Source organism: Tenrec ecaudatus, chromosome 1 (genome assembly GCF_050624435.1).
Source record: "Tenrec ecaudatus isolate mTenEca1 chromosome 1, mTenEca1.hap1, whole genome shotgun sequence".
NCBI lineage: Eukaryota > Metazoa > Chordata > Mammalia > Afrosoricida > Tenrecidae > Tenrec > Tenrec ecaudatus.
In genome coordinates this window covers 104,293,506-104,365,594 of record NC_134530.1, presented here as the reverse complement: position 1 = coordinate 104,365,594, position 72,089 = coordinate 104,293,506, and the positions used below count along the sequence as shown (strand labels likewise).

Sequence of the window (72,089 nt, the reverse complement as noted above, 5' to 3'; positions counted from 1 at the left end):
GGTTGACATCAAGAGGGGGAGAATGGATACTGCAGGGAGTGTCTGAATTGAAGTGATCCAAAGGTACTTGGACACACGTACTAAGCCACAAATAAAACCAAGTCCTCTTGCACTTCATCTGAGCAACAGAGACATTCAGGAAGCTAATGAGAAATATCAAATACGATGTTAGAAGAGACTAACAAGATAGCCCAGCACAAAAGAAACAAGTGTCTTCTTGTCTAACCCTCATATGATGGGGGCGGAATCACAGGCCCAGAGGGGAAGTGATTTTAAGAAAGACACATGACTCAGTAGAGACATAACTAAACTCAGTCTCCTGAATGCCAGCACCGGGTTTATTCCACTTCATTGTTTTCCTAATAATATTGGTTTGGGAACTAGGAAAACTTGGAGTTGGGTTCGTGGAGTTCTGGCTAGAAACTCAAAAATAGAAGAGTGGTGAGATCAATAAAATAATAACAAATGGCTTGGCAAGAAAAGTCAAGGTATTTCATAAAAAAATTTCTTTAAATGGTGCCGATGCCTTAGCTGGGTTTCAGGATTATTTGCTATTGGTATTTCAAAGTCACTTCTAATCTAGAATGTTCACTCGGAAGCAATAACATTAACAAAGATTTATATAGCACTTAACAAATGCCAGGAACTCTTACAAGTGCTTACTATAGACAAATTCTTTTAATTTAACTATTGTATGAGGTAGGTAACAGTATTCTCTCCTATTTTACAGCTGGAAAAACTAAGCACACGTCATTTAAATAAATTCACCAGTATCACACTGCTAGCCAGTACTGGGACGGGAACAGGACACGCAGATGTCTTTTATTGTCCTCTTGGAGTACCCAAGTTAGAGACCCCCCTCCTTTCTGTGCAAAACTAGAAAACGTTCTCTGAGGATGAGCTATAACCCCGGGTGGATTGTTGAATTCACGGAAGTACTAGGTTTCGAGGAGTTGATAATTCAGCACTAGTTTACGTCCTCTCTGCTTATTCTTTTTCAGTTTTGACATAACGTGGGTTTCTACACAAGGATTTTAGTCCACTTCCTGGTCCTTTCTAATGCTCTTTTGCTCCCTTTAAGCGACTCCTCACAATCACTGTGTTAATAACTCTCACTTCTTGTCATGTTCATTAACAGGGGACAGGAAAATCCCCAACTTCTGTTGTTTTTGAAAGATGAAACATTCTTAACTAGATTTCCCCTATTTTAGCTCCGGGGATGAGCTTTCTGTCCAGTGGGGTTGGGTTTCCTTAGGCTGAGATCCAGGGATCGGCTGCGGTTGGCTCCCTCTCTCCACGTTCAAAAGACGCTTCCAGCATTGTCACCTGTGCCTCCTTGGTAGCATCGCTGGGCAAAACGTGCTCCAGCCTTGTTTCCAGGGAAGGCGCTGGCACCGGTCCTTCTGAAATAAACCCTCCCAGCTGGAGATCGGGTGGAGTTCAGAGAAGAGGCTGCTTTCTGGGGACCATCCTTAATTGTCTTGTGGGCTGTTTTGATTTTCCACAGGTCTGACCAAGTCCATTTCCTGTCTTGAATCCCTTTCCTTGTGAAGTAACTAGTCTTTGGCTCTCTACATTCTGGGGCTGGCTGTGTGGGTGATCAATTGAAAATTTTTTCTGCTCAAATGTACCAAGAGTTGGTCTTTTGGAAAGGAATCAGAGAAGCGCCACGAGGGAAAGCACAAAGCTTAATTTCATCCAATTGATACAACTGAGGGTCTATTTGCCTGCTCTCCACCCTCTCATCTCTTCCCTTTCTTTCACTCCAACTCTTTCAACAAAATATAAGTTAGCATGCTAATGTTTCGCATAACATAATAGGATGATTATTAGCATACAAATTGATTACATTCCCCTGCAAAGAGGATTGTGTTATTTGTTAAGATATTTTAAACATTGTAATGCTTTGTTTATTTCTAGGAAGAACTTCTAGCTCTTAGCTCTACAGCTGTAAATGAGCAAGACCAACATTTTCATGGTCCAATACAACTGATTCCACCAAGTGTACCTTTACATTTCCCTTTCCCCATTGGTTTCGTGTAAATGATATTTAGATGGTTTGCTTTAAAGAATCTTGATTTTGTTACTTCACTTGAGCAACTATTTAGAACAAGATAAATAAACTACGTCTGGCTGAAGAATGGTATTTGTAACTCAAAATGTGGAAAACAACATTATGAAAGCAAAAAGAGCAGAGGGGCACACATGTAGTCAAACATGAATATCATTTCAAACCACAATTTTCAATTTGGGAAAAAATAATCATCACATGGGAATAGGGACAGCAAGTGGTCTGTCTGCAGCCTTGTCTTTGATGCCAAAACATGGAAAATATTTGACTAATGGGGAATAACCTGAATTATTTTGACAGGCAAAATAAAACAAAGGCCCAAAAAGTCAATTTTGATAGTCTTGATTTTTAGCTATCAATTTTAGAAGGTTTTTTGTCTAGATTTGTAGAATATGGTTAAGTCAAGGTAGCTACTCAATTTCCGTGATCACTTTTTTGTAACACTACTAAATGAGAGACCATATTTTATCTTTAACAAGGAGCCAGCCAGAGTTTATAGTGACAAAAGTAGGAGATATGAGAGTTTTCTTTCTTGGATTTTGCTTGCATTATAGAGACAAGGAGAATAGAACTGGGTAGAAGAAATAACTGTCTAGGAAGGGCCCTCATGGTTATCAAAGCACCCAGATGCACACACAGGTGCTCAGTGTGCACGGGATCTGTTTAAAGGCACAAAGGCAAACGAGGAGATGGTTTTCTAATCCCAAATCTGTGACCAAATGAGTCCATGTTGGCACATTCCCAAATCTGTCTCATCATAGAGAGCTTAAAAGTGAAGACTTGAGATCTAGTTATTACATATAAAATTAACAAATACAAATAGGCGAGAATACTGGACATGTTAGGTTATCCAATTGAAGCAAAGGAACGCCTCACTGGCCACATAAACATCAGTAAGGGGTCTGGAAATTGCTAACGCAAAGAGAAGACTAGTGTACTTCTAGATTTCCATGCCTGTTATTACTTGCTTAACTTTAACTTGTTTGAGAGAAGGCAGTGGAAACAGGGAAGTTCCAAAGGATATTTATTTTTCTATTTCAATTTACTCTTTGAGTTTGTAGAGGAGACTTTTGATATCTTCACACACTGTTGCCCGGATCCACAGTTGAGGAGACCACCAATTAAAGGTGGATATCTCTACTACAGATACTCAGTGGCACTGAGAACCTAGCTGCCAGGGTTTGGGGAAATCATCTTGAAAATACATCCGATAGAAATTATCTCGATATTGACATCAGCAAAAGAGTGTAAGTGGGGGGTGGTCTTTAAGAAAATCACTTCATGGGACGTGGAGGCCTCTCCGGAGAGGTGTTTAGTGAAGCAGGAGAAGAAAAAGCAAACTGTATCGCCAGAGTCTCACTAACTTCTTATGTGTTTTGTCACATCCCAGAATTTGGATACTAAGTTAAACTGAATGTAAGTAACAGCAATCATAACAAACCGCAGTGTCAACCTAAAGTCATTTACAAATGCAGATGAAATTGGAAAATCTCTGGGAAGTTAGAGGATAATTATCTTGATGCTACAATCTTGCCTTTGCTATGCTACCTATATTCTAGGCCCCAAAATTCAAAAACCAAATTCACTGTCTCATCGCAACCCCATAGGAGAGTGGAACTACGCTTGTGCGTTTCCAAGACTGGTGTCTTTGCAGGAGGAGAAAGGTTCCTCTTCTGCAGAGTGGTTGGGGGTTTCAAACTGCTGACCTTGCTGTTGGCCGCCCAGCATGCAAACCACTACACCAGAGCTCTTCCACATATCACATGTGGTGGAATCCGTCGATGGGCTGCCAGGCCCTTTTCCCTCACTGAAGACGGGTGTGTTATTTGCCTTGTTTTATGATAGCTTATATATTGATTGTTTGTTTTTCTGGCCTAATAACATGCATTCAAATCATCCAAATTTTCATGACAAACTTTCTCTTTAGAAAATGGTTTGATCGAATATAAGAAAACAAAGAGAACGGGTCCTAAGTTTCTGTGTATTTGCTGGTGTCTGATTTTCCTTTATTCTAAGAAAGAAGAGGGCTTCCTATATTGTGATAGAGCAGTTTTTCTGTCCGATAGTGCAGGCAAGAGCCAGCTGTTTCCCATAAAGTTATCTTGGGAAATAGAAATGGAGCTGTCTACAATGGTAGATGCTATATGATACCATTGCTAGGGGGCTGGTTCCTGTTGAAATATCATAGGAGGGTTTTCTAAAGAATAGGCCAACATGTCGAGAATGGTTAGTGATGATACATGCCAAAGTCAATGCAAAATAAGTCGAGGGAGAAAGAAAAGCCTCTTTGAGCGAGGAAGGAAGTTCAGAAGTGGTTAAAAGAACACTGGGCACACTGGGTGGAGGACTGGGGAAATGGGTCCAGTCGTGGGGCCTAGGCACCCGTGCACAGGTCACAGCAGAAGTTTTCAGAACAGGTGCTTGGCACCTGAGCTTGATTGTCCAGGGATGAGAAAGAAAAGCTCAGAAGACCTCGCAGGCTTGGAGCTAACTTTCTGCTGAAGCCCAAAGGATTCTCCCCAGTCACCAACAGATGCAGGCTCCCTGTGGAGTAGACGCAAAGACAAACTGCAGAGCAGGGAGTCCAGGGGGAGAGAACTGTGAAACTCCGTTCCATGAGCAATGAGCTTAGAGGAAAGGAATTCAGGGGAGACAGAACAAGTTTCCTTCCAATTTTCAACCTATTTCAAGACCTGTCATTACAGAAAGTCTTATTCTACGTGTTCCTGAAGAAGTTCCAAGGTACAGACTTCACCTGGATGAAAGTTGCACTAGTATGATGGACACACAAACTATGCGGGTATTTACTTTTGTCGCCCACTGCCTCATCAGTCATTGTGCTCAGTCACTGCCGGCCTTGAGGGAAAGCTTGGGCAGGCCTTTCACAAAATGACCTTTGTGATTCGTTTCAGGTAAAAGAAAGTTCTACAATCATATGGAGTCAAAAATCAAACAAACAGTCCCAATCATTACAATGGTGGGGATGGAGGGGGGTGGGCATGGATCTGTTTACAGCCTCTTGCTCTTTCTCCCCTTGCTGATTCTTGGGGTTCCAGGAAGAAGAGGTAAAGGAAGGAAGAAGAGAGAGGGCAGGAGTTGCTGTAGGTGGTAACTAGGGGTCAATAGCCTCAGCCTTGGGGTCTTTTATGTTCCTCTGGGGCCCCTGCTCTTTCTGGGCTGCAGTTCCCTTTACCTAGACTGGCAGTTGCTGATTTCTCCTCTGGCCTTAGGGACCTCCAATTACGTTTCTGCTGAGGCACTAGGTTTTCGTGAGGCTCAACATATTGAATAAGACCTAAGAACCCCCTGGCCCCGCCCACCCCCACCCCACAGCTGCTCACAGGGGAAGGGCAGGCCCTTTTTAACGCTGCAGTAACATCTTGCTTCTGCTCCATGGCAAAGGAGCTGACCAGGTGTTTCTCTCCGATCCCCTCCTGCTGGACTCTGATGTCTGCACACTCTGCCTGCCAATTTGGAGGAAGCAAGTCGCCTTCTGAAGCGGACCCCTGAAAGCTCTTTCCATCTGAGTTGAGATGAGAAGGGAGGGTCCTGCCAGCCCTTTCCCCACAAACGTGACACTCCTATGCACACAGGTCATTTACTGATTTATCAGCCATGAAGTCTCACGGCTCATTTGGGAATGTGACATCTCTTATCAACAAGAACTACATAAGAAGAGCTCCGTGTTAACCCTTTTTTAACCCAAGGAGGAACTTTATCAGATAAATAATATACTATTTATCATGGTGAGTTGAGGGCTAGATTAAACTAGATGTCTCCAAACTATCATTGGTCAAATTTTGGAATTTCATGGTAGCACTGTGTGGGCTACAGATAGGGGGTGGGGCCTGGGGGAAGCCTTAAATGGTGCCCTAGCTCCTTCACTTTGTTCTCACCTGAAGCAAGTCTACTTTCATCGAGTTTACATCTTGAGTTTAGATATTCCTATGTAAGATTTAATTAGTAGAGGTTGCATACCCAGCAGAATCCTCTTGACTACTGTATTCATTTACTTGCCAGCTACCAGCAAGTACCAAGCTGAGTCCTTTACTTTTGATCTATACGTTCAGAACTGCTATCCCAGCTGATCAGCAGAATAGATCTGTCTAGATCAATCAAAATAGATCTGTCTAGATCAACCACGTACTAGGGGGAAACTGAGCGAGCTACTGAAATACTCTATCTCGCCATTTTCTCCTCTGTTATTTACCTATCTAGAGATATAGATGTGAACGCTGCCTGTCAATCCCTACCTTGGTTATCCCAGTTGTCATTAGGACTCAGTAAATCACAACTATATGTGGCCTCTCAAAACTGCCTCGGGAGGTACTGACCTAAATTCTCAGAACAATTTACTCCCCCATTTACTGTGCTTGAAGGACGCTATTCAAATGACATATGTAACAAGGGGGCACTGTGTCCCCTCAAACCAGTTCTTCCTTCTCCGGAAGTGAAAGAGTTAAGCAGAGATTCTCTGGGGGCTTTTATCGGGCGTAGGAGGCACAGTGTCCAGCGGGGAAGCTGTTTCTAAACCATAAAACAGCAAATGGCATTACTATGTAGCCCAGAAATGTCCTCTGCAACTTACATGTAAGCTAGTCACAGGAATGAAAACACACACACAAACAAAGCAACTCTACAAAGATAAATGAACATTGCTAAAAATACTGTTTGTAAATCGCTGTCACCTCAAGTCTTTCAACTCCTAATTCAACTCCTAAAATTCTTCCCTGTTGGTGAGGCAGTATGTCTCAATAAAACCATTCCCAGATGGGAAGCTCCCACACAGGACCAAGAGCAGTGCTGAGCTGCCTTTTCTTGGATAGGGCTGGTCATTCCTTGGACCCAAAATGCAGCTAAGACATTGGACTCACCCAGTTGAACCTTCTGTGGAAGAACTCAAAGTGACTCTAGATAGATCGAGACTGCAGATGGTATCACAAGGGAACAATGAGACTCCGCGTTGCCAACCTGCTCAAAGGACATGGGACTGAGTGGTCTAGGAAGTGGGCCGGTTGTGCACCAAGGATGAGCCTGGAACGGTAAGAAGGGGCAGAGTCAAAGTCAGGACAATGTGTTGTATAGGATTCTTTGTTTAGACACAGCCAACTTCTCTGGGCGTCCTGCATGACCAGACAGCTGTGTTTTCTGGAGAAGCAGTGAAAGTCCGAAAAAGCATCACCCTGAAGGTGCCTTCCCTCCACCCACATCTCACTTCCCTTTTCCTCCATTTTTACGTCTTTGAAATCACGCCCTCCACGACGGGGTTGGCACACGAATTTTGTCTCTGTTTGTGTCCTGAGATGGTGATAGGACCTTGGTGAATTGCTGAGATAATCTCAGCTCCAGTTTCTTCATCTTTCACAGGAAAGCGATACAAGTTCCATCTTCATAAGGACACTTGGAGGACTGGTTAAGACCATGCACATTTTGGAAATTGACTTTGGTTCACCGATAGTGATTTCTATTTATTTTTGCTCCTCTCTAAAACAAACAAACAAAAGCCACAAACTCACTGTCGTCAGGCTGGTTGCTCTTCCAGCCAGTAAATATGACAAAAGAGGGCTTGTTGAGTGCTGCCTAGGACCCAATGGCTCCACTGACCTCATTGTAGGCACCGTTGCTGCGGCACTGCTAAGCCAGGCGGCGCAGCCGCATGCCTGCTCCCCAAGGAGAGCTGGATGCTAAGAGGAAGGACAAGGAAGAGATAACACTGCTCGGCATCTCCCGGCATCACGCATGGAGCATGCTTCTGACGCAAGGGGTCAGACGCTATAGCAGGGAGCCCGTGTCTACAGAAAAGTCCACCTCCAGAACACCAGGAGTGAGGATGTATTCCACAGGCTGCCACGGCGCATTGTGGTGGTGTATCGCGTTCTCCCTGGAATAATGAGGCTTTCATGGACACAAACAATTGTGAGGCCGGGCCAAGCCTGAGCAGTGTTTCATTCTGTTGCACACAGGGTTGCTGAGTCAGAATGGATTCCAGAGCACCTGACGCCATCATCAGCTTGAAAAGCAATCTTGGGAGGAGGCGAGCTCTCTAGAGGAAATGTCATTTATTCTGGAACAGGAAAGAAGACGACTTTTAAAACAGAAAGTTCAAGACTAGGGTACCAAGTTAGGGAACATAATTTGTCCTAGCCTTGGTATTTAGTTAATATTGCACAAGGGCAAGTTAAAAATATTGCAACATTTTATAAAAATATGTGTGTTTATAAAATCGATGAGCTATAGAGTATTATTAAGGATACAATCTTATTAGGGATGGAGAGGAAAGTTTAGTGTACCCAGAAAAGAGGGATCAAGCTCTTCTTCTTCATAGTGGGAGAACCCCCGGCTAGACAAGAGGCAAGAGCAGGGGCCTGGGGTCACCAGAGACGTTCCTCAATAGACTAGCTTCAGGGTTTGCAGGGCAGTGGGATTGCATGACTAAGTTTCTAGGCTTCTGGCGTTTCAGTGACACTATGTGGAACCATGGTAAAGCAGAGGGAAAGAGAAAGAGTTAGACCCACAGCAAGCTAGATTAACACAGTGGCTGAACAACGGGCTCACGCCCAACAGCCATTGTGAGATTGGCACCGGACTGGGCGATGTTGTGTTCTGTTGTACACGGTTGCTAAGAGTCACAACTGACTGAACAGCACCTCACGATTGGAACATGTGGCGCCAGTGGCAGCCAAAGCATAGGGTTTTTCAGCACAATAAAAAGTATTCTCTCTTCAGAGCCAAGATTATAAAGACTGGCTCTTCCTGACAAAGCGTCACTGTGATTCTAGAAGCTTCTTTGGACAGGGAGAATCCTGGAGAAGGAAGCAGAACGTTCTTATGGTGGGGCAGATGAGGTCTCCAATTTATTCCGCTTGAATGCGAAAAGAACAGATCCTTCTTGGTTTGGGGCTTCTACCTCGGGTTTTTTTTTGTTTGTTTGTTTGGAAACAGGATAGCATTGTAATTAAGAGTATAGGTTCTGAAGCTAAATTGCCTGTTTAAATCCTGGCTCTCCACTTAGCTGTGTGACCTATGGTCCAGTCTCCCAAATGTGAAATGGAGATGGGACTAACGAACACATGGGGTGCAAGGAGGATTGAAGAGGTAACCCACGTCAGCACTTGGCACTGTGCTTGCCGTGTAGTATTGGCGAAGTCCCGGGTGTTTGCATCAATATTTCCTTGGCGTGTTTCCTCGAAGTCTTGCTTTCCTGTGTGGAGTAGAGGCTCCCCAGAAGCTTCTAGAACAGACTGAATATCCTCACAACCAGCATTTAATTGTGGATCCTTTCTTCAAAAGAAAGAGGCTAAGCTTGAAAGGAACAGGGGGCCAGAATTCAGAGTCTGACACGATGGTGCTGCGTTTCCAGCTAACAGTTATTTTAAGGTACAAGCAGGTAGAGCAGCCCTATAAGGCCACAGCGAGACAGACTCCACTGGCAAGCAAATCACTGAGCAGAGGCCAGGGCGATCCTTGGAGATTCAGGCGGGGAGGGCGGGGGGCAGAGTCGAGGGTGTTTGTTTCCATTTCTTAGGAGAAGCTTGGAGGGAGGGGAGCTTTGATGTTAAGAGCAAAATGAGGGGATTGGATGAGATGCTCTCCAAAGATGGTGCCAGCATTTTATAAGGCACTGAATCTGTGAGCATGACTAAAAGGACAGAGATTAAAAACTATTCGAGGCAGAGGGCCTCAGGCAGATGCTCAGGAAAATATGTTCCAACCCAATTCCTGTTGAACCTCAGAATACTCTGGTAAGGGGATGATCTGAGTATCATACCCAGAGTTATGGAAAATAAAATGAAGCCTATGAGATTAGGGGAAAATCTTACACTGGCCTAGATATAAACTACTGATTCCACCAGTCTCTCGTGATGCCATGGCTAGAAGTAATGTTTTGCCAAAGGAAGCTTCCAAAGGACTCGAATGCACACGTTCAACAATGGCTCCAATGATTAAATTATCCCTGTTCTCTTTTGAAATCTCCTAATTGAACTATTGTGATTAGGCCCACTAATTTGTGACTCTCTAAAGATCTCAGCACTCATGTAATGGTCCTGTTTCTAAGAAGCAGTCTAAATAGTTGTGATGTGCAGTAGAATTTGTATGGTATAAACTCGTGAAATTGAGCTGTGAAACTCCATTTGATGGATAAGGATATTAAAATGGAATTAAAGTGTTGTTGCAAGAGAGGAATACTTGTGCTTCCCGAGTGGAAAGGTAGGGGAATCTCCTTGCTATTATTCTACCAGAGCACCCCTAACATGTCCGATCTAGAATGCCTTGCACTACTGTACAAACGCCAATCATTCAGCCCGGTTGCTGGCTCAGCCCCCAAAGCAGGAGTGAAAGCACACAAAGTCTCAGGCGCATCACACTTGTCCTCTTGTGGCTACTTAGTCTGAGATGGCCTGTGTCACTCTTAGTGCTTATTCCTGATGGAAACAAAAGGGGAGAGGTGTAGAAGGCCACCTCTGAAATCTGAGTTGGTGGTCTTCCCTACCACCGCCTCTCCTGCTTAGTGTCGCTGTCAACAACCAAACATTCATTGCCATCCGTCAATACTGGCTCATAGCAACCCTAGAGGACAAGGGAGAACTGCCCCTGTGAGTTTTTTTACACTGTACTTCTTTAGGGTGTAGAAAGTCCCATCATTCTCCTGCGCAGCAGCTGGTGATTTTGAACTTTGGACCCTGTGGATTGCAGCCTAAGTGTAACCTCTATGCCAGTAGCATGGATATTTGGACCCCGGCTCAGCCAAGCTTCTCTGAGACACAGAAAACATGCCTGTTAACACCGACTCCCTTTATCTCCATTTGTCAGCCTTGTTAGGAGTGGACTTCATATGAAAACATAACTGAGATGCAGCATAACTAAATATGTTGGGTCCTTTCTGTTTGGGGAGCTGGGGGCGGGGTCAGGAGCATCCCTGGGGAGAGCAAATGGTGAAGGCACTCATTTGCTAACCAAATGGTTATAAGTTTGTGTCCATCCAGAGATGGCTTGGAAGAAAGCACTGATCATCTACTTCCCCCAAATCCTCCACTGAAAATGCAGTGGAGCATTTCTCTACCCAGACACACATGTTGGGGGTTCATGCCACCGCCTATGGGGAGCTGGGTCCCGTTGGAGAAAGAAGTGCTTGCAGGCATGCCATTAACACCCAAGTTAGTGGAAACACCCTCCCCCAAACAGTTGACTGACCCTATCTTGTAGTCAGTCACTCAATGACACATATTTTCTACCTGAATATTTGAAAATAGGGCTCTCGCCAGTGTCTCTGAGATTAGCCGGAATGCCTGGATGTTTGAAAATATCTGCATGCTGGGTACACACTGCACTCGGCCAGATAACTGACTCACATGCTGGCAACAGCATAATGCCAAATAGCATTTCGGTCAAAGATTTCATGGAATTAAAAAAAAATATCAGCAAAAGGAATTTTCTGTATAAACAAAACAGACTCACTTGTCTGTTGTAATTCTCTGAACCCCCAGGGCTGGTTTAACTCTGAGTGTGTCTTGGTTCCTTTGCTCCCAGGCCACCTTGCTCCTCACGCTTCCTTCCCCACCTTCGCTGTCCTATGTGCAGTAGAAAAAAAGTAAAGACTTAGGGGTTCAAATCCCAGCACACAAGAAAAGTATTCTGGTCCCTTTCAGCTTCAACTTTATCACCAGTAAAGTGGGGATGAGAGCAATTGACCTTAAGATCCTTGTTGAGAGTAGCAAAGTAATACACTTTAAGCCCCCTGCTCACAGCTGGGACTTCATAAATAAGCAGTAGCTTAATGAGGACAAGCTCGGCATGAATCAGCACCTGAAGAGGTAGAATCATTTCTTTTGAAGCTGCAGGTGAAACTCCCTCCATGGTCCCCTACTGTCCTAAACCCACTGCCATGGAGTGGATTCCAACCCATAGTGACCCAGCAGGACAGAGTAGAACTGCCTCTCTAGGGTCGCCAAGACTGTAAATCTACAGATGCAGACTGCAAGCACTTTCTTCTACAGACCAGCTGGTAGACTCAAACTGCCAATCCCTTGCTTAACAGCTGAATGCTTAGCCCGGCACCACCAAAACTCCCCACTAACTTTGTGGTTCTTGATCTGATCATCTGCTGCAAACTTCCCTCAGTGCTTTATAAAAGATGAGGCTTCTGGTACCCACTCCCGATATGGTGAGTACCAGAGTCACAACCTCCAGGCATTACCATTTCTAGCATCTACCCCGACCTCCAGATGGCTCCTAAGAACTACAGTTAGCAAACCAATTGAGAACTTGTGAGGAGCTGCCATTGAGTCTGACTCACAGCAGCCAGAGCGGGCAGACTAGCACAGTCTCCTCGGACGGCTATTCGCCGCCATCCTCTGGCCAGCAGCGGATCTCCAGGCCCTTGCCCTGCAGAGCTGCTGGGCAGGTTTGATCAAGGGTTAGAGTCTAACCTTTCAGTTCGCCTCTGAGAGCTTAACCGTTGCACCTGGGCTCCTTATTTTGAACACCTTTATTCGTTGGTTTGTAAAGAAATATATAGGTCATGCATCTCCCTGATTTTTAAGCATCTCTGTGGTTCCCGAGGCCCAAGGTCTGCATGTGCCCTGACACAATTGATCATGTGGTGGGTTGGGAACCGTTTAAAAGACCAGGCAAGGTTGAGCATAGAGAAGCTGTCTTTCCCCCGGAACATACTGACCAGCTGAATAATTTGGGGCTTTGTATGGCTTAGGCATGAGATGCAATATCTGACTGAGTTTTTGGCCTACTGCATGTAATTTTTTATGATTTACTTATTTAGCTTACTAAACCAGTATCAGAAATATTCTTGGACTTGCCGATCCAGGATAAGAGCTTGACTCTGGAGCACCGAAGCCTCGAGCTTACAGTGGCACACAGAGAAGTCCTTCAGCAGGCACGAGAGGTTGGGCGCATGGGTGCTAACAAAGGTGAGACCCCAAACAGCAAGATCTGACAATTCATTCAGGAACGGACTAGTGCAGTGTTAGGAGTGACCAGCTACCTGACCACTTCTTATGGATTCCATTCCAATTTATGTGGAACTGAGCTCCGTAGAGTTTTAATAGCTGATTGTTTTTAAATACAAAACGCACTGCCACAGAGTCAGTGCTGATTCATAGCAGTCCTACAGGACAGCGCAGAGCTGCGTTTCTGAGACGGTAACTCTCCTGAACTGTATGGTTAGCAGCCCAACATGGAGCCACTCTGCCACAGGGACACCTTCGCTTAATAGAAGAGAGCTTCAAAAAGTGCATGGAACAATTCTATTTCCCTAATCCCCTTCCTACAAAGATTACCCATCCTTTCTTCTCAGGGGTCTCTGGCTTGATTTGAACTGCCCAACTTTTGCATGTCAACTGTTCACCCCACCCAGGGACTCCAGCCCTGGAAGCATCTGCTAAAGATGGAGCGGTCAGGCTGCCAGTGCGCTCTTTGAGCAGTGAAACCAGGGGAGCAGAGTGAAGCCGGAAAATTAAGTGATCCCGTTTTTCTGGCAAAGACTGGGAGTCCCCTCAGCATGAGTGCAGCTTTCATGAACATGGGCCCCACAACGGCGCAGTGATGTGCGGAGTTTGGAGAGAGGCCAGGAAGGCGATCAAGACGAATCAGACTTTGGAGGGATGAATGCTTCTAGGGATCGTTCTCCTTCACATCAGAGTGACAGCATTGTGGACTGGGAGGGCGGGGTGCGGGGGAGTTTAACCAGGCTTTCACAGCTAAGAGATAGTTTTAAATGTTTAAATTTCTATCAAGAGCCAAAGGAAAAGCTTGGGCTGAGCTTCAGCAAAAGGGGACTTGTGATTAAAAGACTAGGAACAAGGGGGAAGTGCTACTCTGTTTTGTCACCTCAGAGCACACACTCCCCTCTGCCCACAGGCCCCTCACCTCCTCACGCTAGCTCATCTGGCTTATTGAAGACTGGCCGGTGGACGCCAGAGTCCTTGGTGGGGCGCACGGTTACACACTCAGTTGTTAGCAAAGGGCTAGCGGTCCAAGGCTGGCCATGCACACCTCAAGGGAAAGGCCTCCAAAACCAGTCACTGACCATCCAGTTCTGCTCAGACACATGTGAGGTCACCCTGTGTTGAAAGTGACTTGAGAGCAACTGGTTGAGGGTTAGATTCCAGAAAATGGGCTGTGTTATGTTTATTGTGTAACGATATTCAATGTGGGTATTTCAAGGCATGCTCCTGTGTAGAAAACAAATTCTGTGAGATTTTACAACTCTCCCAAGGTCGCCTAGTCAGAAAGGGGCAGACACAATCTGTCTCATTCAATATCTCCTCCAGGTAATTTTATCCTGGCTATTCATCTATGGAGTCCAGAGGGGGCTCAAGCAGTTAAGCACTTGACATTTAGACAAAAGGTTGAACTCTCCCAGAGGTGTCTTGGTAGATGAGCCTGGAGATCCCCTCCCAGAAGTCCCGGCTGTGAGAACCCCACAGAGCACCGTCCCACTCTGCAACCCCGGGGGTTCCGATGGTTCCAAACAGACGCCACGGCAACCGGTTTGTTTGTTAATCATACTGGCTTTGTTTTGTGGGTTCATTTTTGTTTGTTCGCTCTTCACCCTCTAGCCTGTGTGGTTGGAAGCATGTGGGCCAGGATATGAGGTCAGAGCAGCAGTGAGATGGCAGGGTAGGGGGCCCCAACGCACCAATCCGTGCCCTGGGAAACCACACAGGACTTTGGGTTTCCTCCTGAATACGACAGGAAAGCCTTTGGAGGGTTTTGAGTTGAGAAGGTCTAACTTGGGTTTCAATCCGTGAGATAGTTAAGGTTTATTGTGCCAGCCTGGCTGATAAACACATGTGGGGTTAATTGAAGAGCGGAGAGATAAATGCCTCAGTGAGCCTCACCTTTCCAGTTCTCAGGTCTCTTGCTTTGTGATGGTCGGACCAGGTGCAGCTGCCTTAGCCAGTTCCCTGCTTCAGCTGGCAAGGCTCACTTCCTACAAGACATCCCTGAGAAACCACATGGACCTACTCCGATGCAGCCCTGGGTGCTGGAGCAGACATGTGGAGACCCCTGCCAGCACTGAGATGCTTACATGTTCACTGATTCAGCTTTCCTCCTGCAGTCAGCATGTTTGTTTTGTGAGATGGAGGAGGATTTTGTGGATTGGTGTCGGACATATGGGTTAATGATGGATTTGTGGGTTTGGGCAGCACTGGGTTGGGATGTTTTCTTGATGTGCACTTAACCTTTATATAAAGCTCTCTCTTATACTGAGTTTCTGCGGATTGGTTTCTCTAAAGTACCCAGACTAACACAAACCAGTCTGTGTGGACAGATTTGCGGGGAGGAAGAAGCTGTGCCACTATCTGGATAGTGTGGGTGAGTTAGAGCAAGGATCCTTGGTAGTGTGGGTTTGGGTTTGCCAGGTCAGGTTTGCTGTTAGTTGTGAAGATGCGAGACGTGTTTCAAGGGTTAAAACACATCACCCAGTGATGATAAACTGGTAAGTGGTATGCCCAAGGGCACGGAGCCAGGAAGCGACTACTGGGATTGGAACAGCGGTCTATCTCAAACCAAACCCTGTGATCTGCTCACTAACTTCAGTGAGCCATGACCATAAGTTATAGAGAAAGACATTTCCTGTACTTCAGGCCCAAACGAAAGAAGTTTCCAAATGGTGAAATTCATAGTAGAGGAGTATGGATGTCCACGGCCTCTTCTCTCTCCCCGCACACACGAAGGCAAGTGGACAGTGAAATGATCCAGAACACTTTGGCCCAGGGTGAGGTTGATGGTGTGAAAGGTCAGTTGATAGCCTAGAATAACTACTCTGGGCTTGGTGAAAGGTAAATTTGATGTTTTAAACTATTAACATGTTAAATGACAGAAGATGAAGGAAGTCGCTCGATAAATGAAAAGATTTTGTGGCCACATTTACACAGCAAAAGCCAAGTGGAAGATTGAGCAATTACCCAGTAACTGCAGACTGGGGAGTCATCCAATTTGGGTAACGCAGATAAAAACATGTGCTTTGGCTGCTTCTCTCGCCCGATTTACTCGATAATAGCCCATCTGTCTGTTTGGCTTAGTTGAAGAGAACAAGAAACAGGTCCATCCTAGTCAGAAACCTTCCATGGGCCAAGCTGCAGGGAGGCTCCCCGTAAGATCCTCCTCCTCGCGGGCATGCGGTCGATAACCGGGCTAACAGACCAGCTCTGTCAGGGCAGGGGCTAGAAACTCCAAGATGAAGAGTCTATTTCTGCTGGTTCTCCAAGTCTAGGGCTGACATCACCTTGAGAAAGGACAGTTACAATAAAGGGTCATTATTAGGAGCAGCGGTATCCTTTGGCGGTGTAAGGATACAAAGGTGATGGGAACAGTTAATGCACTGAAAAGAGGAGCAAGTCTGCCCAGAGATGCCTCAAGGGAAAAAAGGCCTGACAGTCTACTTCCAAAAAATGTCAGCCATGAAAACTCTGGGGAGCACAAGTCTACTCTGACACACATGAGGTCGCCATGAGTCAAAGTGGACTCTGCAGGGACTGGTATCTTTGTAGCCAACACTGGGGTAGGGGTGGGTAGAAAGGGGGACAGTCAGGGAGGACTTCTGGGAGGAGACCATGCCTGTATTGGGGACTGGAGGATGAATAGTTCTAAGTCTAATAAAGGAAGATAGGAAAAGTCGAGGGAAAGCTAGCGACGGCTGGTGACGCTTTTCCTCTGCTGGTAAGAGTTTACCAAATAATAATAGATAGTATTCAGGTTTTATTATGTCCCAAATATTCCTCTAAACCTTTAACGTGCATTATCTTATTATATCTTCTCAATACCACTGGAAAAAAGATACTGTTACTCCCTTAACTACATGAGGAAATTTATGCACAGAACACAAGCCACAGTCACACAGGGGATGTAGCATATCCAGGGCGCCAGGCGAGTGACCGCAGGGGCTGCCTGGGTGCCGCTGTAGGGCTGCCACGGATACCTCTGACAGAGTGCTTCCCAGAGGCCAGAAGTCTGCTACGAGTGACACTGACCACAGAGGCTGCAACTCTGCCTTTGACCGCCTGCCCCTACGCCAGCGCAGCACCTCAGTTCTGCTCTTGGCTCGAGCTCCTTGCCCAACGTGAGCTGGCCAGTGGATCAAACTGCTGACGTTGCAAGGTTAGCAGCCCAACACAGAATCCGCTCTAGCACCGGGACTCCTTAGAATCCCTGGATTCCCTACGAAAGTCTGGCTGCCTTGACTGACTTTCACCATGGCTGTTTGCTGCTCTTTCCTTTTTACCAGGAAGGGAGACCTGCTTCCCTGCACCCTCTCCCACCTTCTTTCTGCGATTGATCTCCTACAAGTGCCAGGCTCTATGCCAGGAACAGAGGAGCCTGGAAAGCTAGCTTTGCCCATACACAGCCCCCGAAACCTGTTTTTACTGTCTAATATATACCCGTCTATGTTCGGAAAGATAAGTGATGAACTAGAATTGTACATGGTCTCGCTTGGAAGAGATGCAACCAAAGATGAAATTGTGTGGTTCAGAATCATGCTGGCAAAGCAGCAGACTCATTCCAGAGCATCCAAGAGAAATGAGCTAATAGCTAGTAGTGGTTCCCTGGAGACTTCACCCTGGTTCCGGGAAGTAAATATTTTGAAATTGAATTTGTAACATGGTTTCCATTTTCAAATATGGCATCATAATTCCTTTGGGTTAAAAAATTTCTGTGCAAGCTTTCAAATCATCTCTGTAAACTCAATTCTATACAGGTGGTCCCAGGTTACAAATGAGATCAGAGGCAAAGTGTAATTTGTAGGCAAATTGCAAGATGCATCCTGCTACCTAGCTCTACATCCATGTGATATTTAAAAGTAGCAAGTGTAACAATTGAAGGAGACTGTGATGAGGAATTTGTTGCTAGGAGGGGTTGGTTCAATCATTTCAAAGTGAGGGAAACTTTGCATAACGTTAAAGGCCAAGTGCACATCAGATGTTCAAAACTCAGGGACTGAATGCAGAGACTTTCTGCACCCAAATTACGGAAGGCTATGACCTCTCCTTCCCTGAATAACTTTCTAACTTCCAGAGGGAACTAAAATGGACCATGAGTAGACAGTTTCTATCTGTACTGCAGTTGGGATAAGAAGAAAACTTCACCCGGAAACCTGGAACTCATTACCAGCACATCTACTCCATTCTGACTTTACTTAAATGGCTGAGGCTCTGCTCTGGGGGTTGTTTGGGGTAGTTCTTACTCCAACTTCTGGTGCTCCCAAAAGCCCCGCCTATTTGAGCCTGATTGCCTGCCACCATCTCCATCCTACCAAATGAATAGATTATGTTTTCACAGTGACTGAGGGTCATTATGTGCCGGCATCCAGTAGACGGCAGTAAGCTTGGTTTTGATTTGGTTTGGTGGTTGTACCGGGTTATGTGTTGGGCTGCTAACATCAAAGTCAGCACTTAGAAACCACCAGCTGCTTCTCAGGAGAAACAGGAAGCTTTCTACTCCCGGGAAGTTACAGTCTCAGACACCCACAGCAGCAGTTCTGTCCGGTCCTACAGGGTGGCTGTCAGAATGGACTCAATGGCAGTGCTTGTTCTGTGTCAGATGGAAAGCAAGACAGACATCGTGTCTACCCTCCCAGGACTCACAGTCCCTTCTTCTCATCTCCTAATGCCTCACGTCTTCCCAGGTCTACCCCTAAATCACATTCTGAGCTCATCACCAGGTACAGATCCTCGGCAGATCCTGGGTAAGTAGTGCCCTAGTTGATACAACTTAGAGAGAAGTATTTCCTGCCTTGGTTTCTGTGTCTTCTGAGCCTGTGGAAATCTGTCTTCACCCAAATTGTTTACAAAACCAAATCAATCGGGAGTCAATTATGAATTTAGTCCCCCGATACTTCTATTTATATTTTTAAAATAAAGTGGTGCTTAAGAGTACTCTTGCCTTTAAAACCAAGTGCCTAATTATATTAATCAAAGTTCTGTAAATTGAAGTTCTCTAAGTTGAATGAGAGCGTGATTAAGCAGTCGAAAAATATAAACCAAACCCATGGTCAATTCAGATAGCCTCATCTTTCTCCCACACTGCACTACCTTTCTCTTTTAGAGTAGATTGCAGGCTTGAGCTACCAATCCTGTGGTTAGCAGCCCAATGTCTAACCCACAGGGCCACCAGGGCTCCTTTGAAAAGTGTAAAGTTCATGCAAATACAAGGTACTGCCAGCAGAGGTCTTTAAACCTGTTGTTGGAGAGGCTCTAGCCCTCCACAGCTACCTCCCAAGAAGAACTCAAAGCCTTACCGCACTATGTAGCACACAGCACTGTGAACATCATGCTTGAGGCCGAAGCTGACACCAAGAACATCCTAAGAGACCTCTAGTGCCTTTCCCAAGAGCAGGGAGTAAGAGTCAGTGTATACCAGCCAGGACCATGGCTACTTAGTCACACATACCTACAAAGTTGCAACTTTACCAATTTGAAAATTTTCTGCCATGGACTGGTGTTGCTGGGCAACAGTGACACTCAAGGAAACAAAGAAATTATTACTGAAAATAAAATAGAAGGAAGGAACTAAGTCAGGACAGTACTGGGAGAATGACACAATTATCACCCATAGTTCTAGGAGGGTCCACTGACAGGTACTGACCCACTATGGAAGGGTGCTTGGTACAGCAGACGTTGCTGAGGTGGTAGATGATGATCACTAACTGGAAGATTCAAACACTACACTCAACACAATTGGAATTATTCTTATTCTTGATGGAGATGACAATTTTGCGGAGTATGACTTAAGGTATACCTGGACCATCGTGGACAGTGAGAAAGAAGATTGCACTGGCAAAGATGTACCGATTCTGGGAGTCAGATCAAGGGTCAGCGAAGTATTTAATGTAACTCTTCTAGTCAAAAGCTCTAACTCCCACCAAATGACCTTTTCCTGCAGGGCTCTGGTAAAAGACTGGGGGAGATACTAATAAGATTCACCTGTGAGTGACTGTTGACAGGATTCCCTGGAGTGGCATCCTGCTTTGTATAAAATGAGGACTCTTAAGAATCAGGAGGAGGGATCTTACTACCAGCAAGAGCCAAGAATGGATCCTTTCCTGTGGATCTGAGATCCCTACACAGGGAACTTCCTGGATGCAGAAGTTTGCTATTACATCAGAGGAGCAGCAGCAGACCCAGGAGCCAGAGTATGGAACGGAGTGATGGTCTGGGTTTTAGACTGAGGAGCCTAAGCACTCAGTTCAAGAAGCTGGGTTGGCTGATTCGGAACTTGAGTTGAACACCTTAGATTGAGGCGTATGAGGTATGCTGCTTTAGGAATGTATTGGCAGGCCTGAACGAACTTTGTAGTATGTCCTAATAACAATACAACTCTAAGCCTTTCTCATTGGCATTACAACCTGTTAACTTCCTCACTAAAACCCTTTCCTCATGAATTTTTTTTCTGTGAGTTCTGTGTAGCCATTGCAAGGGGTATTAGTTAGACCCTAGAGAGATAAAATAGAGAATATTTAATTAGATAATCCAACAGATATTTAATTAGATCATTCAAAGACTACAACTGAAACTAAAGATGGCCACTAGATGGTAGAGAATGGCTAGTGGCGATTTAATGGGTGTAAGAAATACGTGTGAAAAACACGAGGTCACATTCAATCTTGAAGAATGCTGCCAGTACTGCATTCTATTACTGAAAAGGTACACCCAGGAAGGAAGCTTGAGAATGTGAGTAATGCTTTTTGGTTTGGGTAGACTTTGATTTGAATGCTTACAAGAGTGAGCATCATTTTGTTCCCGAGGGAAGTTCTTTCCAAAAAATTGATTTTGAGACTAAGATCTGGTACTTGCAAAAAATAGTTAAATAATTTTACACATTGTTTCAACATCCATGTGTCCATAGAAAGACTCCACCCGGGAGTGTCTCAGACTGGTTCTGGACCTTTCAGAGAAAGCCCTGAAACCGGATGGGAGATATTTACACAGGGAAATGTGGATTTGATGGGAGCCCTGTTGTTTCATGACGACCAGGTCAGATGCCTGGATTCCTGTGAAATTCTCCGAGGAGACGTCTGTGGCCCTCCAATTTAGCAGCGAGGGTGTTTTACACTGTGTGGTAGAAGACCACATTAGCCTTGAAGATGGGTACCATCAGTCATATGTGACCTTCATACACTTAAACATGACATCACAATGAGGCAGGCAATTATTAATTCCCTACGGGTTTAAAAGATCATTTAAAATTATTTTTAAGTGGAAACTGTATTTTTGTGTGTCAGAGTATCATCTCTTCTTGAAAATCACCAGGCTGCTACCTGCACAGACTACCCACACTATGAGACTACAACGTTTTTGTGGGGGTTTTGTTTGTTTTGTTTTGCTTACTCTTCATAGGCCTCCTGTTTGAATGTTTAGAAGAATAATCATTAGTCCTGGGGGAAATTCATTTCAAAAATTTGATTTAGAGTCTAAGATTTGGTGCGTTGAGAGGAGTTGAATAAAATGAACACCACTTTTCACACTAAGGTTGCAGAAATGGGAAAAAGAGTTGATGCAACGTTTTCAGTAGCTTTTCATTTTCCCACAAACTCTCTGAAGTCCTCTCATAAAATCTTTAACAAAGTAGTGATGGTCTAGAGTGCCAGATGTAAAAGTAGAATAATGGGCTGAAGTTGGTTAAAATTTTTTTATCAATTTAATAAATTAATTGTAAGGGTTTTTTATGTTACCTTTTTGACAATCAAGTTAAAAAAATTAAGGTAATGATTAAGATCACTCTGGTAGGCAAGAAAGAAATAGGCTCTGGAAATAAATACGTCTTCTCCAACTGCTGGTGGAGATGCAAGTAGTGCAACATTCTGCGGGCAAGCAACGAATGTCAAAACAAAAAACAATTTGCATACACATCCACTCTATTTGTTAAAATGCATAGAAATGAGAGCAGAAACCGAGCTATGAGCATGCTAATCTCAGCGCAGTGCAAAATAGTAAAGCATTTTAACAGCAAATCACATAGCGCTGAGATCCTGGAGCTGCCGAATTCAAATCCTTCCTTCCTGCTTGTCACTGTATGTCAGTTTCCACATGTGTAAAACAGAAAGACAAAAATACAGCCTACTTCTTGAGGCTTGTGTGAATATTTAACAAACTATAACTAAAGCATTCAGAACAAGGCATATTGGCAGTGTTCCCAATGTTAGGTTCTGTTCATTACTCTTAAAATCTAGAAACAAATATCTAACCAATTATTTCATCCAAACAAAGCAATGCTGTGTATAAATTAAAATGTTATAATTTGATGAATAAACGTTTACTAATTTACAGTATTATTTAACCCAAATAGATTTGTATTAGAAATTGTCTATTACATCTGAATTTGTTTCAGATGGACTCCATTTGTCCACCTAAAAACTTGTACTTCAGGAGTTCAAAAATCAAACAGCACTAATTTCAACTCCTTTACACACTGGAAGTAGTGTGTGTCTGGGAGGGAGGTAGGCTATGAGCAATTGATATTTTCTGGATTAATAAACTTTGGCATTTGGCATATTGCAATTCAAATGACTTGCTATAAAATGTCACGCACTTCTTTTACTAAAAGGTAAAGTCCTCCGAGTCATGAGTCATAACAAGTCCTAAGATCCCACTAAGTTCTGCAAAGCTACTAACGTAACTACATTCATATTTTACCAAGAAAGCGATCTGCTCTCAAACGTCTGCAACACTTTGAAAAGCCAAAAGGAAGGTTCTGGCCAACAATGAGTATGATGGGATATTCAAAGCAGATGTATTTACAATTTACAATAAGTAATGTGGAATTTAAAGAGCAAAGAGCGGTAGTTGTAATATGCTAAAGAATCACTGCCTTGTCCTCCTATCCACAATCCTTTGAGGGCAGAATGAGACTTTTGCATCAGAAAGGCCTCAGGCTTGAATTGGACACTTCACTTGTATTACAAAGGCTCCCTGCACCGCTCACCGTTCCTAAACACGAAGAGGGAACTGCCAGTAACCCAGGTCTTTGATGCCCAACAATAACAAGTTTTCTTCCTCCAATCCTTAAATTGTCTATGGAGTCACACTCTCGTTTCAAGCGATGTGTACTGTCCACATGCTTACACTGAACACCACAAGCCTGGAAATGGTTCACTTCTTGAAGTCTTAACTCATAAAATCCAACGTCCACTAAGAGAAAGAGAACACAGCTATATGTCTGTGTCATCTACTTTTGTTTTAAGTATGGGCATACCTCAGAGATATCACAGGTTCCCTTCCTGTCTACTGCCAGAGAGTGAACATCACAGTAAAGCAAATATTATTCATTTGCTGGCTTCCTAGTGCTTATGAAAATTATGTTTGCAGTACAGTGAAGTCTATTAAGTGTGCAATAGCATTAGCAAAAGTATGAAATATGGTGAAGATTACCTAAACGTGGGAGAGAACAAAGTGCTGTTGGAAAAACGGTGCCAATAGATTTGTTCCACACAGGGTTGACACGGACCTTCAATTTGTAAAAAATAGAGTGTCTGCCAAGCACAATACGAGATATGCCTGTACTTTCACATCTACCTCCTTTCACTACCAATAGTAAAAATTTTATATGTGATACGTATAAATTTCATTTTGACAGCTCTGAATCTGTCACAAAAGCTCTACTTCAACTTTGGACATAGTTTTCTGGAATTGAAAGGGTAATAATGTGGCTTGGATGTTGAGCCCAGGAAAAAAAGAAGGCAGAGAGGGGAATGAATGCTCACATCAGACACCGCCTGTGTTAAAGGATGCCAGTCATATCTCACTGGGAAATGCTGTAAGCTGCTAGCAGTGCAGAGCTTGGCCAGACTACACGAACTTCCTTCAGCACCTGGAAAAGGTAAAGGTGACCTCACCACTTCATGCCTGGGACAGGAAGACCCACTGATTGGCATCAATCTCACAAGATCAGATAAAGTGCCTGTTGGCAAAAGTCATTGTTTTTGTTCAAAGGGATCCTTACTGGAGGAACAGGTTAAAAAACTTTATAAGAATTAAAATATTCTCCTTTCCCCCGCAATAGTGAAAAATGGGTTTGCTGCTTCTGACTTGAGGCAAATAGTAAGTTACTTATAGCCAAGTGATTGCTTTCTGGTTGCATTTATGATTACTAAAATAGTATTACAAATATTCTATTATTATTTCCAATCCTCAGCCATATGTTAATCTGCTAAGTTAAACTAAGATTCTTAAAAAATTTTTCCATCACCTTTTTCCCTGTAACTAGCACATGAAAGGGTAGAACTGAGCATTGATCAAGTACCTTAAATTCAAAACTTAATGAAGGCGCTATTGGTCACTTTTGTAACAGTCCACAGTCCACTGCTACGTAAGCTCAAGTGCCGAAGTTTAAGTTTCAGCTCTTAGCAGCAAATTGCGAAAGGGTGTTCACCAGGAAGAAAAAGACGGTCCTGCTCTCGGACCATCTTCATAAGCCCCAATATACTGCTAAGTTCTCCTTTTTCTTTTGTGAAGCAACACATTCTTAGAGCCCATGTTTCATTTCTGGTTTGGGATTCCCCAAGGGTCATTTTGGACGCTGTTCTTTCACATCAATTTTATTTGCTATTCTTAAGAGGTATTTGCCAAATCAATGTTTTTCTGTAGTGTGTGCAATCAACTACATGTCAGTTTCCTATTAAAATGCAGCACTGACAACACCATTTAAGACAAGGTGACTTGTTTTTTCCTTAAGAGTTGTTCTTTTTTAATTGACTGACTGTTGAAAACCCCAAAAAAGGCAACTTGGTTGAAACTTTCACAAGAATGGAAAATGTTTAATAAACTTAGAATGGTAGGCTTATTAAACACTATAGTGTTATTTACAACCATAACATATAAACCACAAACACAAGAATGTGTTTGTATGGCATGCTACAACAGAAGCTTTATTCAGTTCATTCAGAAAACATTGGCAAAATAAATTTCAATTGCAAATTCACAGATACAAGCCTCAAAGTATAAAGTTGTATATAACAAAAAATACAGGTAATATTTTATAACAATAACTTACAGGTACAAACTAATGATAAACTACAATTTCACAAAGGATTGTAAACATTTTGCACACTTGTCAGTCCTTTCTTTTAGGCAAAGTGCTCTCTTCTGATGACAAATAAATTAACAGATACACTAGAGTGAACTATTTCCAGACAATACAAAAAAAATTTTGATTAGTTTTCTTCTTGTAAACATAAATTTTACCAAAGAACAAAACAAACCAACAAAAAGAATCAATAAAAGTGTCTTGCAGGCCAACTATAGATACATACCTGGGCAGCAAAGTGATGTTGAGAATGCTTTGAGTGTTAAATAAAAAATTAACATTAATAATCTTTCAATGATATTTTATACATAACAGATGACAAGTTTATTTCCTTAGTCATCTCTATCCCTGAATAAAGGAATTAGGTGTGACTTATGGGCAGTTGTGTCATTGAATGGGGCAACAGGGGCTGGAGTCCAAGAGTTGTTGGTGAATGAGCTACAAAACAGAAAGAAATTCGTAGATCAGCTTTGGAGGGCAGTGGCAGTAAAATTTAAAACAAACAAAAACAAACCAAGGTGATCTGCTTTCTTTACTCTTCATAGCGGAGGGCACCCTGCTACCCTCCTCCTTCCACGGACTTCAGCAGGAGCAGGAACTACTCCAACACAATGAATATGGCATTAGTAAACAGGAACCCATAAGTATTGTTTCCCTCAAACGTTTGCGACCAGTTTACTGTGCTCCATCCATACCCCATTCACTGCACTTGACTCCAGCACTGTACACACAAGCTTGGTCTACAGAGATGTTCTTAGCTTTAACATGACGGTGTATGCACAGGATGAATCCCCAAGTTCCCCTATATTAATACCCGATTGCCTCCTCCCTCAAAAGACTACCAGAATCCAGTTGACTCAGAAAGCACTGTAGTCTTTCATGTGAACACACACAAGTTTTAATGCTACCTTAAGTACATGGTGACAATGGTACGTAACCAAACTTAAGTGTCTGCTTCAAACCAACTCTCCTTCTCAGGAGAGCACAAAAGTAGACAAAATTTAAATCTTAAAATCTACTTGAAGGCAATAACAACAATAATCAATAAGCATGGTAAAAATTTGCAAGGTCAAGTCCCAGAAGAGGAAAGAAAATGAGACTACTTTTGCCCCTAAGGTGAGTCCCTGCCAGTTTCAAAGGAAAAAGGAGTGCCTTCGAGCCTGAAACATTTGGCAGGGTTTTCAGGAGTTGAGACGGTGGTGGATGTTTGGGCAGAGGGTAAAAACATCAGAGGTCACTTACAAAGAGAAGCCCTGGGATACCACCCCGGCTTCGATCTGAGACCGCAAAGGGCTCAATCCAGGATGTTCAAGAGAAACACCGCAGTCTGTTATCCTCGTGAGAGTTGGTCTCTGACTGGATTCAACTCGGCTTCCCCTAGCTGAAATTCCTACCAGAGCAAAATTAAATCTTTCTGGTAGATGTCATCCAAAGCCTCAAATTATTTCTACTTTTCCTTACCCAACAATGGCAATAAAAAACATACACCTGTACACATACACACATCAGGCAAATAAAAGGCCATGATTTGAGAGAAAACAGAAGGAAACAACTAAAGAGAATAGATCAAACCCACAAGAGATTTAATATCTGAATTATCACACATGAACTCTGATAAAACTATAATTAATACAATAATAATTTAGTTAAGGAACACCAATGACAAGACAAATAATTCAGGATAGGGCTAAAGATTAGAAAAAATTGTAAGATAGAAATTCTAAAATTGAAGAATGCAGTAAGTAAAGTGAACAGCTCAGTAGGCAAGTTTAACCGCAGATAACATGTAGAGAAAGAGAGTCCTGAGCTAGAAGATAAGTCGAAAGAAAGAACTTAAACTGAAGCATATGAGGAGAAAAGGCTGGAAAAGAGTTTCAGAGACGGTAGATACTGGTGAAAGATAACCTATATGTGATTGCAGTCTGGGAAGGCAAGGAAATAATAAACAATATTTGAAAAGAAAAAAGTTAAAACTTTTCCCTATTAAAAGATATCAAACTATAAAAGTTCTAAACATCCAAAACCAAAGAGAAACGTTAGGTGGAAATGAAATATTGACTTTGAGAAGATCAAAGTCAAAGTCAGCACCAAGTCAGTTCAGTAGTTTACCCATGTGCCAAACAACACTGTCATGGTGGCCACAAGATCGTGCAGTCACAATGAACATATTGAAAGAAAATGACTGCCAACCTAGGAGACCCCATCCCAAAAAACAATGATTTACAACTTAAAAGTAAAATGGAAAAAGAAAAGATACCTCTCAAAAATACTCATTGCCACTGAGTCAATGCTGGCTCATAGTGACCCTATATGACAAGGTAGAACTGCCCTCTAAGCTTCCGAGGCTGTAACTCAGATAAGATCAGCATTTTAAAAATTCAGAAGAGTAAAAAAAAAAACCTTAATACTATGTGCATGATATTAAAGGCAATAACAAAATGATGTTTCCATACAAATTAATCGATAGATTTAATGCAATGGATTACATCAAGATCTCAGCATTCACTTTTTTTCTCTCTCTCCTCACACATTCCCTCTCTCATATCCTTCCTTCCTCTTTTCCTTCCTTCTTGGTGGGCTGGAAAAACTTATGGAAATGCAAATGTACAAAAATAGACAATGTTGTCTGGAATATGAGAACATTAGGAAGACTTATACTATTGGATATTAAAATTTTAAGATTGAGTATAATTAAAAGTTAGGTATTTCTATAAGGATAATAAGTAAATGGACCGATAGAATAGAATCAAGGGTACAGGAATTTACACACACATACATACATATGAGGGGGGTACCTCCTACCTACACACACACACACACACACACAAATGGATAAAACTCTTCTGGGGGGGAGCTCTCATAGTATGCATTTTCCCCGCTAGGTGAGCATCTAACAACTCCCTCTGAGTTAGTGCACCAAGTGGCGTCGCCTAGGAAGGTTCTCTCTGGTCAGTTAATTTTTTTACAAAAGCAGTTTGACTCCAACCTGATTTTTTAAGAGAACAGTGTGCAGCTGTGAAATTTTGTTTCTTGCTGGGTGAAAATGCCATAGAAAATGTTGTGATGTTGAACAGTTTTCCAGGTTAGCACTATGGGGAAAACTCAAGTATAAGAATGGTTTTCTCATTTCAAAAAAGATGAAATGTCTACTGATGACATGACCACAAAATCCATACACTTGTGCATGAAGACTGATGATGGACCACTGAAAAGATAGGGAAGTTGTCTGGACTCTCTTGGAACTCGGTTTAGTGAATTTTAACAAAAGATTTGGAACATGAAGGGTCACTGTGAAATTTGTGCCTTGGGTTCTGCCCAACCAGGAAGTTGAGCGAGTAGAAACATTCCTTGGTTTGAAAAAACAGCTCCAAAGTAACCCAGACTTTTTCCAAGGTCATTACTGGTGACGAGACATGGTGCTATTCCTGAGTCCCAATAGCAAACATCAATCAAGCCAATGGAAGATGCCATCGCCACCCCGCCTCCAAAAAGCTTGTAAAGTGAAATCACTGAGACATTGCTCATTTGTTTTTTTCATGTGAGTGGGGTAGTGCAGATTGAGTTAATTCCACCAAGTCAGATTGTCAATCAAGCTTTCTATTTAAAGGTTCTGATAAGATTGTGTAACAGCGTGCAACAAAAAAGGCCTGATTTGTGGCAGACAAGGGACTGATTTTGCCACCATGACAATGCACCTGCTCACACAGCCATATCAGTGCACCAGTTTTTGGCAAAAAAACAGCATGTCTCTCTTGCTCCACACACCAAACTCACCTGACTTCACTCCATGCGACTTCTTTTTGTTTCAGCAAATGAAGGGGGACATGAAAGAACAGCGATTTGATGACATAGAAAAGGCAAAGAAAATACGAGGGAGATGATGCCAGCCATCCAAGCAGATGAGTTTGAAAAATGTTTCCAAGGATAGAATCACAGATTTGATAAATATATTAAGTTTAATGGAGAGTATTGTGAAGGTGATAAGGTTTTTTTGTTTAAAAAAAAGGAGGGGGAAATTAAATACATGGTTTTGAAAAATATGTCAGCTTTTGGGTACCTCCTTGTACACTTAATTCATGACAACTATGGCATTTAGAGAAGCTTGAAAGTGGTATCTTAGCCACCAAAAGATGCCTTACTTCCTACTTCATATCACACACAAAATTCAATTTCAGGAGGACTTAAGTTTAACGTCAAGGGTACAGCAAAATTCCTAAAAGACAACAAATATAAAGGGGCTTCAAATTGTCATGGAAAAATTTAACATAAATATACTGGAGTTTTCCATGAGCTTTTGAACCCTGACATATAGCCAACAGAATGCTTACTCATACGCATAATAGATCAACTCAAAGAAATACAGTATGGAAGGAAGGAAGGAAGGGACATCTCTGCTAATAGATCATCAAGCAACAAACATGAGTAGGTGTTTCACCAGGGAGGTTTTAAATGCATGTGAAAATGCTCAACACCTCAAGTGAAAATACTGTCATGAGAAACTGCGCTAGACAGCCATCAAATTGGCGAAAGTTAGACTATACCAAGTGTTGGCAACTGTGTGAAGCACCATGAAGTATCATCATATTCTTCTGGCTAATCACTATGCAATATATACTGAAAACACTGATGAAGAACAAAGGCTACAGTCTTCTATATTAATTACACCTCAATGAAAAGAAAACACAAAAGTCTTCACAACTATACTAATAGTAACATCATGATACAACAGAAAGTGTGATGTTATCAAGGACTTGATTTTACTTGGACCCATGATCAAAGGCCCCAACAGCAGCAATCAGGAAATAAAAAGATGCCCTACTGTTGGCAAATCTGATGCCAAACACCCTTCCAGTGTTAAATCGCGTGGATTTCACCGTGAGTACTAGAGTGCACCTGAGTGAAGCCACGGTATTTTTAATTTGCATGTACAGGCTAGATAATTAACAAGGAATACCAAAGAATATGTAACTGATGCCTTCAAAGTGTGGTGTTGGTGAAGAATATTGAATATACATAGACCGCCCAAAGAATGAGCAAATCTATATTGGAAGAAGTACAAGCCAAAATGCTCCTGAGAAGTGAGGATGCTAAGACTTGCCTTGGGTACTTAGGAGGAGAGCCAAGTTTCTGGAAAATGACAAGTACCTTGGTAAAACAGGGACAGTAAAAATGAGGAAGACCTTAGATGAGAAGAATTGATACAGTGGCGGTAACAATGGACTAGAATGTAGCAGTGGTAATGATGGCAACGGAGTAGACAGTGTCATATTCAATTGGCTCTAGGACTGCTAGGAGCTAGGACTCATTTGACAGCACCGAACTACAACAACTCCAGTTGAGCATGTGACCTATGTTCTACTTCCAGATATGTACCAAAGAGAAATGTACACGAACATGCCCCGAAGGCACGTGTGCTGACGTCCATAGCAGCACATTCATCAACACCGTATGTGGAGATAATGTATACATCAAACAGAAACTGGGTTAATCATGGTATGTTGCTACCGCAGAATTTTATACAACAATGAAAACAAAATACAGAAGAATCTCGAAAGCTGTGTCTTCTAAAGAAGCAAAATACAAGACTATTTGCCCTTCTTTAAGGTTCAATTTATTTCAAAGCTAGAAGCAGGAACACTTAAGACATAGCTTTAGTAATCAGAATAATGTTTCTTTTTGAGAAAAAAAGGGCAATGATTAAAATAATGAAATCCAACTATGTGTCCACCTAATTGTCTACATTTAAAAATCAGACCCCCACCAAAAAAAGTTTAATAAAAATATAAAGTCAGACCCCACCAAGTACTAATGAGTACCTGGAACACCTTTTGTCTGGGGATGGCGGGTACTTACTCTGGCAGAAGCAATAGGGCTCAAAGGGGGTTTCTTCATGTTAAACATGCTCTACTTCTTCATCCAGGCAGTATTTACATGCATATGTTCAGTGCACCAATGCATCCAGCTATACACTTACTAGGCATGCACTGTTCTATAGGTGGGTGTGTTTTGCTTCAACAAAAAAAAGTTTACCAAACCTCAATAAAGCAAGGAAGGTTCAGAGTATACAGTGACTATTGTCTTTGATCTTAAGAAAATAAATATTTTATCAGGTAACAAGGGAAAAAAAGTGTAAGTCAAACGCTAAGTCTTTGTTGTACTTTAGCTTAGAAGTCAATGTGAGACTTCTCCCTTAACATGCTGTCTCAGGTACACATATGCTTAGGCAGTCACCATTGCATCCTCACACATTACTTTTCAGCTACTACTGAGGCAAAATTTTGAAATGCACATCCTATCAGTAACCTAGTATTAAGAGTTAATCTGTTTGGGGTTGCTGTTAAATGCTGGGGTACCTACCATCCATGTAACTGTGCAGCGCAGTTAGCATGGTCCCGTCCTGGGGCACGTAGGCAGAATAAGCCATTTCTTCTAGTATGGGTGGAGACAGCCTGGAGGGTGGGACTGCTGTGACTGGGGCCGAGGAGGAGTGGTTAGGACTGACGTGTTTCTTGTGGCGTGCTCTACAATTTTGAAACCACACCTGAGGGGGGAAAGCAACGCAGATATGTCACATATCAATTTATCAATCAGCTTAGAAGCACATTACCAACTCAATTTTAAAATGACAGGTAACCTCAATTACTCCAAAGCAGATGCACAGTATAAATCAAAACTAAATTCTTTAAAAGTTCTGCAGACAGAAAAAAAGCATCTTAGTCCAAATGACAGAGGCCTTTTTTTTTTGGGTTGAGTAAATAAAAACTCTGCTGTTGACTTGAAAACTCCATCTCTACCGAAAAGCCGGTTGCCACTGCTTCCAGAGGGGGCAGAGGTCAAGAATTCCTGGGAAAGTATGCTTGGTTTTACTATGGGAATTTGGACAAAAAGGAAAATTGGAAGGGGTTGGGGGTAAGGAATCCTTTTAATCAGAACTTTTAAATAATCTACTAAGTAGATTCTTAGACACCTGCTGGACTTACTCCAACTTCTGACTCAAATGACTAAAATCCCTACTGTGAACTTAAAGCTATCTACTGAACCTCTTGATTCAGTTATTCCAGTCACATTTTTAACCTACTGAGCTCAATTTCTCTTGGTGAATACTTGGGCTATCCCTAAAGATGCATATTAAGGTCAAGCCTATCATAAGGGGTGGTGGGGACCCACAATAATACCAAAGTAGAATAAAATCTAAGCACATCCAATGTTGAGACAGTTCACAAAACATAAAGTGCTAACCAGCTGGTTGTCCATCATACTAAAGAAATAAAGGAAGCATATTCAGGGCAAATGAGGTTTTCCTTCCAGGTGCGGGGAAGGCTAGCCTGGCCATATGCGTCCAGTGGCTAACATGCCTCTATCTGAATGGCTTGCTATCACACAATCCTGGAGCCCCTGGGTGGCGCCAATGGTCAAGCACTCAACTCTAAGCCAAAGGTTGGTGATTCCAGCCCATGGAGGAGTGTCTCAGAAAACATGCCCTTTGACCTGCTCCCAAAAGTAGTTCTGAAAGTCCATGGAGCAGCTCGACTACAACAGATAAAGAGAAAGTTTCTCACAATTAAGGTGCAGTGTCCTTTTATTTGCTATGACTCCAAGTTACTCTGTCCTGAGGAGAGGGAAATTGAAGGATACAAACTTTACAGACTTTAGGACAAGAATGTTTTGGAATCAGGGGAGAAAATCAAGTATATGCCGGGGCATCGGTCTTTTTCCAGAGCTGATGGGTAGTTATTTGGTGGCACAGGGAATACAAACTGATTAAAGTGGGATGGAAGGAAGGATTTTAAAGCACACTCTGTCCATTGGGCTGGGAAATAAAAGGCTGGCAAAATGTAAGGGCCTAGGACAAAAAAAAACCCAATACATTATCCACTCATAAATTAGAGGGAGCGTGTATTCCTGAGCAGGTGTCTGAAAGGTAGGAGACAAGGGTGTTTCAGGGCGAGCCTCATGCATACCACAAGGAAAAGGAGTGGCAGCCACAGCCTCTTCCCTGATCCTATGGGGAGTCCGGCTCATTGATAATTCTACACACCATCTCTAGCGAAACCTGTGTCCACAGACTCTGAACAACAGGTGTCGCTGCTGTCATCAGACCCACCCAGCAAAATGGACACGCTCGTACAGACTACCGTTTGTAAGGAGGGAGTACACAACCACAGAACCCCGTCTCACTTCACACACACACACACACACACACACACACACACACACACACACACACACACACGGCACGGTCCTCCCCAGGGTTTGTAAAAGTCTCCTGTTGTCTCCAATAAATTGTATAGTGAATGGAATCTACCTGATAGCTTAAACATAATTTTAAATCTCATCTTTTGATTAAATTAAAAAAGAATGCCAGACCACAGAAATAAAACACAAAGAATGTGTGACATAAACAGTCAAAATACCTAATCAAGCAAACAGAAGTTGGTAAACACAGCATCATGTAACCTACTGCTAAAATTGCTGGAGCCCACACATTATGGGTGGAGGCAGAAAAAAATCAAAAACAAAAAAACCACTTTTGATCTGAGTGCTACACAGCTCCAGGATTCAAATATATGTCCACTTGACTTTTATCACTTTAATTTTCCTATTTTAAAAATCAATACAGTATTTAAATTTCCTTTTGACAACACATTTACATTTTTTTGAAGTCCCATATCATAACTATATATGCTGAAAAGAGACCATGAAGCTATTTTGCCAAGACTAATTTATAACATAAATCCCTTAGAGTCCAGACAAATAATCAAGTAAAACAATGTAGTGTGTGAAAAAGATGAAATTTTAAATTCTTGGGATACCAGGACTTAGTGAGTGATTTAGGGGAAAATGGCTAATTCTAGAGGGAAAACAAGAATAGTTCCTATTTCATATGTAATGAAAACTCAATTCCACATAATTAAAGTTTTGATGTAAGCATTTAGAGTCATAAGTATTTAAGGAAACACTGTAATACTTTCTAAATGGAATAGCTGTATAACAAAGACAATAACTGCTAAAGAAAAGATTAAGAAACTAGAATATATAAAATATAAAAATTCTATATGAAAGAAATTGATAACCATGCAGGCTTAACATGATAGGATTAAACATCCAAAGAAGTTTAAACATCCATAATAAAAACCAGTGAGTTGGAATGACGTAACCCAGTAGTAAAATAGGCTAAAGATGTATAACTTTTAAAATAACAAAATGTGAAAGACACTTGTACACTGTTCACTGGAGCAACACTCACAATAACCAAAAGGTAAAAGAGTTTAAACATCTGTCAACTAGGTAGGGAGCTCCAAAGAGGTCATGGAAAATCTCCATTATCTTTCCTTTCCATTTTCCATGAACTCTTAAAAAAACCCTCATACAAAAGAAACAACAGTGAAAACTTTGTACGATAATATTATTCAAGATTTTTGTTTGCTGTAGAAAAAGCAACTCTCATATGCAGCTACTGTTGCAATAAATATTAACTTTCTGGAGTGCAGTTTTTTTTACAAAGCATTAGAAGTTATAAAACTGTTTTATTTTTTGACTCAAGAATCCCAGTTCAATAAATGTATCCTAAGGTAACAAGTGGACAAAGGAACAGTATATATGCACACATATGTGTAAGTATATGTGTGTTATTGTGTATCATCAAGTCAATTCCAACTTATAGTGACCTGTATGACTAGCGATGTCCAGAGTGTTTCCAAAGCTTTAATCTTTATAGCAGCATATTGGTAGGCCTTTCCTCCCCCAGAACTACTGGTAGTTTCAAACTATGGACATTTGGTTAGCCCCCAACTATTAACCATTGTACACTAGAGTGTCATATCTGAACACACACAATGTTGCTTACTGTAGTATTTATGACAAAGTGAAAAATTGGAAACCAAACTGTACTTTTCTCAATAAATACAATAATAAAATGATGAAATGGTATTTTCAGTAAAGAGTGGGGACAGAGGATACCTTTTAGTTCTCTAAGGTACACAACTGATAATTCACATTTCTAAAAGGATACATGAACAGTGATTGTATCCTGGTACAGAATATTAAAATAAAATTGCCCATCTTTGTATACTTTGGTTTCACCATGGAATATAACAAAATGCTGTCTGGACTAGCACCCTCTCCCATAATCAGTTTGGGATCAAGCATTTGTGATCCACAAAAAAAATATTTACAGCTCCAGGAAGAGGAAGCTTCACTTCCAGGAATAGGGAATTCCCTCCCTCCAATGGTAGCCTGTAACATTCTTGTAGCCTTTTGTACAGAAAAATCCTTCACCCTCTGTAAAATCTGTCTTTTCCTACATTCTTTCCCACAGTCCTGATCCTGTTCTCTGTAAGACAACCCTTCATACCTCAAACATACTTCTTTCTACATAAAATCCCTGGTACTGTAAACAGTTATGCTCTCAAATGTCAATCTAAAAGATGGTGGCGTGAAACCCGACAGCAGCTCCTGAGAAGAAAGGGAGAACGTCCATACAGATTCCAGCCCAAGAAACCTATGGGGCAGTTCGACTCTGTGGCATGGAATCACCGTCAGCACCCCACACCAACAACTCCACATGTACCAGCCCTGCTCTGAGGAGCTTCTAGCCTTCTTTTCTCTAATAACTATCCCTGGTGCCTTTAATATCAGCACCTGGCTTCTGAATCTTTTACAGTTTGGGTTGACTTTCTTAAAAGTGTTAGCCTTTTTGAAATAAACACAATACCGTGCACATTTGAGGTGCTAGCTGGTAGGCCTCATCCCCTCAGAGAGCCTCTTCACAAGTGCAGTCAACCTAAACCTCTGGTATGCTGGCTCTTCTGAAGAGTGGCACTGCAACCAGATCTGACCACCGTCACTTAGAATAGACAGTTTTAACAGTGATGGTGAGCTTAGTGGAGAGCAAACACTCATCCCTGTGTGGGACAAATGAACCAGCCTGGCTGCTAACCTAAAGGATGGAGGTCTGAGCTCAGCCAGAGGGACTGGGGAAAAGGCCTGGAGACCTATTTACAGAAGATCAGCTATTGGAATTCTGATGGAGAACTCTGCTGTGTCATACACGCAGTCTCTATGTGTTGGAATCAATTCTACAGCAACTGTGCTGGTGCCTTCCACCAAATTCAAGAATTACCTGAAACAATGTAGAGGTTTACCATTGGCTCCCACTGGATTTAATCTTGCTAGTTAGGATTACTTGTTTTTGTTCCTTAAGTTTTTTAAGCCTGGAGTATCATTTAATTATTTTCCATGTCCCTAAGCCAGGTGTCCTCAAACTATGGCCCGTGGGCCACATGCAGCCTGTCGAAGACATTTTTCTGGCCCACTGGGTGTTTTTGCTCCGTTTTTTTTTAACTTCAAAACAGGGTATGTGCAAATGTGCATAGGAATTTGTTCACAGTTTTGGTTTTTTTTAAAACTACAGTCCATTCCTCCAACGAGTCTAAGGGAGTGAGCTGGCCCCCTGTTTAAAAAAGTTTGAGGACCCCTGCCCGTAGCTCTAACATTTTGATTCAGTTGGCTACTTCCTTCTGAAAGCAATGCCCTCCCCCTTCAGCAATATTTGCGCACCAGACCCATTCTTCGGTTCTGGTTACCCTGTGTCCAAGTCACCTAGCATCTCTTACCTTGCTTTCTCTCATTCTTTACATTTTGCTGTTTATGCTCTCCTTGTAAGACTCTCATCCAATGTCATAGCTTTAGCCCTCTCTGCCTAAGTCTTCTTCATTTCAAACAGCTGCTTTCACGCCAAACTGCCAACCCATAATTAATGATATGATTAACAGAGCTCAAAGAAAAGTTACTCCCCAACTACCAAACCAGTGTTTCCACACTCCCATTAATGGCACCATTTCCAATAAACCTTCTCTAACTCCTGATTCATAATGTTTGTTCTTAAGTTGCTCTTTTATTTGACTGTAGCATCCCGCACCATCAGTTTGCAGCCAAACTTCTTGAACTAATTTTAGAATCAACACCCCACCCTTAAGCCTCTTTTTAAAAATTACTATTTGCCTGGGAGCCTAATTTACCTGTCTACCTCTATCTAGCCCCTCCCAATTCCAGTCCTGCCTATGTATGGTCTCTATATCTTTATTCTGAAATCATGGCTTTTCCTGTGTAAAAATGGATTCTGTATTCACTGGCCTTTCCAAGGTACAATCTAACCATTTCATCTTCCATCATTTCGAATATAAATCCTCTATTCTAATAATCTACTCTAACTCATCCTTACCTAACTTTGTTCATTATCACTCCATCTATGTAAATTATTTAAGATCACCTTTGTCATCCCCCCCCCCCACACAGAGAGAGAGACTCACATACTGACTCACTGATATAAAGGTATAAATAACACTCACTAAAAATGATGCATGGTTTGGAAATATAGTTGACTTTTTTAGTCTAAGGATCTCGAGGTTGATGGACTGATTAGAATGAAGTAGTATGTGCACAGGGTCCAAGAAAGCCACATAAAAGATTTACACTGTGCAGAAAGCGGAAATGGAAAGCTCATTTTTGATATTTCTTCACGAAGAAAAACAGTGCATACTCATAAAGACCTAGAATGAGGACTTTCAGTACTCCTGTTGGGTGACCTTTAAAATACGCACCTGTATCACACGTCTGCTCAAGCCCGTCCTTTCTGCCAGTTTCTGGAGGGTCTGGGCATCTGGGTTGTTGTCCTGAGCAAACTGTGCCTGCATAACCTAGTTCAGGAAACACAGGCAGTAAATAGCCACAAATAAGGATCTGCATTTTGAAGACGCAAGAGAAGAACAAGCACAAAAGGGACACCTGTACTTTATTACTTGAATATTAAGAGGGTATGTATAAATGACGAGATGCATTATTTTATACATTTAAACACAGATTACTAATGCTTTGTTTTTTTAATTACACTCTTCTACATAAAAGCTTCTCTCAATTATGGTATTAAAAATATGTTCACCTTCCTTCCATCCTTATAACTCATGAATGAGATGCTTAAGTTGGGTTAGTCCTACTTGCTATCCTTATCCTCATGAAAAAATTCTAGCATAAGAATGCTTAATAAAGTATAAAAAGCATATTTCTAACCTTCGTGGACCAAACGAGGCTCAGGGCCCCTAATTCAAGCCCATAGTATAAACTTTATTAGCCTTCAAATAGTATACCTCTCAGCAGACAGATTCTACTTTATTGTAAGGACTGTCGCTGCTTGAGCATTTGCTGCATAAAAGAAGTATGTAGGTTCCTAAACAGAGACAGCCATCAGCCCACTGAGTAGGAATTCCCAATGCAGCTTCCAAGCAATTTGTACATTGAAAAAGATCACAGGTGATTCTGATGTGATCTTTCGGTATGACACACTACGCTAAATGCTGTGAGACACTGATACGTGGGGGGAAGAAATGATTGAGTCTCAATTTCCTGGGAGAAAGGTATAATCATCCCAATGTTTGCTACTTATAAGGCAAAGCCAAGTGAGAGCACAGGAAGTAGGGATTGGGAAGTATCATTAAAAGCAAAGAGCTTTGGCCTCCCTCAGAAAGAGAATTATGAGAATCAAGGACACTTGAGCTTTTTTCTTGAAAACGGATCAAGGGGGAAAGTATAATACAGTGTAAAGAATGGATGATATAGAATGAGGGGAAGAGAGTCCTGCATCTGACTCTGCTCACCTACAGCCTCGTGTGCATGTGTGCGGGGGGCTGGGCTGGGCTGGGCTGGGGTGATGGGGGAGGGAGCTAACCTACATAAAGACCCTAATGCCACTGGCCTTGACCCCTTTCCATGAGGGAAACTGAGCTCTCCACTAGGCTCCCCATATAACACAAGAGGACTTCGAAGAGTTGGTGAGAAAATTCCATTAGCCTTCAGTTCCATTTTCCATACATTCCGGAAGCCTCGCATACTGACTTCCATGGGCACTTGCCACGGGGTAATAAAATCACAGTACTTTGAAAATCTAGCTCTGCAGAGCAAAAGGTGAGTTCTTTGAGGTTACAGGGAACATGTTAGTTTTTATATCCCTAGGAGTTAACTACTCCCTTTCCCATCACATCGTGTGCACTTAAGAGTTTGTGCGAGAGGAAACTTTGAGAGCGTGCAGGAAACTGTGAAGACAGCGTGGAGAAAATAAACTGTATTGTCCTTAGGAGCCTTATTATGTTTACAAATTACCGTATATTCTCATGTTTAAGCCGAGTTTTTCAGGACATTTTAAACGCAGTTTTGTGGTAAAATTAGGTGTCTCGGCTGATAGTCAGGTCGGCTTATACTTGAGTGCATACGGCATGTATTTTTTCAGCCAAATTCTCGCTCGTGATTCTTTTAGATTAAGGTATTCCTGGCATCCTATCCAGCGGCATCATGGCTACACAGTCACTGTTAACAGTCTAAGGATTTTTTATTTTGAAATAATCAGGATCCGCTTGAAAGTTTATAATCTCACTAAGTGCACGTTTTCCTTTCTTTCCCACTCCCAACGTGCTGCTGTTCTGATGTCAGCTATGAAGCGGGTTGTATTCATGTGTAACTGAGCGTGTGCCATTCCAGAAAGTAAAAGACTGAACAGGTTGGGGATTTGTGTAGGGTCATTAATAGTGGAAACAGAAACAGCATGCTTTTCACCAAGGCATTTCAAATTCACAAGTTTAATAATGGAGCGAAATCAGTTAGTAATGCAACTTTCCATTGAGGAATAAAAGGAAAACCTAAACATTCATTGTCCTGAATTGGGTACAATGAAAGGAACGTAGCTGTGCTACTGATCTTCCTTTAATTCATGCTAGGGTTTGGTCTCACGCACAGAGCAAAAAAAAAATGTTGGGGGGGGGTCTTTAAATTGAACTATTCCTCAGTTACTAACTAGTGCTGATGAAACCACTCCATTCCTTTCTGGGTCCTGCAAACGACATTATAACTCAATGAGTGAACTTCTGCAGACAGTTGTCATGATGAGACCAGAAGGTCTACCTGCATTGTCAAGAGCCTACATGAAAGCAGCTGACCAACTCGCTCTGAAAGTCAATCAAAGCATTTGCTAACTTTGGCATGCTTAACATAGTAACACTGAGCAAAGACATCCCGACTGCAGTAAGGAAACCACAATATTCATGGAAACATCTTAAATATCATTTCTGCAACGGAAGACAATATTTGGAATATTTTCCCACCACATCCCGTGAGTCTTAAAATATTCTCTCTTCTCAGATTTGTAAAGGAGGATTTGGGGAAATTATTTTATTTATTCTCTCATTTTAACTCTCCTTCTTAGATGTACCCAATCATGGACAGTCTTGACTTATTTAGTGTTCACCTACAGTATTTTATTATTTTGCTGAAATCAAGTATTACTTGAATATATTCAGTTTTCAGGCAAGACACTTTGACAATGACCTACACTGCCTGATTTATGAAAGGGCCTGGCAAAACATATGCAGTGTTTGTAAGCACTAGAGCAACTCTAGGAATCTAAATTATGAAGCATTGTTTGAGGACTGTCTTCTTTGTTTCAGTCGTTGCCATCATAACAGATGCTAATGACTATTTAATAAATGATGTCTTGAAAGCATATCACTTCTTGATTTCTGTTCTCAAAATCTATGATTCTGACAAACATTTCTTAAAACTTATGACTCAGATCACATTTTCACACATTAATCCAAGGTTCAAATATCTGGTGCATGTTCACAATTAAAAACAGTAAGTTATCTACAAGATTCAGAATCTACTCTTTGTTTTAGCAGCTGCTGATCTTAGTGGAGTTTTTCTCAAGCTCAGTTCTAACGTGATGTATTGGGGAGACCGGACAAAACGAGAAGACCGTGAAATTAGAGAACTGGGGAAGCAAGATCCAGATTTCTTCGCACTCATTCACTTGGTGCCCTGACTTGAGATGGCAGCTCTCAAACCTCTTGGATGGGACTAACCTACGTCAAAAATTGTTGCGAGTTAAAGGAGATCGTTCAGATAAAACACTTGGCATATGACTTATCACACAAAGACCTCAACAAATATAATTCCTTTTTATTTAACTAGTATCTTTAATATCTTGCTTCATGAGATCGCATATCTACCTGAAGTGGTATCAAAAGTTCCTATTGTAATTTTAATAAAGTTCCCTCCAAGGTTTTCACCACTGTATAATTATAGAAATACCTTTATGGAGACAATCGGCATAAAATGCACTTATAGCAGGAATTATATTTTAACCCAGACTCCTTGTAGCTATTAGATACTTTGCCTGATCTTCCTCCTGCACTCCTGTCTCCTGACTGAGGGCTTTCTATAATCTTCATTAGAATGCTCTGAAACATCTTCAAAAACCAGGTCCAAACAAAGCTAAATCTTTAAACTGCCAATCATTCCCCTATTGTACTTTATACCTATCGACTCTATTTATTGCCAGATTACTTCCCAATATTTGTGTGATGTCAATGGTTTATCCCTAATCAAATTTAAAGTAAAAATTCTCTCTTGAAACACTTTTATTGTATCACCTTAAATACCAACAGACCTAATACAAAATGTAGTTTTTCAAAAAGTTACATTAATCTACCTGTTAACATTGTGTAACTATTCGGTATTAAAATGGATACTATGTATAAGCACCCAGCAGTGCCTGGTATGTGGTAGGTGCTCAATAAATGTTACTTTACCTTAACATAAAACAAATACCTCAGCCACATTAATCTTTTAGAAAACGTGATTTCGTTATCTGAAAAAATGCCAGAAAGAATCATTATATGTGTAGACGTAAAAAATAAAACAAGGACTAATTACTTAACTATTTTCTTGACAATTTCTATAAATTGGATTTATGACAACCAGAGTTATGTTTAGAGCAGCTATACTGAAAATAATCCCTTTCTTTTCAGGAGACAAATTTAACTTTTAACATCAGAATTATGAAATTATTCCCTGTATCCCTTTAGAAAACAAGAAAGGGCCAATTCTGTTGGAGACGACCAGCAGATGCTTGTTCAAGCTGAAGTATATTAAATTATTTCCTACTCAGAAAACATACTAGTTTGCCCATTAAAAGCCTGGTCATGGTTTGGTTAAAACATCAACACATCAGTGTTCCCTAAGCCCACATACAGTATTTTTTTCTTTAATATTCTCAAAACACCTTATCTTCTGTACAGTGGTATGTAGTAATATAACAGCGTGGGTTAAACTGATTTTATTGGGAAATCAGAACAGATTAACATTTTGTTTCCACTTTAATGTTGATATCAACAGACCTCAAGAAACAAAGCTTGAAAGACTAGTTTATAGTATGACTCTGGAATCATTGATAAACATTTTGGGGCAGTAAGTATATTTCCATACATCCATCAAATCAGTGTTCACAAAAAGCACAATTAACTTTTAGAAAACAAATTCTTTTAGGTATGATGGAGAATGATGAGGGGTTTTTTCATTATTATTTTATTGTGGTGAGGAGGGGCCTCCAAAATCATAAATTTTCATGTCTACCTGGAGCTGATCTGCTGTAAAACTGGTCCGAGCTCTTTTTGCTGGTTTTGGATGATTAGCATCTTGCTCTGTGAGGAGGGCACCTTCCACACTAATCCCATTACCTGCATTTAAAAAGCACAAGATTCATGTTGATAACTCAAAAGGGTCCATGTGGAGTCCGTGAGAACAGGTTTCTTGTATTTTTCAGCTTAGTGTGAAACTGTATATATATTCTGGGCTGCAAAACCCCATGATTTAAATTTTAAAACAAAGCACAAATATCCTATGGGAACAACATTTCATATGTTTAGTCAAAAGAGCAACACGTTAGACGTATATATGTAAAGCCCACCCATAGAACGATAAATACAAGGAAACAACTGATCACATAAAGAAAAGCAGAGCCCTAATTCCAGGCTGCTCCTCAGAATGGAGCATAAGGCTAATACACACAGCCCAGCTTTCCACGTATATGCAGACAGGGATCCTCACCAACGGTCACATCTCGGTAATAAAGTTTACCACCATTACACGTGGAAAAACATAATGCATTAAGGTAGCCATGGGGGAAAAGGAGTCTTTATTCCTGCTTTCACTAAAGACTTACAGGCATTTGAAGTATAGACTCACCATTTTCCACTTCTCTTTTTAAATTATCCAACATGCAGTCATAATGAACTCTGCAGAGCACTTTCTCTTCCACCAGAGCAAACTCCTCTCCTGTGGAAAGCTGCCGTTTACAGGAAAAACAGGCAAAGCACGCCAGGTGATACACATTCCCTTTGGCCCTCCGGACCCAGTCAGTAGAATGGATGTGCCTCCCACATCGCGAGCAGCGAGTGCCATACCGTCTACAGGAAAATGGAAGGACAGGAAGCCAATCTTTTCACGCTGACTGAGACAGTCATCATCAAAGATTATCTAACAATTATGGTGCTCATTAGATCGACCTATTTTTTGTAACTTGAAAATGAAGCAGGGTCTGATTCTTCTTCTATAGGTCAATATGGGGAGTGATTAAGACATGACTGGGCCACAGTGAAAAGTTGTTTTAGAAAAGCAAATCTTCATTGTTACCCTAAGGAAGACTGGATGGTGTGCTCTTAAAATAAATGGAATATGAGATTCATATCCCTCCAGTTTTATCAAAGACTATATTTATAAATTTAGAGGTATTCCAGATACAAAATAGACACACCTGTACAAAAACAAACCAACTAAAACAAGATTTCAGAAATAACTTCTTAAAGCTGAGTATTAAATATATGTTAGATACAGAAACACACATGCATATATAAACATTTAAAACTAAAATTATCCAACAATGAGGACGATATTAGTTCTTTCCCCTAATGGTTGAAGAAGGAACGCTCAGAATTACTTCCTTTGGTTGAAGAGGTGACAGCATTGCTACCCACAGCAAGAGAGAAATGCAAACCTCTCTTTAAGTATACGGACCTTAAAATGTACATTATTCGTAACCTAAAGCCAGACTAGATGGTAAATCCTGTTTTCCCCTCTCCCAGTCTAAGTCAATGCTCGTACTAGAGCTGCAGGCATAGCCAGACATACCCAGATCTACTAAGATTATTACATGTGCTTATGTCTATCCACGTTTAGAGTTCACATATTTTGTTATTCTAAAAAGTTGAATCCTAATAATAAACTTCAGAATATAACAAAATATGAAGCAACATAAAATTTATAAAGGACTAGATTTTTAATAAATGTTTTAAAACTAAACCTTTCAGAAAGATTTAACTGTTTATAAAAATTAAGATTAGTGTATCTTAAATGAGAAGAGGCAAATTATTATATAGTTAAAGAACAGTAAGACAAATTAACAAGAACTATGCTTTCAGTAATTATAAAATTCTGTGACTTTACAAAAAAATGGACTCTGGATTTAATGAAATGCTTCAAAAATAACTTGGCAAGTTTATTCAATTCAATAACTAAACTCTCTGAAATCATTTTTTGAAATGGAGAATAACAAACAGAATTACTTTTACAAACTTCATTATGTTTTATTAATTTATATATTTCACAATAAGTGGTTTTTGTTTGTTTGGAAGTGAAATAAAGAAAAAATATATACAGTAGTTTTTAAAAGTCATGGGAAGACTGTTTTCAATTTCTAGACAGCTGTCATGAAAGCCTAAATGATATCCTACATGAAATTTCACATTTTAACAATTATGGCACAGAGAATATGTTACATTTAAAAATCAGATACAAATATAACCTCACAAAACAAAGATAAAAAAACAGACCAAAAAAGATTTCTAGGTGGAATAATTAGACTTGGTATATTCGTGACATTGGTTTTTCAGTCCCCAAACCACTGGCATTTTACAGATGTACAAACAGGGATAATTCAATATTGAAAGTTGGTAAAAGCTTAGGAAAATCTTGATATATCCCCCCTCAATTATTTCGTGTTACCATGGCCTACCAAAAAGGGGATTTTATCACAGTAAGTCATCTTGTATTTTCTACTTTGTACTTAGGCAGGGCAAAAAAGCAAAACAAAACAATGCTCCCTTGTAAAAAAAAATACCTAGAACTTTCATTCCCAAAATATAAATACTACTTCATATTAATTTTAGCAAACAGAATCCTAAAGTTTACAGGTAAACATGTTACTTTTGTTATCATAAAAACCTCAAAGAAATATGAAAGCCTCATTTTCAAATCTATATATGAAAACTGAACTTCAATAAATAAAATTATAAAAGAGAGCCCACTTACAAAATTCTCTCTGCACCTCTTTGGGATGAATTACTCCGAGGGTCTATTTTATGATTAAGTAATTTCATAGTGTACCTGAAATAATCAAGTTTGCAGAAAATGTCTTTGTCTTTAATGTAACAGCTGGTGTGTCTTCCTAAGGAGGTTCTGCAGACACTGCAGGAGAGACATCGAACATGCCAGCACAGGTCGTTCACCTATGAAAGGGTGAGAAGCCATGGTCTTACCACACTTATGGACAGCATTCATTGGGTTTGTGGATTAAGCAATTTAAAAATTGATCCCTTAATATTTTAACACAGGCTCTGAATGCTTTCATCCAAAAGGCACATTTACATACTATGCATCTGGATAAATTCTCTTTCAGATCCTCAACCACAAAATCACAATAGCATATTCAACACTTCAATTTTATTTTTTATTCCTTGGAGGAATTTGGATTATTTATTCTCTTCTTAAACGGAACCTCCATGAAGCTAGGGAAATATGGATCCCATATACAGGGTTTTCCTTTCTTTCTCTCTTTCACCAAATGCTTTGCACAATGCTAAGGCAGGGAAGCCACACACCTTCTCAGTCTTTTTCTTGGCAATCCTGCTGTAAACTGTAGCCAAAGTTGAGAGAGAGTGAAAAGGGTGGAGAGGCAGCTTTGTAACAGGAACTCTTACCCTTATAAAAGCCATGCAACCATTTCCCTCATGAATTAAAAATTCCTAGGGTAAATTATAAAAATGGGAGAAACCCTGGTGCCATGTAACACTAAATAACTGCACAGAAACAGAGGCATCTTCAAAGGAGTCAAGTATTATTTAAGCTGATTAGGGGTGCTGGTGTGGGGGAGGAGGGAGGGAAACTTAATTATAAATGATTTAAAAGAGGTATCCAACCATTATTGTCTGTTTATATCCAGTAGTAAGGTACAAAATGGTGTTTGATAAATCACAGTGATTTATACTTTCTAAATAAGAACAAATCATGGAGCAAAGCAATAATTGCCCTCACCTTAAATTAGTGCTTCTGTACTGAAAGTACAACTCAAGCCTTTAAGAATGAAGGTGCGACTTACAGTGAACTGGCCTACAACACAGGTGCTTTTGCTGCAAGAACTGCCAACTAGATTTGTATCCAACTAAATTATGTGGCACATCAACGATGCAAAAACACTTGTTACACTCTACAAATTAAACATATGTTCAAACTAGAAAAACAAGGATTGTAAAATATGGTCTCTGTTACACTATTACATAGAAAGAATAACTCCTCAAGGATTCTCATTACCATTACTACTCTCCACAAGTTTTTCTGTGGTTTGAAATATAAAGGTTACTTGCAGAAGCTGGAAAAAAAGTTTCATTTTCTATCCTAATTATAGATGTGCTCATAGTACTAATATAAACTTCTAAGTTTTTATGTTTTAGTCAAAGTGTTACACGCTCACTTATAGAAGAGAGAAAAGAAATACATTTTTTCACTCTGAGAAAACTAGAAAAATATTGAACATATGAAAATGCTTGTTTTGGAAATAATCTATTTTGTTCTATTTTTCTGAAGAGCCTGATTGTAATAATGTTTTAAATCTCAGGTTTTTTTTTTTAAAGATTCCACTTTTTAGGACCTTCTGCATTTTTATCTAAGTTATATGGTTTCTTTCCAGCAGGGTCAGATTCAGGCTTCAGGGAAGAGTCATGTCATCTCTCTAGCTGTCTGCGCAAGTCAGACCTAATGTCTGGTTTGCCATCTTTCCTCAAAGTATATTTTGCACACACACACACACACAAGTGTCCCTTTGTCTCTGGCAAGGAGAAAAGTGTGGTGAAAAGTGAAGATCCTGGATGGCATCAACCTCCCTAATAATTGATATTGACTCATTAAGTATAAGCCTAAGTATCTGACTAGGACCCAGCCAGAAAAACAAAACAAAAAAGAACAAACAGCAGTGCACTGGAATATTGAGGGTGTGGTAATTATGTCTAATTCATCTCATACTTTTTCATTCTAACTCCATTTTATTGCCTATATGAATAGATCATCAAATATAATATTGATTCTAGGTCAAACATTTTTTAAACCAGTGACTAAAGTTGAATTTAAACATATCTGGAAGAATATTAAAAAAACAACTACCAATTTAGAGTTCCTATGCAATCATATGTCAAACTCTAATAAGAACTAAGACACTAGTATGTATAAGAGATGGTCGATTAAGATTGTATGTACAGGGGTTTAGGGAAACATGCCAGTACTGTTACAAAGAAGATTTCATATAGCTCACATATTTTATAAAATATAAACATATATGGAATATTTAATATCAAAAAATGAACACTAGAAACTACATTATCCATTTCAGAGGAAGTGTTGAGTCATTTAGTCATAACCTTTTTTAGCCTTCCTGCTTTGTAGATCCATTAGAATAATTCTTCAGAGACTAAACGAATGACCGAGGGTGTGCCCCAAAATCAAGAAGCTAGCATAGATCTAAAAAATAGTTTTAAAAGATCCAAAAAGTTCAGATCTATAAACACTGAAGATGAAATCTTAAGAATGAAAATTTAAAGAGAAAGTCATTAACTTGATAATTTTTCAGAATTAATTAACTAAACCATGTCTAATGTTTTTATTAACACTTCTTTCAGAGGTTTATCTGGGCTATATCTGTACAGACATTTCAATGTTATACGGAAAGCATTTGCCTTATACTTTCAGATAGAAACTTACAGGAACTCAACTTCCTGTTGGAAACTCAACACTCTACATAACACATCTTGAAAATCTGAGTGCAGGGGCATAGAGAGTAAACTGGCTTGCTACGAATTTCGATGTCCAAGAGATAATTATTTTAAATGGTGGTTTTCAAGAACTGGCTGAAGTTGAAAACCCCCACATTAGGTTTAAGACATATGAGAGCATGGTCCTGACTACAATGACATGAGTAACTGTGCCCTAAGAATTTCTCTTCCTAAACTCCTCCAGGATATTTTATGGGAAACGTAAAACAGTCAAATCTCAAGCCACTTGAAGCACTTCATCTCAAGCTTCCACATCCCCACCCCCTCCAACTTCACCTTAATGTCTCTTAGTTCCCCAGCACTGCAGATGACAACAGGATCCCTGGTGGTGCCATTGTGAAATTAGGGGCTGGCGACCCTAGGTCTGGGTAGAGTGAGGTGGGCTTCTAACCTACCGGTCAGCTATGTCCCACAACAATGTTTTTGCTTTGAAGATGACCTTTAAAAAGAGCATTTTAGTGGTGATGTATTAAACCTTAAGATGAGCAGGACGGCTTTTTTGGTGTGTTTGTTAAATTGAATGTAACCCCATAAACTTTCACTTTCAGAGGAGCCTCAAAACTGCGCATATACCAAAATCCACTCACTGCCAGGGAGTCCATTCCAACTCCTAAGGACCTCACAGGAAAGAGAAGGGATCCCTAGGGGTTCTGGGATTGTAAGTCTTCAAGGGCTCCACAGCCTCATCTTTCCCCCAGAGGGCAGCTGGTGGGTGTGAACTGCAGACTTTGAAGATAACAGCACAACACTTAACTTACAGGGCCACCAAGCCTCCTTGTAAACAGGAATACGCCTATGATTTTAGCAAATAACCAGAGAAAGTATTTTAAGGCACTTGATAGTGCTCTGGCCAAAGAAGAGCCCGCAAGGGGAGATCAGTTAAACCTAACACACCACCTGGAGCTTTTAGAAGCAAGCAGGAGCTTGGGTACTATTGTGGGTGGGTGGAATAGTGCGGCGAAGCAACGGCTTTAATAAATAATCCTTGTTTTGGAAAGCAGGAATGTCTTTCCGACTTCCGTTTCCCTGCCAGTGCCTGAATCCAACGCACATGCCCCAGAAATAAGCACAAGAGAACAAGGTGCGTGGGCTACACGGAGGGTGCGGTGCATGCGGAAGGGAGGTCTGCAGAATTGCTTCTCCCAGCGTTCCCACCTCGCGGGTTGCCCTGGGCAGGGCAGTTGGCAGGCGCCAGAACTCGCGTGGAAAGAGACAAAAAAGAAACTCTTGGCCTCGCCCGCTCGCCCGCGGGCCCGCCCTACCTTGAGAAGGTATTTGTCCACGATCTCCAGGCCGCAGCTGTGGCACACACACTTGCCGGGGGGGCAGCCGGAGCCCGAGGCCATGGACCGGGGCGACGACGACGGGGACAGCGGGGCCGAGGAGGAGCTCGAGTCCTCGTCCCCCGCTCCCTCCGGGCTCACCTGCAGGAGGCCACACGAAGCGGTCGCAGGCGGGTTCAGACCTCTTTCCCTCCGCAGCCCCCCGCCCCCGCGGGCGCCCCCCTGCTCCTCCAGGCTCCCTCCCGCGGGTCCAGGCTCTGCGCCGCCGACCCCTGACCCCCAAGACCTCGAGGGCCGCCCGGCCCGGCCCTGCCCGCCGCGCCGTCCAGCTCCGCTCCTCTGCCCGCCCCGCCGCTCCGGCCCCGCCCCGGGCCCTCCTCCCTCCGGGCTCCCATCCCGCCCTCCGCCCGCGCCCCCGGAGCCCTGGCCCTCGGCTCTGCGCCCCAGGGCCCCTCCCTACTCACCAGTCCCCCGTCCCCGGCGCCCTTCCGAGTCCTCCCGGGCGCCAGGGCTGCCTTGCGCCCGCACTCCTCCGACATGAGCCCCGGGCGCTGCGGGCGGGCGGGCGGGCGGGAGAGAGCAGAGGGCAGAGACTCAGGGCGCGCCGCGCGGCCGGCCCCGCGGCCCCGGGGCGGGTTAATGAAGCCCCGGCGCGCCGCGCCGCGCGTGCAGCCGTCAGGGCGCCGCGGACGCGCAGCCTCCCTCGGCGGCCGCCGGGCAGACGGGCGGCCGGGCGCAGTCGGAACGCGCGGCCAGGCGGCCACCCGCGCGCCCAACACTAGCCCGGCGCGCGGCGGCGCTCCCGGGGCTCCAGCCCCCGAGGCTCCCCAACCACCCCGGCTCCCGCGCCAGCCCCCGGCGCCCGGGGTACCAAGTTAATAACCATCATCCCGGCACAAAGCGTTTTCTTCCTAGACGTCAATCACGGCGGAGCGGGCATCACCCGGCGAAAGAGGGTGCGCGAGGGGGTGGGGCGGGCGAGAAGAAAAGAGGGCTGAGGAGGGGGTGGGCGAAGAAACTTGATTTCGCTAATAACCTCAATTAAAAGAGCAAGACATATACGTGTATTTTAAAAAGGGGACTTTTAAAAGGTGAAGAGGCTTAATAGGATACTTGAAAGCTAATTACAGCGGGATTTAAGGAGCCTGGTGTTTGTTCCGATGACAATTTGAATGAAAATGCTTCAGATTAAACCGAGCTAGCAGCTCTTTCGTAAACTTACAGCAATTAGAGCCGCGAGTGATTTGCACTCGTTTCTTTAAGGTGTAAATTGCCACTTATTGCTCAGTAAGTCAACATTTGAGCTACTAAAGGATTATTTTTAACCAGCGTAAAAAGCTGGTCGAATAATGGAAAATATCCAGCTGAATTTAATTTGTGCTATTATAAAAAAAAAACTCACCCAAGCTCGGTCCAACTGTTTTAAAGCAACGACGCGCGTTACTCAAGTGTGTCCAAGGCTTTGGTGGCGTTTTGTTCTTGAACGAAAGCGCAGCCTGGCTGGGCTTTCCGCCAGCGTTTAGGAAAATTCTAGCCCATGGGCAGGGACTGGGGGACCCCCGAGTTGGAGCGCCCCAAACCTCAGCGTTTCTGAGTCTTCGCCTCCCTCAGCCTCCGAAGCACACAGTTTCTTGAAGGCCCGGTCCTCGCGGACGCCGAGCGTTTCACCAGAAAGCCTTCAACTAGCGGAAGTTCTCCTCCCGGGGCCGAACGCGGGCTACTGAGCGGCGGGCCCCGCGCGGGGCGACCGGGCCCGGGAACGGGCTACAGGTGGATCTCCAAGTGCAGGGCAGGGGAGTGAGAGCCGCTCCGTTCCCCGACCCGCCCAGCTGAAGCAGGTGTTTGCTTCTCGGGGTTCGCTAGGTCGAACTCCTCGTGGAGCGCCCTGGCAATCCCGAGGCCTCAGAGCCCCATCTCCCCTGGGCAGCGACTCCACGCCGCGCCGGGAGCCGTCTCCGGGCCCCGAGCCCGGCCGCCGCCCGGCCCGCCCGCCCGCAGTCCTCGGGCCCGCGGCGAAACCACGGCCCACAAAACAAAAGCACGACTCGAAGGCACCCGGTAGCGCCGTAGGCACGGCGAGTCGCCTCCGAAATTACTGTGTCATGCGCCGGGTTAAGTGAGCTTGCGAGGAGGGGAAGCAATGGTTCCTAACGCCAATACGTACTTTAAAAATAATTAAGTTAATTTAAAAGCGCCAGGGTTGAGGAGGAAGACTACTACAGGTAATTTCGGAACTTCGTTAGGAGTCCTAACAGCTCGCGTTGCGTTTCAAGGACCCTGTGATTCGGTTTGCCTGTCCAGGCGTTGGCTTGCTCACCTTCTCGGGGGAAACTGCCAGCTCCGGCACGTCCTTCTCCTCTAGTTTACACACAAACATCTGATCGCTCTTCCAATACATGGCACTGCCAAGGCTGCTGGTCACATACCAACTCCAGAGGGTCAGAGGCTGTCCGGGTCTGCGGATCTCCCCTCCCCCGCCCTAACCCACTAATAAAGACTGACACCCACAAGGATGCTACCAGGAAGCCATCGTTCAAAGAGGCTTCTGTGGCTGTACCCCTCTCAGATGGACTGCTTTTTCCAATGCCACTGAGGTCTGTCCCTCCAGGAAAGGGGGGGGGTTGCTTTCCAGAGGGTGGAACCTTACATAGAGAGAGGGGTGGGGGAGTCTTTTTCTAGAGGGATGGCCTCACCTCCTTAAGGAAAGCCCGCCTTCTCTACATGTTCAGATATTATCAGGACAAGCCAGCTTACCAGGTTTAGTATTAAGGGGGGAGAAGGGGTGGAATTGGGTATGGCCTTTTAACTTGACTTAAAACACACACAACACACAAACTTTCCCTGTGACTTTGCTGTAGCTCTCTCCCTCACCCCCCAAGCTAAACTAAACAAAGATTCAGGTTACAAATCTTTAAGCAGCAAGCAGAAGGGAAAACAGATCTGGGTGACTAGAATGTCCCATTCTCCTGAAACATGCACTAGCAGAGGCTCTCTACCTGAGGCTCCTTTGCAGTGTGGTCCCTGGCATAGCTAGAGACTTGCACCCATTTGCGATGATAAGTTTTCTCACTGAGATATAGATGGGACATCTGTGCAGCACAAAGGCTTTTTATTTGCGACTAGATTTGAAGTGAAAGCTACAAGAAAGAAAAAAATGTATGTTACTAATAAGTCTTGCTCTTTCATTTCATCTTAAACAAAATTTAAAAGCACCCTAGAAGTGCTGCCTACAGTTTTGGCTAAGGTGAGGGGTTGGGATAGATACTCCGTATTCTGTTACTTGTATTAGAATTGGAACATTTGTTTAAGGAGCTTTTCTTTCCTTTTTTAAGTGTAATTTTATCTTAGTATTTAGTATTTGAAGAAGAAAATGTAAGACTATCTTCAAAGGGGTTTTTGATGTCTAGTTTTCCCCTTTTAAGGAACAAAATATTTTAAGAATATCTTGGAGTCTCAACATTTTGAGGACTTTTAACAGAACTATGCAATGCTACTTAAATTGAACGGGTTATCTATTCATACATGAATATTCACATATCTATAGAATAGAAATACTAGGTTTAAGTTCTTGCCCAGATGGGTCACCAGCAGCGCTGATTGAAGAGCCCTGAGCAGGGCTGGGTGGATTTTTGGTGATGAATTGAGTCTGTCTGGCACCCAGCAAGGACTACAAACTTCAAATGTGTTTTTCTCCCATAAACAAGAAAGTCCTTAAGAATTTCTCCTATCGCCAGTTTTTCTCTTTACCTATCTGAACACACTAATATCAACCATTCCCTGCCTGCCCACTCCCGGCGATCCTGTTTTCATTTACAGAGTACAAGAAGGGGCCACTATACTGGATTTGTGAGCTCTTCTCTGCGAGAACTGTAGTGGACTGACTTTCTGCGAAGCTCATATGTGCACTGGCAACAGGACTTGTATTTATCATTAAGTATAAAAATCAGCGGGTCCACATAATGCATTTAACATGAAAAAAACATCTGTCTCCTAGAGATAGCTCTTCCTTATAGAAAGCCAGAGTGGTGAAGAAAGTAGGCTCCTCAAGCCGTGTATAAAGTAAGATTGAAAATGGAATAAAAATAAAGGTTCCATGGCGGCAGTTTCTTTTCGTGAGGTCTAGCAGAGTGACTCCTGGGCGCTGTTTGGCTACAACGCTGGAGAATTAATTGCGCGGGTCATTTGAAGATCCTGGGAGCGCTGAAGCTCTTTGGGGATGTAGGGCGGGGGCGCAGGCGTTTATGCGCGGCGTTTCCACCCACCCGCCTCTAATCAGGCGGCTCTCAATCAGGTTTTCAAAATACTAATCTTGATCTAAGAGCTCCTATCTCTGCATAAGTGGAGGAAATGATTCCTTTTTAGAGACTTCTGATCTTAGGAATGAGGAATGGGCATCAGACATAGCAGAAGACCCACAGGACTGGTCTAGCGTCTGTTTTCTTCCAGGCGCCCAGGCGGATCCGGACTTGGCAGGGGTGTCCAGGCGCGCGCCTCACCTCGCTCCGTAGGCCTCTCCGAGGTGAGTCTTTTCCCACTTTCTGGGTGGTGGTGAGTCCTTAGCTGGAGGGGAGGATAGGGATGGGGTCATGTGTGCAAGCGGGCAAGAATGAGGTGCACAGGTAGTACCGATGGTTGTCAGGGGTGAGCGCTTTCCCCTGGAGGGCCCTGGGCCAGTGGGGAGCTCACCAAGGGGTCTCCCCAGAGCAGTGGCTGCACTCCTGGAAACTCCTGACCCACCTCTCCTTCTTGCTTCCTCCGATCCAGTAGAGAGCAAGTTCGCCGAAAAGGACGACTTCTCTAATTAGGTGCTTAGGTAGGCTAAATTTCACTCTCTTTTGTCTTCGGGCTCAGGCTTTTAGTCCCTGCTCCGTTTGAGATACATTTTGGATGCTGGCAGATCAAAAACCATTTTCCTGCGTGTCTGCAGGAGGAGGAGGACTCGCCCGCGTCCTGCGTCGCCGCGAGTCTTGCTCCCCACACTACAATCCATGGGCTGCTTACCCCGTAGGGAACATCCACAGGTCTGTCCTGTCCACAGAGGAATGAATGACCCACCCCTCTGGACTGCAGACGTTCATTTGCAAGTCTTGGAGAAAGAGAGCCTCAGAGACTTGGGAGAGTGTCCATTATGGGGGCTAAGGGGCAGATGGGACTCCCAATTTAAGAGGAGCTGGATGGGGCTCCATAAGCTTGAGGTGGGCAGGGATGGGGTCTGGCCTGGCAGAGCCTGACCTTGATTGGAGGTCGGGGGCTGCAAAGAGGGCACACCAATCCGCCCTGACCCCTGCCGCTTCCACTCACCGCGAAGAGCTGCCTTAATTGGGCTGTGAGCAGCTGCGAAATGTGTAGTCGCCTAATAAGCCTTATACCTCAGTCATTCTTATCAACAGGCACAAAACTGATATTTTCACACTTGGCTCGCACAGCAGGAGCCGTTTATAAACATCCTTGATCAGTGGGATGGAATTAAGCCTACATTGACAGGGGTTTATGGAACTTAATATTTAAAAGCAATAGATCCGATTTAGCAAATTATTAGTTTAAATAGGGAAAGTCCCCACCAATTTGCCTATTGAACCTTGGCCTCTGAGTTCCTCGAGGTGAGTAACCACAAGCTTGAGAGAATGTCACCTGGGGGTGAGCTGGCTCCAGCATCTCGGAAGAAGCCTTAGTTGGAGGATCCACTCTGGCTCCCTCCTGCCCGCCCTAGGGTCCCCAGCCAGCGCAGGACAGAGGAACAGGAACCCAGCCTAGCTAGGCTTGATTGGGTGTGGCGGGCCAGGTCCTGGGGTCCGCAGGCGGAGGGCCCCCTCCTGCTCTCCAGGCAGTGCAGCCTTGGACATGCACCCCAGCCTGCAGAGGCAGGGGCCCAGCCTGCTGGGGGTGTCTGCGCGGATTTGGGGTGGTGAGCCCTTCAGAGCCTTAAAGGAGCAAAGTCAACCACAGGGCAAGGCCACTGTCTCGGGAGATCACGTTAGCTCAGTGTTCAGAGAAGGCGCCCTTTGGTTGGTGTCCACCCTGTAGTCATTAGTATTAGTCTGCAATGGGACGGCAGGGGCTCTTTTCTCCTTTGCCCACCTCAGAACCCACTTTACCCCTCTGGGATTGCGGGCCTAGATAGGAGCTTATTTGGGACTTACCGATCCCAGGCTTCTCAGACTTTGCCACCTTTTCCTAGGAAAGGGAGCGGGTCTTTAAGGGGCCTGGCCTAAGGCAGAGAAGGCAGTGGGAGCGGGCCTAGGTGGAGACCCCCCTTGGGCTTGGTGGGCCTGCATGTGCTGCTTACTGGACTCGTGGCACGCACCTGCGGTGCAGCCGGGTCCAGCTCCCTGGCTCCGTGGGCACCCAGTCCCTAACTACAGCTCATGCCCACCACCTGTGGGGCTGGTGGTCTCCAGCAGCGCAGCCAAGTCCAGGGCTGCAGCCAAGAGCGCCCTCAGTGTTTCTCTGCAGTGAGGCTACTCTCCACTCAGTTCTCCTGGAAGCCCCTACCAGCCTGCCACATCGGAGGGGCTAGGGGAGTGTTTCTCTTTGGGCCAAACCCTGGCTAGTAGGTTGAGATAATGGCATGAAACTCCAGGTGGAGCCTGGAACTAGGCAGGGACCATGTGGGACCCTCTGGAACAGAATGCTACTCCGGGAAGCCCAGAAGTTCCTTGATTCATTTTGACGTGTCCAAGCCTAAAGTCTCCTGAAGCACTTCTGTGGTTTGGAGCTCCGGATTTTGAGGCAGTTAAGCATTCTGACTGAGCAATAAGGCAGGACCAAGGGAAACCTGATTCTAACCTGGTTCCTCAGACCTTTCCTTAAAAGTCAAACAGGGAGGTGGAGAGAAAACTAACAACCCTCTAATGGTCTCAAACCTTGTTGTGGATGCAGCTGGAAACTCACAAATTTACAAAGAGGACGGAAACCCAAGCCCCAGGGGCTTTCCTCTTTCACCAGTGACCCCCTAGAGATGAACTCAAATCCAATAGCCATGGCAGGGAAGCCAAACTTGATCTAAGAGCAAAACCAGGGGCACCAAACTGTTTCCTTAAGGAGTGGGGAAGGGCTGAAGGCTTTCAGGGAAACCAAGGACCTGTGTGAACCTTTCATTCCTAAAAGTCGATGGGGTTGTGGTCTGGGAACACAAGTGAGCCCCTGCCAAGGGGCCATCTATCCCAGGGGAAACTTCAGTGTCATGTTTCTTCTCAGGACACTTGTCCTGCCCTTACCTCTCTGATGTATCATATAAAATTTCACTTAAAAAACAAACTAACAAAAATGATGGAATTGTCTTGAGCCACACTAAAAAAATGAAATAACATTTGACATGCATTTCTGAAGACTAGTTTTAACAGTGGTGGTGTTTTCTCTACCTACTTTTACTTCTACTCCTCTCCCTCCCCCCAACCCCCATCTCTCCCTCCTTTCCACTTAACTTTCGGTGAGGTTAGTCAAAGCTGTCATGGGACTTCAAGCTAAAGATTTGACTTTTTAGCAACACAGTCTTCTCCTATGTAGATTATACCACTTATCAAAAAGAAATCATCATAATATTAGAAGTGCTCCCCAACATACATTTGGACAATGAATATATAATGCTTTTGTGCTCTTTGCAATGCCCATGCAGTTTGACTGACCTAGGTAGGTCTGGATGCAGTAGCATCCCCAAAGGCCGATGCTCTTCAGCAACAAAGTCAAGTGCATGTTTAGGGGTTTAATAGTGAGGGGTATGTTCAGCAAATAGCACCCATGCGAGCATTTATATTATATCTCTGCCCAAATAGCTGCACTCATCTTTCTGATAACTTCCCTATATATATTATTAGCTAAAATATGTCGAGCTCATTAATTTTTAACATACTACATGAAAATCACAATTGTACTTTCCCTGCTTTCATGATAAACATTGGTCTGTGATGTGTTCAGCTATTCCCCCTCCCTTTTTCCCCTTGTCTTTCTAGACTCAGTAGGGCAAGATCATACATTCTGCCTTGACAGTGGAGGCTTTCCACGATACTATATCCCTTATCACTTGCGGATGCTCCGACAGCTGGCCAATGGAAGCTGGGTGGTTCATAGAAACTACCCAGAGGCTTGTGTGAGTGCACACATGCACACACTTACCCTTCAAGTGTCCAGGCACAGATTATACGTGGCACACCTTAGATAACCAGAACAAGTAGCCTGCCTTCCCAGGGGGCCAGAGGCTCTGGGGAGGATCAAGAAGCCAAGCCCCCTTCTGTATGGCATCTTGGTGCTTCAGCACAAGATGAAAGTTTCTTCAGCCTTAATCACTGATTTATGTTGGAGTCAATTGGTGAATTTAAACACTCGAAACTCTGGCTTCTGTCAGTTCATGCAACTTTCTAAATATGGGAACGTGACGTTGCCAGTTATTACAGGTAAATGCCTCACAGATGCTGTGGCAGATAACTCTATCCTGTAACTTGTCCAAGGCCACATCTTTGGTAAAGTAAAATGCTGGATAATTTTGACCCAGATTCAAGAGGCCAACTTTCTCATTTCAAAAGATCTTGTAACTTACATGTAGGTATGTAACCTTCTGTCTAGTAACTTCGGAAACAGATACTATACATTAATGGATTCATCTAACCCAACTCAGATGGGTCTCTGTCAGTCTCTTGTCCTTGTAAATTCTTTCTGCCCAGCGGCAAATTGACAGCAGTTACTGGGTGCCTAGTACAGGTGGGAAAGAGTGCTTCCCTTCCCTCCCTTTGAGTTTTTGATTGTAAAACTTTATGGAGGAGAAAGTCTTACTCTCCTCTGTTCCTAGCTGAGTGGAGGTGAAATATCAGAATGGTGTAGGGGTGTTAAATAAACCAACCACTAATGGGAAAGGGGAATTGAATATTCAATTGGTTAAATCTTTTTTCTTTGCAAATTACAGAATCCAAGAGAAATCACCAGTGAGTGGATTAAAACCCTCTTAAGTGAAGTAGCAACCTGCTTTCCCAACTGACTGGACCTCATAGGCTGGCACAGAATACTGGAACTTTCCTTTCAGGAACAGCCAAAGCTCCAGTCACTGCACAATCTGCAGAGGCTATGTTGCCAGGCTCCAGCAGTGCACGGACTATCACAGGCTTTATTCTGCCGAGGCTCTGGAGGAGCATTTAGAAATGTTTCCCCGCCTAAACAAGTTACTAAAGACCCCAACATGTCTTCCCACAGCTTCCAGGCTGCAATCATCTTAGATGCAGGAACCAAATGCTGTTTGGATTCTCTAGACCCTAGTTTCTGTGCTGGGTACCAGATATGAAGGTTTGCTCTTTGAATGAATGCAAATAAGGACTAGACTGGGCCGAGTTTTCCACAAGGACATTCTCTAGCATTAGTTCTAGCATTTACTACCTATGTGCATTATTGGCACCTTTTAATCCTTGCAGTAGTGGAAATAAGTAAAGGTTGGGAGATTCTGACCATTTAAATGGAGGGAATTCCCAAGGCTCGACTTTTCTTCTAGGGCAGTGGTTCTCAACCTTCTTAATGTTCTGATATTTTAATACAGTTCCTCATGTTGTGGTGAGCCCCCATAAAATTTTCATTGCTACTTCATAACTGTAATTTTGCTATGGTTATGAATTGGGCAACCCCTGTGAAAGGGTCCTTTGACCCCCAAGGGGGTCTTGACCCCCAGGTTGAGAACCACTGATCTAGGGCAAGGGCATCATGGTTCATTTCAATCCCAGTGGTGCGTCTTTCAGACCTCAGTGCTTTAAATGAAATGGGAAGCCTCCTCTAGGTGCCTAAGAGACCATCCTGGTCTGTGCCTTCATTTATAGAGTAGGAGGCTGTCAATGTTTGGAATAAGGACTTGGGGATTTTGAGGATATTAGGCCTCCACGGACCTACTTTGCATATGTACACATTGGCCTGATGCTGACATATGTCTTGGCCTGTCTCAAGTAGGAAGGGGACTCAGGCAAGATAGTTAGGTTGGGCACCAACATCCCTTGGAGGCATGTAAAACTTTATGGAGTATAAAGTCTTACTCTCCTCTGCTCCTAGCTGAGTGAAGGTGAAATATCAGGATGGCTTAGGGTGTTACACAAACCAAGCACTAATGGAAAAGGGCAATTGAATATGTAAGTCAAATTGGTAGAGAAGGGACTCTGTCATTTACATTCTGGAAAGCGGAAGAACTCATGCCTCTGAAGATATTAGTTTTTCATACCAGTAAGTTGCCACCTGACTCCAAGTCACTGTTGCAAATGCGGGAAGCCTGGAAACTCTGGCCTGTCTGTATCCTGACAACTCTGAAGCTGGATCAGGTCCTCTTTGAGCTGCGCCCAGAATCCTGGAAAAGAGTCTAGAAGGTAACTTTTGACCTTGAATGGCGGCACCAGCAGAGTGGTGTGAATATATCCCTGTATTAAGGAGAAAAACACGAGGCCTTTATCCTGAACTCTTGGCAAATGAACAAAACAAAAATCACAAATTCAACCCCAGTTGCTACAGCTTTACAAACTCGACAAAAATGGTCCTGCAAAAGTGTTTAATCCCACGCACTTCCTTCCAATAGTACTCATGGCCTGCTCTGGAGGAATGAAGAAGAGGGAAGTTTTATTTTAAAAGGGCATACTCCTTTCAGGAAAAACACCTTGCCTTGGCACATTCCCAGTTGACTTTATAAAAAAAAAAAATTGGGCTAGGGTCTCAAGAATCAACCCAAACAAGTATTTCTTTTGTTCATTTTGTTTTGCCATCTGAAGCTTTTAATATCAATGTCATTTCAAAGTTTCTTTCTCTTCCTTGCCTTCAAAAGAGTTGTGCCTTAGATAGGGTCTTGATCAGTGGACATTCACAGGATGGCCATAAACTCAGCGATTTCAATATTATAGGAGGTGGGGGCATCATATCATAATTCTGCCTCTCCTTTTCTCGCGCTTTTTAAAAAACCCGTTTTTAGTTTTAGATACTTATACTCAGCTACCCTTTTATAATAGGAGGTACAAATTATTGTTTAAAACTGCCTAACTTTAACCTATGGTGTCAGGTCTCATGTTACACACGATCACCTATGAGGTGATCACCATACCGGATTCAAAGATGGGGGAACCAGAAGCTCAGAGAGGCAGCGCAACGGCTCCCTGTTAATTAGCATCAGAGGCTGGATGCAAACTCAGTCCAACGTCTGAAACACTTTAGAGAACACTTGGCAGGCTTTCCGAAGTGCCACTACCGAAGGGAGGGATTGGCCAGGTGGCCCCACCTTCCTCCACACAGTCACAGAAATGAGCATTTTCCTGGGCGCCCGTGGTGTGGCGGAGGTGGAGGCAGAGCAGGAGGGTGGACGAGGCTGGAGGGTCTTGGGCGCAGGGGCTCCGACGGCGTAGGGGACCTTTGCCTACGCGGCAGCGGCGGGAAGAAGAGCCTCGCGTGCGCAGCGGCCGCTTTCTCAGCGCCTCCTGGTCATAAACAGTATTGCATCTCCCTGGGGACCCCGCGCCGGGCTCGGGCCGGCAGCCGCCTCCGCGGGGGGGAGGGCGGCGAGGCCTGTCTCCGTCCTCAGTGGCCCGGGCTGTCTCGGCGGGCGCCCGCCCGGGGCGTTGACGGTCCAGACCGGCCGCGGTGCGCGCACGCTTCCTGCGTCCCGGCGCGCTGGACGCCGCGGGGCAGGCTGGGAGCGTCCGCACGCGGAGCACCCCGGGAGCCGTCGAGGTGCGCGAGCTCCGAGCCGGGGGCAGGCAGCGCGCCCCAGGCGAGCGCCCCCTCGCGGCGTCCTGGCCCCGAGCTGTCGGAAGCCTGAGGGGGCGTCCGCCCCTGCGAAGCCCCGCGCGACGCGTTCGGGCTCCAGAGACGGCCAGAAGGACGGCGGCGCGGCTGGGAGGGCCCGCCGGGTTCCTTCCTTCCCACCCAGGCCAGGCTGAGGCCAGGGCCCTTTCCCGGGGTGGCTCCGACCCCCGCCCCGCGCCCCTCCTCCACGAGCCACCCCAGGGCGGAGGCTTGGGTTTCACACGGGAAACTGTCGCCTCCTGGAATCAGGTCCGGCTTCCCAAGGAAGCCGCCCTTGAGGAGGCTCAGGACTTGAGTCGTCTTCCCTCTGCAGCCCCTGCCCGTCAGTAGGTAGGTGGCTTCACTCAGCGCCCCCCAGAACGCGGTGTAAAGATGCCAGAAAACGCCCACCAACGAGGAGCCACCAGGCGCGGGGGGCAAGGCTGGCTGGGCTGAAAACGGTTCCCGCCAGGCAGCCTCTGTGGATCGGGAAGCGCGAGTCCAGGAAGGAAGCCCGGAGGCGGCGGCATCCCGGGCGGGCCAGGGCGGGGCGTGGTGCTGGCGGCGTCGGGGCGGGCCTGAGTGCGGGCTCTGGGGCTCCCCGCGAGGTCGGCGGCTGCAGCCGCCCCCGCCCCCCATTCCATTCACGCCCAGTCCCTGTGCCAGCCTCAGGTGCTTTTAAGATCCTTGTGCAACATTTGGCAAATATTTGTCAACGGATCAGGCACGCGAACACTGTTCTTCCTCCAAAGGGACGTGTGCATTCTTCAGTTCCACACGATGAGGATTACCAAGGGACAGGGCCATATCCACTGTCATTCCGAATCCCTGAGATCCCTCACATGCATGGGTTAAGTCAAGGATTTCTTTATTTTTCCTCTATATGATGAGCTTTTACTTAAAACAAACCAAAAAACTTGCATTAAACAAATTATGTTCTTTAATTTTGGCCACCTGGATAGAAGTTGCCAATGCATAGGAGGAAGCTGAAGGGAAAATATTTGTATGCCAACATTGGTCTGGAAAAATATCAGTAGCATTTTTTATTTGACAAGGAAATGCACTTACTCGGTACCTCTCTTTTTACCTCATTTGGCAAGAGCGTCGTTTTTAATGTATAGCCCGTGGTTACTGTTTCTATTGGTATTTTTGGTCATTTGGAGGACATCTGTTTCTGATACCGTTCCTGTGTGTAAGCGCACAATATTGTGTTAGCAAGATTTTACACCATCTGTTTAAGAAAATCCTTGCCAGTGCTATTTGATGCCCAGTTGAACTTTAGCCAAACTTCATTTCATACTATTCTCAGTTCTGAACACATAACACACTTTAATGAAATTATCTTTTCTTCAGATGCTGCAGACATCAGAAACTCATTTGCCCAGGTCAGTAGCCATTTAGTCAAGTGTTGGATAGGGGAACTATATTAAAGAAGTGAATACATTAGGGGGAAAATACATATTTAAAAACAAACCACTCAATTGAGAATAATCACCCAAATAAATAACTCCTTCACAAATGTGGACATGACTATTGGGAGTTAATATATGGTTTTGGTGATTTATGTATTTCTTCATTAAATACTAGATTTAGGAATATTTATTTTGAAGGTGTGATAACTTATTTTAAAATAGAGTAAGCTTTATAACCAGGGCTTTGGAACAGATTCTTTCCTGGTCGACCTCCTGCTGTAAATTAGAATTTCTGCCCCAGACATACAAAAAAAACAACAAAAATATAGATTCTGATTTTGTGTATCTGGAGTAGAAATGCAAATTTCCATTTTTTGACATGGATGTGTTATGTATACACACATACGTATAATGCATGTATGGTTACTCATGAATGTTTTCCCCAGTTATCAAAAGCTAGCACAGGAGATGTTGCCCACTTGAAATCCCTTTAAAATTAGAAAAAATTATGTAGAAATATTTATGAATCCCTTTAAAAATCAGTGACTTATTTGATGACTAAGCACATATATATCTAACAATGAAATAACTACAAAGCTAAAAATGGGTTCAAAAGGTGACACTGACTTCAGATATCTCCTCTAGAAGAGAATACACCTGATAGCCCATTGTCTTTTTTTAACATCCAATGTGTAGACCCCATTCTAAAGCTTTAAAAATGATTTTTTCTCATAATAGTTTAGTTATAAGCCCAGTAATATCAACCCTCACTACTTAGTAAATAACCTGACATTCATTGTTGAAGATCAGTGATTTTCATTTGACAATTAAATTTTACATTGACAGGGGTTTTCTAGTTTTCTTTGAGACCTCCATTTAAAAATTATGTTACGTTTGTTCTTTTCAACTGTTCCCTGAACAAATCTTTTAGTTTGGTGTATTAATAAATAGATAACATGTATCTGTGGTACTGTGGATAACTGACATTATTTATGCAAACAAACTCTGCCATCCAGTCTTTTCCGAATTGTACTGATCCTCTATAAAATTCTTTACAGAAGCAGGCAACCTCACCTTTCTACCGCAAAGTGGCTGGTGCATTTGAAATGCCAACCTCTTAGTTAGCAGCCCAATGTCTAACCCACAGTGCTACCAAGGTTTCTTATTCATGCAAGGCAGTTGGAATTACTTGTTACTTTCCATAGTCTGGTTGGTTATAGAGAGACATCCATTTTCAAAGTAACTGATATTATTAAAGGGCAAAGCCCTGGTTCCAATTAATCTGCTTATACTTTTTAATGGATAAAATAACAAATTTTATTAGTTCATCTGGGACCATGAACCAATTTTCTTTGTGTCTTTTTTAGGTGTAATGCATTTTACTACATATATTTAATTTAATACTGTATCCTAATAAAATCTGAGTTTATAAGAATGATTACATGCATTTTTAAAAACATTTTACAGTTACTTTAGTATAAAAAGGGAGACATTTGCCAAGTAAGGGTTAATGATAACTTCATGAAAACAATATACATGTATTTGAGTTTAGTTTATTAACCTTGTATTGAGCACCTATAATGTGTTGGGTCTTGAGGGTATAAAGAAGAGTAAGACATGGTAGGAGTGCATAGGTTGTGCAGATGGGTAGGTACTTGACCAGAGCTGAAAGACAGCTGGTTTAAACTGACCCAGAGGCGCCTGAGCAGAAGATCTGACAGTCTGCTGTATAAGGTGACAACCTTGAAATCCCCATGGAGCACTTTTGCTCTGCACCCATGGCATCACTGTGAATCAGAATCGACTGTACAACAATTACTATGGCATGGGTGGTTCTTGCTCTCAGAACCGTCTCAATCCAGTAAGAAGACTGACAGAATTACAACTCTCACCCTTGCAATTCATAATAAATTCTATCTACTCCCTGGGCTTTCGATAGGAAACTCAGATGATGCTCTCATAAAACTTTGTATATATTTAAAACTTTTTAATGCCTCTCATTGTATGGAGCAAACGTTGCATTGATGAGCATTAGGGTTTAACTACCTCAGATAGGCATTGGGCACTGATTTATGACTTCTGAGACAATCTAGCCTTTCTCTACTTTTTCAGGTATGGGAAAGAGAACGAATTAACTTGCCATTCCCCAAATGCCCGTTTTATGTTTTACATCACAATTATGTATTCAGTCTGTTGTAGAACCTGTTTCACACAAGGACTACTAAAAGAGTAATGGTTGTATGAAAACGGTTAGAGAATATTTTGGTTTGTTTAATTCCAAATTGTGAAACAGCTCATTTTCCTTTCTCTTCATCTTTATTTTATAGGAATAAAATACTATGAAAGTTTTTATTACTGCAAACTTCTTTAGAGGAGGAAAGAGTAGAGAGATCCTACAAATACTATAATCTGAGGCAATAAAGTCAATATTTGTGTTTTCCACCATTTATTTTCTAGCTTTCGTAATTTGGTTATCCAAAAATTACAAGGCTGAGTTTATTTTTCACATGAACAAATTGGGGTAGGAGACTTTTTTAATGAAATTTTTATTTATAGAAAGTTAAAAATTATAGAATTAGAAATTCAAATATAAAATTTCTTTAGCAGTTAAAAAATCACAGCAAAGGTAAGTTTAGCTGCTATATCTGACACAGAGATAAGGTGTCATTTTTTCGTTTGCATATTGATGGAAACTATCAGAGAAAACTGTTAAATTTAATTAATTAAATTTCTTTTACCCCTGAGGAGACATGGCATTTTAGTTGTCTTCTGCCTAATCATAGTCTTGGAGTGTCTGCAGTGTGCTTCCCGCCTAGAAGTAAGTGCATCTCATTTTGCCTCACCACGCCACAGACCCGCTTATGTGATCATTTGATTCCTATTGGCTCTTGCCACACCTGTCATCTCGGGTTCTCTCCATGTTCCTCAACCAGTTGCTTCTCAGAAAGACAGGATGCTGAAGTGAAAGCTCTTCTTAGATTTGGAGTCTGTTGATTGGTCTTTCAGTTTCAGCCCCGACTTTCTGAGTTCAAATTTCTTTATCTTTTTAGAGGTAATAGTAATCTAAGTCAGTGATCGCTGCCCTTTGAAAATTTCCGTAAGTTTTAATAGTGCACCACTCTGAACAGTCTCGCGCTATGAAGTTTTAAAGAGTTTTTAGTTTTGACAGTCATAGAGGGAAGCTTTTCATTGAGTTATAGCCTTGATAGAGTTATCGTCTCATAGTTTATTTAGTGAAATCAACCCGAGGGCAAACTCTGGTCTCTGGACTAGCAACTGCACCTTTTCCAAACAGACAGAATTATCCATAAAAGCTAACTGACTCGAGTCCAGAATATGGGATCAAGTCTAACAATATAAAATATATACTTGGTGTTATTGTTGGAAGCTTGGCAAATAAAAGTAAAAGAATGACACTCAACCCTTAAAGCAAAACTTCTCTTCTAAATTATTGAAATTGCAACAATTAATGTTTATTTTTTTCAATCCTGCAGTTTTGAATTCTTCAAACATTTGTTACTACTTTGCTGACTGCTGCTGCTCTTAATCTATTTGTTCTAACCAGTAGAAATATTTGTAATTTCCCAACAGGTCACCTTAATTCTTCCACTTTTCTCCCCCTAATTTTGCAGCGTGTTTAGTGTTGCAGTCTTCCTGTGTGAGTGCTTCCAAGCAAGATGGAGGCAAACAGCCAATTCCGAGTCATAGCCAGACGATTTTGATTCCCATCAGGATTGAAGGAGTAGAAAGCCTTGGCTCTCTCCTGAGGAGAGGTGGTTGTTTCAGACTTCTGCACCTTGATGATGTGTAGCCACGAAGCCACCAGAGCTCCTTGTACTGTGTGGGGTATTGCTTAGTTATTTAGTTGTTTCCTAATGCAGGCACACAGGAGTCCTGGTGCTGCAGTGGGTATGTGTGGGGCTGCCAACTGCAGGGTCAGCTTTTCATACTTCCTGAATTGGCCAGTGCTCAGTTTAGTTCTCTCTCAATGCAGGCACACAGGAGCCCTCAGGGTGTAGTGGGTGATTCCTTGAGCAGCTAACTGCAAGCCAGGTCAGCAGTTCAAAACCACCAGCTGCCCTGTGGGAGAAAGATGAGGATCTCTATTTCCAGAGCAGTTCTACTCTGCCATGTAGTGTCACTATGAGTCAGAATTGAGCCACTGGCAGTGAGTAATATAAGCATAGCTCCTGCTGCTGTATTTTGGGTAGCTTATTTTTGGTAATTTAACTTAGAGTGCTGCATTATATTTGATTCCAATGGATAGCAACCTAATAGGACCGAGTAGAACTGTTCTTTAGGATTTCTGAGATAGGAGCAAACAGCTTCACTTTTGCTGATCAGCCCAATATTGCTCCTGGTTTGCCATCAGGATTCATGGTGCTAAGTAAATTGCTGGAGTTAAATTAACACAATTGATACTCTTTATTGAAAAGCAAGGATGTCATTTTGAGGACTAAGGTGTCTAATTCAAGCCATCTTATTTTTAATCACGTCATCTGCACACGAAAGCTGTACGATAAATATTGAAAACCTCGGAAGAACTGACGCATTTGAATTATGGTGTTGGTGAAGAATATTGAATGTACAATGGACTAAACAAATCTGGGAAAACAAACAAATCTGGGAAAACAAAACAAACAAATCTGGGGAAAAATACAACTAGAATTCTCCTTAGAATTTGGTATGGTGATACTTCATCTTATATCGTTTTGGGTGTATTTTTTTTCTGCTCCCCGTCCCCATTTTGGGTGTATTATCAGGACAGACCAAACCCTGGAAAAGAACATTATCCTTAATAAAGTAAAAGTTCAGAGAAGAAGAGGATGACCCTTAATGAAATGGATTAACACAGTGATTAACAGTGGAATCAAACTGAAGATGCTGTGGGACCAGGCAGGGTTTTGTTCTGTTGCATGTAGAGTGGCTATGGGTTAGGACCAACTGTATGGCATCTAACAGCAACATATGAGAGCTGGACAGTAAATCAGGAAGACTGAAAAAGAATTAATGCATATGAATTATGGTGTTGGTGAAGGATATGCCAGAAGGAAAGTCTAAAAGCCTCCTTTGAGTTAGAAAATGTGGCATCAAAGTTCTTACTAATCTCTAAAACCATATAGGTACAGATAGGATATGAAATAAGTGAGTGGTAGTAGATTCTTCAGACAGGAAGTGACTGGAGAACATAGGATCTGGAATATATTTGCTTGTGTATCCAACAAATACTGAGTGCCCTGTACATACCAACCAATGTACAAGGCACAGGGAAACAAGTTTTCCTGGTCCCTTGGCCCTTATAGGCAAATAGTTGAGATAGCTATTAAATAATTTACCCCATGTGAATGGCAATATACATGGCAATATAAAATATTTGTGAATTAACCCTTATTGTAGAATAATATTCTTTCATCCTTTATTTTATAAAATTTTCAAAATTTTAAAATATTTCTCAGTTTTTCTTTAACATTACTACAAAGACTGATTGCTTAGGATGTAAAATTAAGGTCTGAAAATGCACATGAGCAGTGTGTCCCAAATGTCCAAGTATATCTAGCAAATAACTGAAAAGAAAGCAAAAGAGAAAGAGAAATCATGATAGATATTTTAACGACAAACTTTTTTTTAGCTACAAACTTTTTACAAACTTTTAAATTTAAGTAATTCTTTGCTTCAGAATAAAAGCCTAGCAAAATATAGAATTCTTATTTATTTCAGTCATAGTTGTTGCTCAATAAGTATTTGTGGCATAATGAGGACATTTATGATAAGATGCTGGAAGATATGAAAATACACTCAAGAAAAGTAAGCTTTTCATATCGTATATGGCCCCATGGAGCCGAGGAATACAGTTTTAACGTAGGAAATAAAACAACAGAAAAATCGGAGAGTGAACAAGGCAAGAATAAAATAACTTTAAAAGGAAATAAACACTTATTTTGAAGTTGCTGGCTTCAGAATCAGTTGTAAATCTTAGAATACTTAATCATTCCTATCTATCATAAATTCTGTGCAAACAAGCTACTTAAGTATTTCACAATGAGATTTTTACATTTGTCACATTTCTAGCTGGTAGCTAATGTGGTAGATTAGATCGAAGAAATACAAATACACAAACTGGGTTGTTTGTCATGAGGTGTAGCTTCTATATTTAGAAGAGTTCCTCCCACCCCCATCCCGCCTAAGTAACTATCAGATCACAATTTTCATCAATTTTTTTCAAAATATTTTGGAATTTTGTGTATATAAGGGTCCCTGGTGGTGGCGCAGCGGGTCAAGCATCTCCTAACGAAAAAGTCAGTGGTTTGAGCCCAGCAGCTGCTCCAAAGGATAAAGATGTGGGGACCGTCTGCTCCCATAAAAATTAATGTCATGGAAGGTCTTTGGGTGGTTCTACTCTGCCTTGAAGGTCACTCATATGTTGGAATCAACTTTACAGCAATGGGTTTGGTGTGGTTTGGGTACATGCAATTTAGTCATTAATTCAGAGGGTTTGATGAAGGATTTAGGATTTTGTTTTGTAACTAACTGCTTTCCAAATACTTTGTAGAATTTTCTTGTGGATACTGGTACTACAAACAATTGTAGTTGCCCTGTAATGTGAATCTCACTAGAACCAAGGATGAGTTAAACATTTCAATTTGAGAACTTTTGCCCTCACTGTAAAAGAATTGAACCAACTTCTACTCCCAACAAATTCTTCATTACAGTCTTCTTAATGTGTTGTGAATGCAGTTTTTATATAATTGAAAAGGCTTTGAGCTTTTTCTTGCATTCAACCCACTTCTGTTGAATTATTCTGACTCATAATGATCTGTAGGTTAGTAGAACTGTGCAGATTTCCAGTGGCCGATTGCCACAATTTGCTTTTAAGTGAGTGGTGACTGTAGCAATTACCCACTGTGCCAGCAGGGCTGCTGCTCTTGTCCTAAAGTCAGGCAGCAACCATATGCACCTGTGCTGACTTAGCTACACATTTGACTTAAAGACACACTTCAAAATGAATTTCTTTCATAAACTGCCTGTATTTTAAAAGACATTTTATCTGTTAATATATTTTGATAATAATCTTATATTTATGATGGCCTGTTAAAATGTACATTTAATCCAAGTGCAACCAAGAGGAGTTAAAGTTTTCAAACTGAGAACTATCCAGGGGGTGAATATATGTTACTGATATTCATGATTTTGAAATTAACAACCAATTTGTGCTTTATTTAACTCTGCTAGTTAAAACTTCTCAACTAGTATATATCTTATTTATCAGGATCTACTTTACTCTCTGGTGGGGTTGGGGATCAGAGCACTTTTAACACTACCAGAAATGCATTTATCCATGTGGTGGGTCTTTCTTTGAAGACGAATGGGGAGGGAGGTTAAGTGGGAAAGTGTATCATCATTCTCTTGTAACTTGGGTGATGAGTGCTAGAGCACACAACTGGCATGGGGGACTTTCCTGCACGGAGATGTTCTTTTCACGGTTTGTTCAAATGAGGCTTACCAGCTGGCAACCTCTCTTGATTAGGCTGCCTCGTGGTCAGCAGTTGGTGTGGTAGCAAATAATTGACCAAATATATATATTCTAGTAATTGTAGAGAATTCCAGAATATGGGTGGTTTTAAAATTGCTTTTTAATATACAATACATGCATTTTGGCATATTGCCTGAAATTCTTCGGAAAGAGCTCTAGTATCTTTTTCTCCTAGTAAAACTTTATAGGACAATGTTCTATTTCAAACCCACCAGTTTACAATGAAATACTATATTACAGGTATTTAAAATTGTTCACAAATAACTAATGAGCTCCTATCTTTAAACGTCAATGAAAATGGCATGGCTTAAATCCCATTACTATTTTCTTTCAGCTAGCGTGACAGAAAGACCCGCTATTATTAGAGTTTTACCAGCATTTTGTCTTAGGCATGGAGCTCGAGAGATTTGTGGAAAGTAAGTAAAAACACCCCTAATGTTAAAATATAACTTATATGAGCCACCGTGTTTTGTGTCTATTGTTAAAGAGGACTGTTTTTAAAAGAACAAAAAGCCAAAAAGTCTCAGCAAGACAAATTACCATATAAGCCGAGTTTTTCAGCACATTGTTTATACAGTTTTTGTGGTAAAATTAGGTGCCTCAGCTGATATTCAGGTCGGCTTATACTCAAGTGCATAGGTCTGTGTAAAACATCTCTATTCTAGGACATGCCTCTCCTCCTTGGAATACAGGAAAATGTTTAATCATGCTGTTGAGGAAATAGCTTGCCTTACATGACCAAAGAGACATACTAAATAGATATTTCTGAATAAAATTACAAAAGGAATAATGAAATTTTAATTTAAATTGCACATATGAAGGATTATTATTTATTCCATTAGAGGGAAAATTCAATTAGCTACATTGTGGAAAATATGTACAGATATGCTTGATACAATTGATATTATTAGAGCTGTAAGAGCCCCCAATAAGATTATCTTTTAATTTTTAAAAAGCACAAAAATGTTATTGCAATGATTTTGGAAGATTGAACAGGAAAGTATCTTGAATTTATTTTCTATGGTGAATAAAAATAATTCATCAGAATTAGAGCTTAAATAAAGTCAGTTTTAACAATTTGTCATTTCAAGATATTTTCACGCTTTAATTTTTTTTTTTAACTTTTGGGAAGTGAGACGTTTCAAGGTAAAATATGAGTTTTCTGTGTCTTTGTTTATTTACACCTGGGTCTTTTTTAATATCAAAATGTAATTATGAGAAGGGAAATATGCTATAAAGGTTGTAGAGATTAACTTTTGTTACTAAGCTGGCAAAATAAAATGTCTTCTAAGGTAAAATTCACCTGTTATTTCTTTGGACTTCTGTGAATTATATTGAAATTATTACTAAAATGAGCTTGTAAAAATTACAAAGAAGTAGCTTATGAAAAGGATGATTTTATTGCCCTTTTGATATACTATGGATTTTGTATTAAGGGAATAAACAAAACATTTTAATTGAAATTTTAATCATTGTAAACATCTATATTTTACCTAATATCTAAATTTATAATTAGAAGATGTACTTTTATTCCTCATACCCAAATATACTTAAATACTCATAATGAAGTTTGTAATTGTAGATAATACTTAATACATAAGGGAGTTATAAATACAGATAACATATTCTTTTCTTAATATACCTGTTTCTAACAAATATAACAATACAGGTTCACTTAGATTATAGATCATTATACATATCTTGTTAAAATTTAGGAATTCAATTTAGGCATGAATTTTATATGAATTCTTTTATGTGACCACCCATAAGGAAATTAATCTGTTCAAAATGTTCAAAGCCAATGTCAAAGCAAAGCAAAAAAAAAATTAGAGAAAGACACTTTGAAATCATTGATATGTTCAAGCAAACTACAAAGACACTAGAATTAAGAGCTTGGGTTATTTCCTTTTTTATTGTGAAAGGTGTGTCAGCACCAGATATATTTCTACATTTTATAATTTTAAATGAATAAGTAATGTTTAGACAAAGTAAAAGTGCATTCAGATTTGGAAGCTTCACTTCTATTTTCTTAGCTGCATTCCATCTGCT

General features: G+C 42.3%; 1 protein-coding gene across 1 annotated transcript; it reads right to left on the bottom strand.

Moving 5' to 3' along the window:
- Nucleotides 1-24,901: 24,901 nt before the first annotated feature.
- On the bottom strand, nt 24,902-49,912 carry LHX8 (LIM homeobox 8). Its single transcript, XM_075540087.1, has 8 exons — nt 49,838-49,912; nt 49,353-49,514; nt 45,377-45,498; nt 43,181-43,401; nt 42,569-42,672; nt 37,714-37,809; nt 31,469-31,652; nt 24,902-25,549 (listed from the first exon to the last, which is right to left on the bottom strand). Exons 1-8 carry the CDS (start codon nt 49,910-49,912, stop codon nt 25,473-25,475), a joined length of 1,041 nt encoding a protein of 346 aa, XP_075396202.1. The 3' UTR covers nt 24,902-25,472.
- Between the last annotated feature and the right edge of the window lie 22,177 nt (nt 49,913-72,089).

Bases quoted from the DNA above. Each gene is read 5' to 3' on its own strand.
- LHX8 (XM_075540087.1), bottom strand. From the start codon at position 49,912: ATGTCGGAGGAGTGCGGGCGCAAGGCAGCCCTGGCGCCCGGGAGGACT. The intron at 37,810-42,568 runs GTAGACATGAAA...TTCCTGAACTAG, and splicing joins TTACAGCAGATCAGCTCCAG to GTTATGCAGGCACAGTTTGC. The intron at 31,653-37,713 runs GTGCGTATTTTA...TTCCCCCCTCAG, and splicing joins TGAGCAGACGTGTGATACAG to GTGTGGTTTCAAAATTGTAG.